Source organism: Melopsittacus undulatus, chromosome 4, assembly GCF_012275295.1.
Source record: "Melopsittacus undulatus isolate bMelUnd1 chromosome 4, bMelUnd1.mat.Z, whole genome shotgun sequence".
NCBI lineage: Eukaryota > Metazoa > Chordata > Aves > Psittaciformes > Psittaculidae > Melopsittacus > Melopsittacus undulatus.
In genome coordinates this window covers 108,040,520-108,112,359 of record NC_047530.1, presented here as the reverse complement: position 1 = coordinate 108,112,359, position 71,840 = coordinate 108,040,520, and the positions used below count along the sequence as shown (strand labels likewise).

The window sequence follows — 71,840 nt, the reverse complement described above, 5'->3', positions numbered from 1 at the left end:
TCCAGGAATGATTAAAGGTAGAAGTTTTTCAGACATTACTGACAGAAAGGGTATAGTTAAAGCTGCTTTAAAAAAGACAGCCTTCATAAAGAGCCAGTACTCAAACCGCTATTAAAAGCAGTGAGTGAAATGCAGCTTCTTCACCAATTACTGAAAGGAGTGTACACCTTAAAGCACTCTTTGAATTGTGTCATACCAGCCTCCCCGTGCTCCCCCCATCCACCAGTGAGTGTGTGTGTGTGGTGGGCTCTCAGCCTTGTGCCAGGCCATTCATTGGTACATTAGTGATGGAGAAGGTGGGGGAAGAAGAGGGGGTTACAATGCTACACCAAGTTCACTTCTCGCTTGTTGTTTGCGACCCATTTACAGCTGAACGGCTCTGTGCAGAGCCAGCTCTAAATGACTCTCTCCACCTCTTCACCAAGCCACTTGTTTTTTGTCATTTCTTTCTCTTTTTTATTAAGAAAAAAAAAGAAATCCAAAGGAAATAATTGATAAACCGAACGCTGTCCACCTTAGAGGCAAATGCATATATCCACCTGGTTAAAATTCCTCCTCTTTCTTATTTCCCATCTCCCTATATCCATTTTGCTCGGCGCTGTTTAAACAATACTTCATCAAACGCAGCCCGAAGCGAACAAAAAAGCACAGTAGAGTAAATAAAAAGTTTAAAGAAAAAATAAATAAATAAAAAAATCACAGACTGGAGGGTAAGTACTTTTATTCCTGTACTTTCATTGCCTGGGGGAATTATTATTCCATTGCTGGTTTCAGCAGGGAGGGGGAGTTGGGAGGGAGGGTGAAAGGACAGCCATGTTATTCGCAAAATGGATTGCTCCTCTCACTGCTTTTCACTCCTCTGGGTTCTCAAAAGTCCACTGATTACAACAAAGTGTGGCCATCTATTCCGTCTTATTGACAAAGGTCCTTAATTACTGCTGCACCAGTAATACCTGCTATTAAATTCTGCTAAACAGAGGCTGCAAATTAGCTGCGGATCCCGGTAACCTTTTGTGTGTAATTACAGGCAGCGGGATTGACGCCGAGGCTGCAGCACTGACCCGAGTCATAGCAATGGGAAACCTTTGTTTATCACCTGTGGTGGGGGCCAAAATGTGAATTTAAAAGCTCTCCATCAGTGGAAGGTCTTCAGAAACCTGGGAAAGCAACAGGAAGGCAAAAAGCAAACTGCTCTATATTTATAACCGGCTTCTTCAAGCGCTATTTAAACTCACAGCTCATTAACCTGGGTGGCTGCTCCAGCATGCCAGCCATGCAAAGTTTAAAATGCCAAAAATTTAGGTTGCCTGTTCGAGGTGTTCTGTATTTCATCAAGGCCTTTAACCTTCATTTAAGAGCCAGTTTGCTGCAATTGCTAACTATAAACAGGCTGCGATATTGAAAAATCAAACCAAATAACACACAGAGCTTTTGCATTTCCATAGTGGGAGGCTGGTGGTTGGGAAGCTCTGCTCTGCCTCCACTGTGTTTCAGAGTGACCATTCCTGGGTACCAAAGCTGTCTCCAGCCATAGCTCCATCCTGCTCAGCTCCACACACCAAGGTCCTATCCTGATCAATGCAGGCTGCAGCAGGACGGGCAGCAGGTCTACACTGCCTGTTCTACGTTAGTGTGCTCATCAGAGTGGGGCTGCAGGTGCCTCAAAGAACCCATTGCATGTGTAGATCCAGCCACTGGTGGTATTAGGGCAAAAACCACCAGCTGAAAGCTAATGCTGTAATTCTTTGTATTGTATTGTCCCTGTTACAGGGGCTCGGTTTGTAAAACCAAGCTGCCTGGAAAGAGGATGTGCAAGAATCTCCCACAGTCTCCTGCCTCCCTCTTATCTTCCTCCTCCCCTGCCTCACTGCCTGGCTGTGGAACTGCCTTTGATTCCATGCTCTGAGCATGACACAAACAGTGCAGACACCCCAAGAGCCACAACAGCTCTTTTTCTTTTGCACTCTATCTCAGAGCACTGCTTTGCCACCCCGATCTTGCATCAGTGTTAGCAGCATTGTCCTCACCATCGTTCCACTTCTGCCACATCCCCTCTGTGCCCCACACCACTGACTCTGGTGAAGACCATGCTGAAGGCTCTGTTGATGCTTCACCTTCACTATCCATTGAGCATGGAGCTGGCAGAAGCACTTGTGTCACAGTCTTGTGCTCAGAGATGTGAAGGGGAAGTTTTCTCTTCCCACTCTCCACATGTTTTCTGACTTCTAAAAGACTGCTTAAAATTTGCTACCCTCACCCATCAGCAGTAAACGTTTCTGAAATAATATCCAGTCCTGATTCACAGGATTTCAGATAACCTATAAATTTGAGGGACTATTGAAGGATCTACCTGGTAGGCTTGGAGCAATCTGGTCTAGCGGAAGGTGTCCCTGCTCACAGCAGAGGGTTGGAACTGAATGAGCTTTAAGGTCTCTTCCCACCCAAACAATTCTAGGGTTCTATTTCACATTCATGGGCTCTTCATACTTTCCTCTGAATCAGTTCACCAAGCCCAGCATCTTCATTTCACATTAGACGTTTTCTTCCCAAAACATGTCATTCTGAAGGGGGTGAGACTGCAATGCATTTCACTGCAAACAGGAGACACTTCAATTTGCAAAAGGATAATGTTTCAACCAGCACTAGTTAGCCTTTGAGGATTTAAATATATATATATTGAATTAATGGAATATTACAGCTATGGTGTAACACAACGTCATATTGCAGCATAGCATGCTTAATTCAACTATTGCTACCGAGATATAAAATGCTATGAAAATAATAACATGCTTGTCCTTAATGATAGAACAAGAAAAACTGAGTCTACTCAGATTAAGGGCATGTATCCTTACATCCCAAATCTTCTTTTAGTCCAAACATTCCCATCGTGCTCCCCAGCACATCTGCATCACCTCAACTCCCTGTCCCACATCACCCTTGGAGAGCAAGCTTCAGCTCTTCAGGTAACTAAGCTAAAAATATACAACCAAGTCAAAGTTCACAAAACAACATTTTAACTTACATTTCAAAACTTAAAACCAAAAGTTTTTGATTTAAAATTCAGCGGGAATTTGTGTTGGTGTCATATAAGAACATACACATATGACGTGTGCCTGACACTTGAAGGAAACTTCCAACCCAAACTATTCTATGATTCTATGACCTCCTTAAATCCTCTTTCTCAGATTAAAAGCATCCCTAACACAAACATAAACTGAGAATCATAGAATCCCAGACTGGTTTGGGTTGGAAGGGCCCTTAAACCTCATCCAGTTCCAATCCCTGCCACAGGCAGAGACACTTTCCACTAGAGCAGCTTGCTCCAAGCTCCATAAAACCTGGCCTTGAACACTGCCAGGGATGGGGCAGCCACAGCTTCACTGGCAAGAGCCTCCTCTTCCATCAGAGATGGGATCAGCCTATCCTCTCACCTGACTGCCAAGTCCTGATTCTTGAGCCAGCACCAGGGAACAAAGCATCCAGCAGATCTGAGCATCCATGAGTAGGTATTAGATGGGCATCCTTGAGATGATGTCAAGGAGAAACTGCAAAGGATTCACGCAGTTGTGCTTTCATTTGTCCATAAATAGCAGTTCACACAGTATTTTTTAGACAAGCAAATAATGAATGCTGCCATTATGAACAATTAGATTTTCTGGGTCTCAGAGACTGTGATAGGAATCCTGCAATCTACCCCAGCAGCACTTCCACTTCTCCCAGGAGGATGAGCTTCTGCTTAAAATTCCCCATTAATTCAGGTCTGTGGCCTATGTCCTGTGGCTGCTATTCACATCTCTCTTCTCTCTCTAACTCCACGCAATCAAATGCAGGGCTCTGAAGTTCTTTAATGCTTTATATGGGCTCATTTCTGCAAGTTACTGCACAATCAGGGTAGAGTGCAGGGCACTTTGCAGTTCTGAGGCACAGATGAGGTTCCCTAAGGATTAAATTTGATGCTGTCCAGAGGTCTAGGACTAGACTTATTCCACCCCCGAAGTCCCACTTAAGCATTATTTTGAAGGCATTAGTGATATTAAGGCCAGGTATTTCTGAGTCTTTAAGGACGTAGTGGCAGAGCATTGCAGCACCTTATTATAGACAGTGAGATACAACTCTTAGCCTTGTTCCAGATGGGAGCCAAGGCCAAATGACTCACCTGAAAACCGATACCTCATCCTTCATGCCAGGCATCTAGGCAGTAATTCTGGCCATGCCCTACCTTTATGTGCCATTGGCAACATAGTCACCCTGCCCAAAATATGCTTGCCCAGGGGGACTTCCAGACTCCAGTTCCTACCTGTGGAATTTGTACTTCACAGAACAAAAGAGGGGGGGAAATACCCCAAATGGCAAACCCAAGTAAAATAATGTCCTTGATCCAAATCCCACATTGGGAGCATTAGACAGTCAACAGGTTCATCACTGCCGTAGCATCACACCTCCAAGTACAGAAATGTATATTTCTACAGCAAGGAGACCCATCTGTTGTGTTAACATCTTTAAAGAGATGATACATCTTTTAAGCCCCCTAAAGCATTGCTGACAGTGCTCGAGCTGTTTGTGTCATAATCACTTGAAATCTTAAGACCCAAGCTCCTGGAGCCTTTGTATTTGTGAGAGGCTCTGCTGACCTCTCTCTATTTTCTTTACAAAAATAAACCAGCTCCCCAGGATTCAAAATAGGTAGAAAATGAGGTCTGGAGGGTTTAAACCCAAAAGGCAAATAAAAAGAAATCATAGCTCATTAGCTTTTAGAGTAAAAATGTGGAGGTTTAGCTTGATTCATTTTTACTTAGTATTTCATAGCGTGTGAGCTTAGCAACATCAGAAATCATGTTATGGAAGTGGACAGCATTTTTGCACAGCCTCGTAGCATAATGGTACTGTGCAACCTGAGAATTATTACAGGAGGATGTTTTTTCAATTAGCAATGTTAAGTGTTACTAAGTGATATTATAAATATAAATCATCTGGTTTTACTCCTCTTACAACGCTCACTTGGCATAAGATTCTACTTCAAGAGAAACTCTCCATGACCCTATACTAAGTCACTAAATAAATAATGCAGACACCAAAGAAACTGCCAGAAATAGAAGGGAGAGACCTTCTTTTTATGACTTGTGAATATTTGCATTCTTAACAAACTTCTAAGAAACAAATTGCATATTAGGACATGCTATAAAATAAAGAGGAAATAAAAAGTACATTTCCTGTCTGACTGTGCCTTAAGAAAACTCTCACAATGAGCCTGAAAAACACCTGGAAGTTTCTATAAGAACAAATATTCTTGTAGTTTACTGGGTGGTTCCCACCTCATCGGCTTTTTGGTCTGAATTAAGCATGTGCCTTAGCCATTCTAGATCTATAGTCACAGGATGCTGCTACATGGCAGCTCCTCCCATCCTGACCCATGTGTTGCCCCCCAAAGCTTCTTTTCTCACCTCCAAGTGTTCACAGTCCAGGTAACTGGGTTAGAGGCAACATTTAACTTTTGGAGAGTTTACAATAAGTTAAATGAATCACAGACTATTATAAGCTTATCCTAAACAGCACTTTTAAAAGTGCTGCCTCAGGTCTTTTCCTTCTTATCTGACCTTTTTTACCTCTTAATTTTGGGTGTTCAGACCCCATCTGAAGCTGGAGATGCCCTTCTGCTGCCTTTATCAGCTCACAATCTGAACACCCACCACCACCTCGCTTAGGGGCAAGTCTCACCTACAGGCAGAGCCTGGGTGAATGTTCACTGCTTTATTAAAGCAAGTTGAAACAACAGAACTATCACCTTGTGGTTGAGGACTGCACTGACCACTGGTGAGCAGGGCATGCTGCTACTAAGAGCAGCCTTAGTACCTACTGCTCCATAGGGATATTGCAACAGCTCCGGCTCATATCACTGTAAAGACCTCTTGAGACCATGTTCAACCATGCTTATCACGGTCATCTGACCTTTACTCCTTAGCAGCTTCTCTGCATGGGTCAGACTCTTACCCTTTGTGAATGGGCTTTATGTTAACACTTACTGACTGCACTCTGAAATATTAAAATGCAATCATGGGTTGCCAGACCAGGACGAGTGCTGAGTTTTTCTCCTTCTCCCTTAAAAAGCATTGAAGTCCCAGAAGAGGCTGTAAAAATATGTGGCACTTCAGAACTCAGACGGCCAACATAAGCACTTCCTAAATCGCTTGCCTATCAAAATCATATTTGGAACTGTGCTCCGTAAGCATGTGCAAAATTTACATTACCAAAGATGCAGTATGACATCGAGAAAGAGTTACTACAACTGCTCTCAAACACTGTAGTGTGGAAAAGGGGCCTCCAAGGATTATTTTTATCGCCTTTAGGATCCCGTTCTGAAGTGCCTCGGCACAACAGCAGAAAACCTACAATTAAATATTTAAATCGCCATAACAGCAGTTTTTAAGGCAAAAGAACTTCGAGATTGCTCTTTAGAAATGGAGTGCTTCCTCATAGCATTGCACATGAAATACTTTAAAAATAAAAGGGTAATCTAAATTTTATATTGCCCTGGATGTAATAAGCTCCTGGTGAGAATAGTCCTATTGCAGTAAAATATGAAAGTGCAAGGCGCTTTTTGATTACATGAGGGGTTTCTATTTGCCACTTTAATCCTTAGAATTCAGCTGCTCCCTATGCAGTCCTTTTACATCATCCTTAGCTAATCTGTCAAACATTTCAGACAGCCAAACCAATTTCCAGATTGTTCGGGACTTTGCCACAAGCACCGTGTGCTGTTAATAAGATTTTCATTTGGAGTGATGCCATGTCGTCCATGTTTTCTATCGTATATAAATACTGAGATTTAATGGCTTCAGGTTTTGTTTAATGTTAACATCAACAATAAAAAAAGGGAGGTTCTCAAACGCCAAGCCCCATAGTGAAATGCACTAGTGACAGCTATTTGCAAGGTTAATGTTGTGGAAAACAACATCCATCTTTGAAACAGTTTCATTAGCCCCATACAGCTGACCTCCCCACATAATGTTGTCAAATGTGACGTGCATCAGATTATTGGGAATATGGAGATCAATAAATATGCAACACCAGCGCTCAGAACGCTCCTGGCATCATAGCCATACAAACGCCATCTAACATCCCAAAGAGTAGCTGTCATCTGTCAAATCTACTAGCAAATAGACAGGCTTAAGGGGAAAGCTATCGGTAATAGTAAAGTACAGAAGTAAAGATGAATTAGGGAGTACGAAGTCAAGGTTCTGATACATTACGGTTCCAAACGGAAAACTCTGGATAAACACTTTAAAGCAAGACTTGCCTTATTTGTTGTGTTAAATGTGAGCCCCCTCCATGAGGCAGCAAAAGCTACATCTGCATTTTCACATGCCCACTCCTTGCCCTTGAGGTATCAGCCCACTTGGTGGGGCCTATCCCAGCCCCAGGTCCTGGAGCACGCAGGGAGCTCTGGTCCCCAGTCCCAGCACAGCACCCCAGGTCTGCAAAGGCAGCATGAGGATAAGCTCCTGAGGAGAGGAAAGGTACATCTGGATGTAGCAGCCTCCACAGAGGTCACTGCATCATGATAATGGAAAAGTAAATAATGGAAAAATCATTTTTCTTTTTAATTTATGAAATTAATTCTACTGACATAGTATTCTTCTGATTTATTCTGGTCTTAAACCAGGGCACGACACAGCAGCCCATGGAGAAATCAACATGTATCGTATCACCAGTGCACTTTGGCTTTAGGTCAGAAGAGCTCAAGGTCCAGAGCAGTAGCAAGTAACAGAGTTAAAGAGAGGGTTTGGGAGCTGGTTTCAAAAGGGAGGAAGAGCAAGCAGCACCTTGCATGATTGAGTAATTTCAACACAAAAGGAAAACAAAGCTACAAAGATCCCTCCTGTCTGGTCTTTGACTGTAAACATTTGGGACTGAAAACAGCTGAATTTTTCCCTTCTTTTCTGTATGTATGATGCTGTTCCCATTACCTTTTCCCAAATTATTAGGTGGTAATCCTCATCTCAAAGCTTTGGAGGCACTGATGGGGCTGCCACAGTGATGGAATTCCACAATAAATGAGTAACACGAACCACTGGCTGAGTGGGAGCTAAAAACTCCCTCAAAACTCACAATACTTCATGCAGAGAATGACACACCTGCAAACAGCACCTTCCCCTAAGATAGATGTGTATATTAAAGAGCTACATAGCGAGCATGTTGTCCAATTAAAGCCCTACCAGATTGGGTGGGTTTTTTTCCTTATGTGTTTTTAAGAACACCCCTCATGTTGTGAAAAAGGAGAACAAACAGAAAGCAGAAAGGTATTTTTGAAGTATACAGTTATAAGGTGCTTGGCTGATAATTTGCAACCTTGGTACACAACATACCTTTTAGCAAGGCTATTTATTTCTCGGGGAGAATGCTACAGTACTTACGATAAAGGCCTCTGTTGGACCTCTTCATCAATAGCAAACCTTTAAGCACAGCACATTTCATAAATAGGAGTTCCACTAACACAGACTTCAAAAGGATAGAACCTGATAATTCAAAAATAGAGCTATATTAAGTGTTCCAACAGTCCATCCATAAAAGCAGCCTCCAAACGCCTCCTCTGTGCAGCATGACAGTCTATTAGAATAATAGCAGGGGAAAGCATAATTACGAGTAATCATTGGTTGGAAAGGAGCTAGTTGTTTTTGTAGAGTAAAATGCCTTCCTGAACCCAGCAGAAATGCAACACTGGTACTAGCAGTGAGGGCAGGTAGCCGCAGAAAATAATCAGAGCACAGATCTGGAATGATCTGGGTTTATTTTTTAAACCCCTCCATATTGCTTAATATTTTCTCAGTGAATTGCACTTAATTTGCTGCCACAGTTAAGTCTGGTTATCATATTATTGCTCTTGGTTGGGCAGTGACATCCCTCTGTTGGAATATCAGCTTGCTTTTGGAAGATACGTGACTTAATTACTTCCTTCTCATCAATGTGAAGATGACCCTGCTCATTGCAGGGAGCTGGGTCCAGATGACCTTTAAAGGTCCATTCCAATCCAACCCACACTCTATGACTCTCTGATTTTAAGACAAAACATCTCCAGTAGCTGTGCTCTTGAAGACACAAAGGGCTGTCCCTGCAGACTATAGAAGTTGTTCGGTTACTTGTATGAGAAGGCTCAGAAGGGATTCACAGGTCTTCCTCCTTTCCCCATCAATGCAGTACTTGAGCCTGTGTCTCCAAGAGCAAAATAGAGACAGTAGGTACAAGCAACTTCTGTTTGCATGTAGCTGAGCTCCATAAAACCCACTTCCAAGAGGTTCATCTTGCTTCTGTTTACTAAATGCTCTACCTTAACTCCTCACTCTTTTATACTCCCCAGGCTCGGATATGTGCCAGCCACCATGTGCCACCAGTTAATAAACCTGGAGATTTGCTGTTGACTTCAGTAAAAGTAGGATTGTGGGGTTCATCCCTATAAATCACTATCTTGGGTTATTTATGGCTATTCTTGTTAGAGTTGTGTATGTTGTAACCTCTGTGTATCACAGCCAACTTGCTTACTCGAAGCTCTAGGAGATCTAGGCTACGAAACCGAAAACTTCATTTGGCATGACATTACATTCCTCAGCTTCCTTGCCATTTTCAAAATGAACAGCTTTCCTCACCGCAAATGAGGCCAAGACTATGCTCGGGCCACTTAAGCAACCATAATTATACCACCAAGTGCCCATCACTTTATTTAGTTTGTTATTCCAGGTAAAGGACTAGCAGCTCTTTTGTATTCATCATGTGGAAAGCACCTCTGTAGACCAGCCTATATTTCCTTGCTCTTATGATAATGCTTTTAAGGTAAAAACAGCTCTTTGTGAGAATAGTCCCATTATAAAGTGATCTGCTTAGTCACAGCCAGCACTCACTGAAAAGTTTCAATGTTCATTACATTAGCTAGTCTTAAAAATGGAATGCCAACCAATTTCAATCAATATGTAGTAATAAATAAATATTAAGGAACTATACCGCTAATGTACAGGTAGCCTAATTAAAGCAACAGCATTTGCTGCACTTACATACCTTAATTTTCCCTACAAAATCCGTATTGAACCACTACTTCTTAAAAAAATTGCATTTGCAATTAGAAACACTGAAGTTACATTATCGATTTTCTGCTAAAAACCTTTTTAGTAAACAAGCACAAACTACATTCATTAAATGTAAGTGCTTGGAGCTATGGTGTGAAATTCAATTCAGCCATTATCATGAATTACACTGATTATTGCCGTAATTATTTTCTCTTGGATACAACTGCATTTCTGTTCCTTGCTAGTTGTGTTGGACATATAACCATGCTCATTTTATAGCTAATAATACTCAACTGTAGTTTCAGCAATTACTATCACTTATACAAATCATTAAGTTAAGCTATGGGTACCTAGTAAAATTGGAAAAAAAGAAAAGTAAAACATCCTTTTTTTCCCCCCTCTGAAATAACTAATGGCATTGGCAACAGAGGAAAATTACCCATGTTAAATGATTTACATTAGAAAAAGTGATCACCTGTGATACACTTCCCACTGATATTTTGGTCGCAGCGAACTCATAACTATCCATTTAAAACCTGCCAGGTAAACCATACTCTTGCCTCTACCACTCAGGCTAATAGAATAATCTCTTTTTCAAAGTTTATCTGTTAAAGAGAACAAACTTCCTTCAAGGGCCATTTATGCACTGTCAAAGCCACAGCCGAAATTAAATAACCCAACCATTTGATCCATTAAAACAATTTATTTTACAGATCATTTCAAGCACGGTAACAAATGATGTTCAACAGTTAGAGAACCTTTCCAAACCCAGTGATCACAATCAAGAAGCCGTATTGCCAGCAATGGTTATCGCTCTTCAGTCCAAAGAACACCCAAATCCCCCAGTGTTTTTTAGGACAAATCCATAAGTTTACTTCAAGTATTGCTTTAATAAGAAGTTCAGTATCAGCCACTATAATAAAAGTGATGTTCTTGAAAAGCAGTTATTTCTAGAGTGGATACTGCAATGAAGGTGATGTTCTTGAAAAGCAGCTGCTACTAGAATAGGGGGTGAAAGCATCCAGTGAACAACACACTGCAAACCAGTAAGGAAAGAGAAGTTGTTTGGTTCATGGTATCACAGCAAAAAGTTATTTGACAGAAAGTCTCCTGGAATATCAGATGCTGCTGCAGACAGGACCAAGGTCTGCACATACCTGTGCTTCCAGCGCCTGCTCTTGTCCAACAGTGAACCATTTGTTACCATTTCCCTGATATTTGTATATAGCAGCATGGATGTACATCACATCAGACAATGTTTACCAGGTAATTCACAAGCTACTTGTGTATAGAAAAGATACTATACTTGTATAGAGAATAAACTCCCAAGAAGTTGCTGAGCCAAGGGCCCAAAGCAGAGTGCGTGCCCTACAACATGCAGGAGCTGGATGTCATCCTATTGGATTGGCTTAAAAGTTGCAGCCTAAAGAGTCTGAGGAATAAGTCGCTCCAAATAAAACTTGGATTAATAAGGGCAAAGATACGTGAAATAAAAATCACTGTCTTTTCTTGCTGGATGTAAAATCCAAGTTGATCATTCACTGCTCCTCAAGCCAAACCCAGCAAAACGATGCTCTGGGGGCTCTCAGAGCTGGGCTCATCCAGTCCATCATCTACTTCTAAGCAAATCTTTGCCCAAATGCTGATGTCCCCCAGGCTGAGAGAGACCCTGCATGTTCATTCCATTTGGCACAATCAGAAGCTCCAACCTGGAGATGCTTTTGGCAAAGGAGGTGTTTATATGCAACGTGTTGGCCACATCATTGTCATTCAGAAGATTTTTTGTCTTTTACTCCAGGCAAGCTGGTCCTATTAGAAAGTTTCTGTACCTTGACTGGATCTACTCTGGTATGAATGAATGAACAGAATCATTCTTACCTAAGTTATATTTACAATCTTTTTCCTTCTCAATGGCACAGGATAAGCCAAAGACATTCCAAAACAAAACCTGATGTTTCTCTTACTTGCAGCCATCACCGTAGCTCAAAGCATAAGACATGCTAACTCCACCACTCATTTACCAAAGGCATCATTACCTTTTTGCTCATGGCTACCTTTCGCAAGCAATGCAAATGGCCATGAAAATTCTATAACAAGAGTGGTTTATCTCTGATAATCCCCAAACTGACTAAGGGTTCCACCTCTCTGGATGCTTGCCAAGGCATTTTCTATATCCCAACATCTTCATCGCCTTAAGAAAATGCATCCACAGTATTTTACCCTGTAAATAGACAGAAAAATCTGGGAGCAACAGGCCATGGATCTCCTGAACATGCCACCAAACACATCAGTGACCAGTCTGCACTGAAGGCTGTGACACCTTCGGTGCAGGAGTCCTGGGTGTACTTCTAGCTCTGCTGCTCCATCTAACTATTCCTGCCTCTGTCAGCCTTGCTTATAAAAGAGGAAAGGTGGTGTCATCCTGTTATCAAAGCAATAGGAAAATTAAGAGTGAAAAATTAACATCACTTTTGATCTTTTCAGTGATCAAATATACAGAGGTCTCTGTGCATGCAGTATCAGGGAAGATGTTGGCTATATTTGCAACCATGCAAAAAGCTTAGGAGCAACACATGCAAACTTCCTAAAGAAATTCTTCAGAATTCTTCTCCCAAATCCAAGAGAAGAGAGATTAAAAACCTGGGACAAAATTCAATGGAAAAACTTAAAACCACTGCATCCTTACTCTCTGTCCCTCTTTATTACATGTTAAATTAGAAAACATTGAATAAATAATGAGGAAATCCTACCCAAAATGCGAACATTAAATACAAGAAGACAATGGATATTCACGGATTTCTTCTTGTTATAGGAATCTTTCCTCCGGCCACTTTGAAACCATGTAACATAACCTTCAAAGCAGGGAAGATGTGTTGTAGAAGTTCTGCTTAGCTAACCATGAATACTAATTGCAGGAAGAACAATCTGCCTGGGGCCGGAGGGCATGAGCTCAACCAACAGGCACAAAAGTTCCATCGTGCTGCTGCAGACAATGGAGCAGGGTGCTGCTGGGGAGCATAGGACAGCCTCCCTGAAAGGGGATACATCCCAGGCCTTAACAAAACTCCAGAGGATAAAGAGAAACCTCCTATCAAAGTAGCCTTGGAAAATAAAGGATCGATAATGGGGATTTTCACTTGTGTGTATACTTACTTTCCATGTGTCTCTGTACTCTCACAACACGGACAACACTTGTGGAAGCTGGTTTTACAAAACATAGTTGGCCAAGTCCAGTCAAGCATCCTGGTTCCTTTGCTGATGTGAGGGATGAACCATACCAACTATTCCACTCTGTTCATGAAGAGCTCTGCAGTCTCTCCACCTTATCTCACTGATTTCTTCTTTGGTGGGACGGTCATACATGGGGGTGTCCCCAGCTCAGGGTGCAATGCTGGTGCAGAAACACAGCCTTGGCCACAGCAGTGGAGTCCAAATTTGTGAGTGTGCCTGAAGAAAACTGAGTCACAGGTCAGCAATGAAACACGACTGAACCACCATCACTAGGTCAAACACCAAAGCTACAAGCTCATCACATGCACATCCCATCAGCCCAACATTCTGTAAGTAGGACCAGATCTGTGGATGTGAAATCTGCACCAAATGCTCCTCTGGCCCAGATCTCACCATATGAAAATGACCAGGTTATCTCCTAAATTCAGCTAGCCCGAGGTCAATCTTGTTCCCACCTCAAAGGGAAAGAGGTGCACTGCTTGCTTTGGACCTTCCGGAGACCCTTTCTCCAGGATAAGTCCTAGGAGCCCTGGTGGAGAAGGCTACCTGTAAGCAGGACCTGAACTGAAAGACTTCACCTGAATCCCAGTGGTGGGAGATAGCACGACACCCCAACAGACATGGAAAGAGAAGGTCAAAATGAAATTCTCCAGCCGATTTGCAATAACTGTGTGAGCCAGAGTTAGAGCAAGCCTAGCAAAGTCAGGAGCTAAGTGAAATAACCTCTCTGCTTGCAGCACAGCAAATAGGATGAGGAATGCAAGGACCCACAGGGATGGCTATCAGGTCCTATTTACTTGGTTTACCACAGGTTTGTCTTCAAGATCAACACATGCCAAAGTTGGTCTGATTTATGCCATCCCTGTAAACAGCAGGTGAGACCCCCATCTTTAGTACCTGATCTCCAAGTGCCTTTTTAAGAGTCTGTGTCGAGGCCAGAAATGGATCTTCTTTGCTTGGTAACCCAAGTGAAAACACTCTATCTTTCAGCTTGCAAGACGATCTGGTTGGTACCTGCATTATCCACCTTGATGTCAATGGATTGCATGGTGTTGAATCCTGCCCGTTTGTTAAGGACTCTGCTCTCTTCACACAGGTAGGGCAGGACAGGTGTTTAATGGCCCTTCCAATCCAAACCATTCTATATAAAAGCCATACCCAACAATAACATGGACAGTCCAGACTGGGGTGAGGAGAGAAAGATGAGTCAGCTTTCAAACTTGAGGACAACACTTCTGGATCACCTCTGAACTGTGAAGGGGTGGAAGGGTATTGGGGGCAAGGGGAGATGTACACTACACACTATGAGATGATGATGGGGATACTGGGTTAGGTGGACCTTAGGAAGACAGTATTCATCTTTCTTATTTACAATCAGATATATTCAGTTCTGCCTTGAGACAAGGAATGAGCTCAATGACCTATTTTCTACAGCTCTACTAATTTGACAGTGCCAGATGGGAGACAATTTTAAAGGGCTTGATGTTCAAGGGAGAGCTGCTATCATGGATTCAAAGTTAGATTCTTCTCCCAAGTCCAACGTTCAAAACTAACTTAAAATCACATTTGAAGCACCTAAAACACTTCCACCGTGTTCTAATGTATTCAATAACAATCCTACTGACAGCAGCTGTGTGATGCCTGCTAACCAATACAGAATGGCAATACTATCAGGAAAAGAAAAGGAAGCTTCTATTTCTGGATCAGGTGTGCAGAGAGTAAGAATAATCAAAGGAACCGTGCCTGGAAAGCCAGCCTGTAATTTTTCAAAAGCAATACAAGTGTTCTCTGGACCTTGTTTTCCAACATTGATTGGGATGGGATTCACTGTGCCCTGGCTAAACCCCGCTCCCATTGAAAGCAAGAACAAACCAATGCTGAGTGCTTTTGGAAAGTGAAATTATATTCTTTCTTTCCATTTGGGATATGTGCAATGGGACTCAGGAGAAGCCAAAGCCAGACTTTCAGGCAATGAGTAGGAAGCGAAGCAAACAAACACATAAACAAGAAAAATATCCTGCTTGTCTAAAGCAATTCTAAAAGGGGTTTTCTTTTCCTTTCCTGCAAAGCTGGTGCTTGGGCAGAAAAAGAGAAGATGGGAGAAGCTGGGAAGGAGAGTGTGCGTCCCACTCCAGGAAAACCACAGATTTCGTTGTGTAGGGCTCTTGGTGATGGTGTAGGCAGATTAACAGACCAAGTCTCTTCGTGCTTTCCTAGCAGATACACAGCAAACTAACCAGCATGCTGTGATGGCGCTGCACACCTTCAAAAGAGTGGAAAACCTAATTAGAGAAAGAAACATCCTGGGATAAGTCGATTCCCCTGACAAAACACCCAGCTGCCTGTGAAAATGATATGCATGGAGGTTAGCAGGATAATATTGCAAACTTAACCTGCTCCAAAACATCTTCATAGAACTTTGCTTTTGATTTGTTAGCAAGAAAAACTGCAGCTGAGGTTTTTCCCTCGTTCATCATCGTACTTGGGTCTGTACAATTGAAGCACTTAAAATAACATTTATATGACTGCTAGCAATGGTTGATCAGTTAGTGTGACGTGGTGCAGATAAAAGCTCCAATTAGGCCTTAACTGTTTACTTAATAGAAAGACCTGTTAGGAACAAGAAGGACTGCCTGTTAGCAGAAGAACAGAACTTTTCCACGTGGCAGATTATCAGTATTCTTTAGATTCACACATAAACAAGGCTGAAATGCAATTACATTTTCCACAAGGACCCAAATGCTTTTAACCTTTTCAAGGTGAAAAAGAGAGAGAGGGGGAAAAAAAATGCTGAAACTGCGGTTGAATTAGGTCTGGCTAGCTTTTCTTTTTTGAAGTTTTTGTTTCATTTTAATAATGGTTTAGTCCGTTTCACAGCCTGTGGCCTCTTCAAACCTGTTACTTTTAAAGATATAGCAGATGCTTCCTAAATGGAAAGGAAATTGTAATGATGCAAATCCCCTATTCACATGATTTTCCAAATAGGTTTGAGCACTACAAGCTGTATAGGGCAGGTGGGGTAGTGTTACTGGCAACCAAAAAAGGTAAACTTGAATACAAATAGACAAATCAAGCACACGTGTTCGCTTGAAAGTTTGCAGTCAGCTCCGCAATCTGCGCTCGAGAAAATAAGCTATTATCAGCACCGAGTGTCCTTCTCAGCGTCAGAAAGCTAGAAATTAACTTAATTGCTGAACTGCACCTAAAATCAGCTGCTTTACACATTACAATTTGCCTTTTAGTCTCATCAAAATTCCAAATATGTTAAAATTCTAATTTGCAAATGTGCTAAATTAACACTTTGGAACCACAATATTTAACCTGTTGGCTAATCTGATGTCAAGTGAAAACAAGTCAAACAACTATGGAAATCACAGAGCCATAGCAATTTCCCTACAAATCTTTCATATGCGGGTGCCATGAGGGATTCTAAAGTTTGCTTTCATTACAAGCCCTATTATGCTTTTCCTCATCCTAATAATCCATATAGATTAATCTGGATAAAGAGGTGAGGCTTTCATCTAGGATTTTGTTGACATCTTCTTTGCTTTAGAAATGTAATTTTGCAGATCCTTGTAGTTTTACAGGAGCAGCAGATTTGCATCTGAAAGCAGATTGGTTTCATTTGGTAACTCACACCAACACTGCACAGTGTGACTAAAACTATCAGTGAGAGATGTGTACTCAGTGGTTATTTGTGAGACTGGTCAGAAAACTAGTTAAAATACTACATCCACATGCAATTCCTCCCTTCCCAAGTGTAGTCTGACTTTATACCAATAGGGAAGATGCTCCTTTTTTGGGAGGTGGGAACAAAAAGACAAATCACAACAAAACACAACTGTTCACTGAATAGTTGGCCAGTAGTGATACTGCCATCAAAGATACTCTCTTATCAATAAGTAATAAGAAATAATCATGGAGCATTAGCCAGAAAAGTGTTACTTCACAGAGGCTGTTTATTGTTGCTATTCTATGTAATATTAATATCTTGAAGGAAGCAAAATTCAGCTTAAGGCTTTTGACAAACTTTTCTCAAATCTGCTCAGAAAAGGTTGGTATAAAAGGCAGTGAGAGATGAGAAGTAAAATATTGCTGTGGATAGAAAGTAACTATTACGGATTGAGTTCACAGAAACATCAGAGAAACCCAGCAAGTAGACAAATTGGCTACATGACAGTGGTGAAGCCAATATTGACAAATGGAATGCATGGAAAGAGCCATTTAATTCATACAGAACTGTGTAAACACATACTGAGTTACCTGTGTTAAAAATAACTAAAACCCTTTTGCACATGAAAAAATCCCTGCCCCTTTCCGTGCAATTTCAACTTTGCATTTGCAAATAGCCAGTATGCCTGCTACCAGCACACTACAGACAGGCTGTAAAGGAACGGTACAGAAAACACTGAGAATAAAGAGTTTATACAAACTGATGTGTCACCAATGTTTCAAACCCTGCATAGCTTTCTAATTGTGTGATCAGGATGTAGGTTTAGCATCTTCTTCAAGATCCCCATATGAAGAAGCCATGGCTAAGAAATAACCTCTACCTTGTAGTGTTCTGGGGACCACTACTGGCTGTGCCACTCTTCCCTGCTGATCTATGTGCCTCTGAAGGAAGAGAAACAGCAAAGGCTTTATTTGTTCTTAATGTGAACATGGAATTGGATTATTGCTGTAAGTGATGACCATTGAAAATAGTGCAGGCAAATTTGGGGAAGTACAGAAACAGCACAATGGATGCTCACCTTAGCTGCTCAAAATGAAGGGTATATTTCACTCAGAGCAAGAAAAAACTAAGCAACAAAACTTTAACAGCTACACAAGAGCTTTTGTTAACCAAAACTTGGGGTTAGCATTTTGTAGTGTTGAAGGTGGAGGTGCCAATACAGGCAAATCAAATCATCCCAGAAAATAGTTTTCCTATTCAGTTAGGCAATATAATAATGGTAATTAAATATGTAATAAGCAGTAAGGAAAACAGAAGCATTTACCTTACTTGTTAGAAACAGGGAGGATCCCAGTGCTCTGGACACGTACCAGGTAACATCTCCATATAGCCAACCATATTTTCATTGGAAATCTTATTTTTCCTTTAACATCCTGGAAGGAAAACAGCAGCAAAAAGAAGGTCCAATACAAATGCAGATGTCAATGCCATCCAGCCCAATTCAAACAAACAGCTTCTAGCAGATGTGGTATTGCTTTGGGCACACACATGCTCATAACTGGGCATAGAGTCAGCCAAAGGAAATAAGAGTTAAAACAGAAAAAACTCTGTAACTACAGACTGCCACTACAGAAAAGACAATATCCACAACCCGTTGCCTTTCTGATATTGTTCTTTTTCCAATATCTAACTAAATGCTTCCCAGCTTTTATTTATAGGGTTCTATGAGGCTGAATATTTCACTATCAAAGTTAGTGATTCCAGCAGGAAATTGTTTTCTGGGGAAAATATTTTTGCTTAATTTCAAATTTTAATCATTTTTCATTAAGCATCCCTACATAGGAGGCTTACTATACACAGAATTTGCACATTTAGAAGGGAATTAATGAAGTTTCCAGTTTCATAACTTACATTGATCTTGTATCAACAGGACATATGGATGGAAAGCATCTATTCTGCTATGGTTGCTTGGCTTGTTTGGGTTCCTGCTTTTGCAACAGATTTTGGACTATTCCTTATTACCTTATGGCATTTGAACACTGACAAGAGAAATTACTTTTAAGTAAAAAAGACAGAGGAGCTCTAGTTCTAAACACTTGTAATTAGTTTCTAATGCCATGGTGCCATTAATGAAATGATGATTCCTTAGCCTAAAAACCTCTCTTCAACAGATATCTGGCAGAAAGAAAGTTACAAAGCCTGAAGCCCTCGCTAAGCTAAGGACCACCTCAGGCTCCCCTTCAGACTGACATGATTCATGACCAGCCAGGCTGGAGAGGCATTGGCCTTCCTACCACAGCCCTCACCCAGCTACAATGGGATGCAAAGGGCAAAAATACCCCCATCACAAAACATGACACCAAACTAATGGTTACAAATGTGTTTTCAAGAAGAAGGAGGGGAGGAAAAGGCAGGAGAATGGGAGTGTATGGGAGAGCTTTTGTTGTCTTAAAGCAGCTTTTTTCCTCATCATCTCTAGAAATGCCCCTGCTCAACGGTACATTTAGCGATGCTGGCTGAAACAGCGTAATTCAGCTCTTATGCCAAAATCAACAGCAGCATTTCGCAAGCGATGGCCAAATAAAGCAAGGCAAGGATTAAATCAGTTTAACACCTTCTAGGGTTTCTACCAAGTGCTCCTGAGAAAAGTGTGGTTTTCCTTTCCTGCCTGCACCCTTCAGCCTCTTTTGAATTTCCCTGCATCTTCTTTGCTTGTCAATACTCAGTGTTGTGAGCACGGCTGGGCAGATGTGGGACAGCAAAGCACACCCACAGATGGGGGGCCTGGATCCTCATGGAGAACAAAACTGCATGGGCTGGTGCAGAGCCCCAGCCAAGGAAAAGGCTGTGCAGCGGCTGAGTGATATGAAGGGGCTGGGACTATGTCCCCAAGCCCCTGCTTGCTGCATGATACATCAGTGTAAGGGGCTGAGTGTAGCACCAGGGCCAAGCTTCCCCTTCCACCCTCCACTTACCTCTGCCATGAGTAGAAATGGAAGGGAAGGATGCTGCTTTGCAGTGCTCCACCAGCTTGTAAAACCCTAGAATCACAGAATGGTTTGGGCAGGAAGGGACCTTAAAGATCATTCAGTTCTAGCCCCTTGCCATGGGGGTGCTAACCTTGTCAATTAGCCACAGGGCATACCTGTGGCTAATGCTATTTGTCTTAGACCCATGTTTTGATGGCCAATATCCACTAATTCAGAACCAAAGAGCTTTCACCCTATTGAACAGACATCTAATTCAAATAAGACACTGCTTTCACATGCCACAGGCACAGAAACAGGCTGTAATGGCAGAGCACAGTACTTTTCTTCTTTTCACTTGATGTAAAATTAGCCAGAATTCAGACCCAAAAATAGGTGCAGAACCCACAGTTTTCTTTAAATTCCCAGCTATAATCATGTCATTTTTTCTTTTCCAGATGAGGAAATTTCCCAGTATTGTCTCAGATCATAAAAGTGACTTCATGTTGATCCAGTAGCACACAGATCATTTCAGTGAGAGCAGAGGCCACCTGAGGATGTACCTCTGCTTTCAGCAAGGTCTGGACCACACAGACCCTTGAGATCTCTTCCAAACTGTGATCTGATGCAAGCCCAACACCAGGACAGGGTGTCAACCTTTCCATAATGCTTACTCAATGCAAAGACTGAAGATCACAACACATTCCTGGAAATTAGCACATTCCTGGAAATTAGCACCTAACAACTGAAACTCCTTGTAGAATCATAGAATGGTTTGGGTTGGAAAGGACCTTAAGATCATCCACTTCCAACCCCCCTGCCATGGGCAGGGACACCTCACACTAAACCATATCACCCATGGCTCTGTTCAACCTGACCTTGAACACTGCCAGAAATGAAGCATTCACAGCCTCCCTGGGCAACCAATTCCAGTACCTCACCACCCTCACAGTAAAGAATTTCTTCCTTATATCCAATCTAAACTTCCCTGTTTAAGTTTTAACTCATTACCCCTTGTCCTATCCCTAATGAAAAGTCCCTCCCCAGCATCCCTATAGTCCTCCTTCAGATACTGGAAGCTGCTCTGAGGTCTCCACGCAGCCTTCTCTTCTCCAGGCTGAACAGTCCCAACTTTCTCAGCCTGTCTTCATATGGGAGGTGCTCCAGCCCCTGATCACCCCCATGGCCCTCCTCTGGACTTGTTCCAACAGTTCAATGCAGTCAGACACACTTCCATCCAACTCTTGCCTCATAGATACTTACAGAACAGATATAAGGTTTATACTTCTGTTTAAAGCTGTCTTGATCAAGATGTCTTCCTGTGCCTGGGAATAGATGGTGAAGACCCTCTCTTAATAATGTGTTGTCTTTCCTTTCACAAACCATTAATGCTTTCTTAATAAATACATAGCTTATCCGCTATATAGAATATGTCCTTATAATGCATTCTATATCTATTAATTTGCTGTTGAAGAGACTCACCAGTCTTTCATGTTTGCTTCCTTACTGATAAAACCTGTGGTTTATATAAATACAAGAATAAATAATAGGTCAACTATGAAGTTGGCTCCCAGCATAGAAACTATGAAATATTCCCTCCCCAGGTACATATATTGTCCTTTTAAAGTTATTTGGAAGGATTTCACCCAGTAGTTTGTGATTTTCAAAGACATTAAGAAACACAGAAGCAAGTCTTCAGTGGGAACACATAGAGCACATCACCCTTTAGTCAGTGGAGATGGAGCAATTACAGAAGCTGGTGATCTGAAATGAGAGCCAACGTGCAGTAATAGCTACTAAAACGGTTATAGCAGTGGGGAATTACTCCAGCCTGAAGACCCAGCTCACCTGCCTTCCACCTTTATGTCCTCAGCGCAGAGGCATGCTAAGGAGTGTTGACTTAGATCCCCTGAACACAACCCAAAGTGCTCCAGGAAGAGGTTTTGATGAATCATAGTCAGTTATACACTGAGTGACTAGAGATTGGAGCATGACAAAAGGTTTTCCTCCTTTCCTAGCTACATCAAACCTCCCCCAAGGCAGAAGTTTCTGCTTGAAAAGGAATGCTACATGCAAACCGGTGCTCCAGGTAGTGCATTCGCAATGAGATGTAAAGTGACATCCATCTTGATTTAATGCTGCTCAAGAGCCATCGGGATTCTGAGCAGCACTTGGACACAATCCAGAAGTGATGATTGTGCATTGCAGGCCTTAGAAACATGTCCCAAGATCACAGCTCTCTCGTTCCCACCAGTAAGTAAAATATATCCCAGGGGCTTCTTGTTATACAGCAATCAGGTTCTCCAAATCCATTTGCTGGCTGCAGCACATCTCATTTCCAGGTTCTCTCTCTTCTGCTGTGCTCACTGTTGCTATTCAGTTCTAATAGCTGCATCTCAGGCAAAAATCAAACTTTCTGCAGCCAAGCTCCAGAGATGAGAAGAAGGCATAAGAAATACCAAAGACAAAAGACAAATAAGCCTTTTGCTCCTGCTTGAGCATGAACACGACAAATCAGATCCGAGCGCTGCCTGTCGCACTTCCCTATGCTTCTTTCCATAAGTCATATTTGGATTAAACTAACTCATAGGCATCTTTTCATTATTTCTTTCTAGCTTTTAGTGTGGCTTTGGAAAAAAAAGGGGGAGGTTTTAATGCTTTCAACCAAACTGGGCTGGCCATGGGGTAGAAAAACTGGACTCAACTTCTAACGCTGTAAATGTATCTCACCACTAAGCGTAAGGGAAGGGAGGCAGAGGTTTGTGTGCATCTGTGTGCATGGATACACATGAACTTCTCTCTTGTCTTAGTTTTAAACTGCTCAAGAAAAATCTTCAAAATGGGCAACAGTCGCAATGCAATCAGACAGTCTGTCTGCAGCAAAACGATTTAATTTGGTCCTGTTGCCCCTTCTGAAAAATGATGTCGACAGAAGATTAGGAGACAGCAAGTTTAAAATTGTTCTATCAGAACCAGTTGCCTGTTAGGAAGCTTATTCAAGGCAATTCAAAATTGTTCAGGGTTTTTTACAAGGCGATTGCCCATCGGGAAGACTGTTTGTAACTGAAGTAAAGGCTAAAATGGTTTACAATGCAGGGAGAGGTACCTTGGATTTGTACATATTCTGCACAGCAGACCCTCGTGTGCATATTTCCCTTGTCTTGTTTTGCTGTTCCTTGTTTGCTGCTGCAGCTTCTTCTTCCTGAGAGCCTGTTTGTTAGCTGAAAATAACAAGAGCTTGGTCATTTTTATATTCCAAGGCAGGCAATTCAAATCATCTCAGAAAATTGTTTCCCTATTCAGTTAGGATATATAATAATGCAAGACCAAATCTTGTCATTTACTAATGAGCCGAGATGGATTTACTAGAGGAAGACCATGAGACTGATATGGCTCTAGCTCATCCACTTCCACACAGCACAGAGTGGCATGTGTTTTGCATAGGCACTGCCATCAGCTGAGATGGGGACATCTCTGTAGGGACCACTGGTTTAAAAACCACCTTCCTCATCACTAAATGCAATCATTGCTTTCTAACCCACACCTTATGGTCACTTTATTGCTGTGATATTATTTATACATTCATCCTCACTCCTGTTAAAGAAAATAGAGCTTTCAGTGTATTATTCTGTATATACTGATGCATTAGCATACAAAGCAATGCCATTTGGAAGTGCCCAATCTTGGCCAGTCCCAGTTTCTAACTCTCTAGGGTACATCTAAGCAGCTGAAGGAGAGGTGCAGATAACACCAACCAGCAGAGGCCAAGGAGCTTTCCCCACCAACAAAACAAGAGGGGTGAAGCCAAAAGTCAGGAATAGCCTTGCACTCTCCATCCTTTCTTGTCTGATTATTTCCTGGTACTGCTTCCTCTCTCCACTTCTCTGTCCAGTATCCTTTCAGAGGAACATCACCCAAAGCTTTGTGGGGAGTCACAAAACAACCCAACATTGCTATATTAGAAGTAAGTTGGAAAGAACAAAGTAAATAATTCCTGATATTAGTAGATATAATTTCCATCTATGTGTCTTCTATCTGAGCTCCTCCATCAAGTTCTTGGTAGACAATAACATCCAGACCCCAAACATCAACAGTACCTTTTTGCCACCTGCCTTCACCATCTGAAGGGAACACATCTCTATTCAGCAAGGACTGGATAGAGACTTCTTTCTTTCAAGACCCACTTTACATCTGCACATCAAAGGAAACATAAACTGGCAGGGTAGCAAAGTTACACAGGCAAAGTTTGGCCTGGGTCTGTTTGCTCATGGCTACAGAACCCCCCATGAGCACCATAGCAGCTCCTTCACCCATGTCCTTGGCAGGGCACGATGGAACTGGATCGTGACAGCACACTCCTGCACTGCAGCAATCATGGGTGTTTCCACACTGACTCACAGAAAGATGCCAAAAATGCTCCTGTGAATCAGCTCCTCCTCCAGAAAACTCACTTCTCTGAGTGCTCCGATTCAATGAAAACCCTTGCGAGCTGATTTCATCCACATAAACACAGACCACCAGGCACGATACCACCTCTGCTGCCTCCTGAAGAACGGCACAGAGATGGATTGGCACAGAAATGAATGACTTTTGCACAACACATTAAAGACGAGCTAACCCCACTGGCAGAAAACACAAAGATCTGTGCTGACCTGGAGAACTAAGGCTGAGCAGATTCAACTGGAACAGGGCACAGTTTGTGCTTGAAAAGGATAATGGCTATTAAGTAAAAGACAAATGTTTATCAGGCAGAGTAATTTCTATTGAGGCTCATCAGCCATTCAAGAGTATATGGCCTACCCAGATACATTTTATTGTCTAATGTAATAACATTTTCTACATCAGATCTTAGCATACAATACAACTGTTCTTTAAAGAAGGTTTATTTTATAAAGTTAGTCCACAAAAACTGAATAAGACATGAGACACCAGTGAGGCCATTCAGATTCAGACCAGTTACAGAGCTATAACTCAGTTTATGCATAGATCACAGACATCAGTTAGGAGTTTGATATATGTATGTTTGGAATATCAGTGGAGGACAACTATGAAAGACATTATCATAGACACTGTCCCACATGGGCAGGTTCTTAATAAAAGGGAGATCCCAGGCGTACTGTGTTGTAGTGAAGAGCACACATGAGAATCAAGCTCTCAGTAGCAAAGACCAAGGTTTCCTTACTGGTAAGAAGTCTGTTATTCATGAAACAAAAGGAACTGTGATTCCACACACAAGTTTGCTTTTAAGAACCTCATGGCGATGGCTGCCTGCTGAGTGCAGCAACACTGAGACAGGGAACAGCTATCCAAGAGAGCTGATGAATACAGGCCAGCCCCTCCCTGATTTAGGGCAGCCCTGTGTCCTTCTCCTTGCTCAGAGCTGCACCAGAGCCACTTAATCCATCCACAGAGCAGCGTGTGGAAGTGACATCAGCCTTGGTCACCGCTCATCACGCCTGGATTTAAGGCAGTGAGCACAGCGCTCTCTTCACCTCCTCATCCCTGAAGTCCTTAAGCAATTCTCTTCTCTGCCAAAAGGCAGAGTGCTGAAGGTTGTTTTATGACCGAGCACAGAGCAATGCCAGAATGAGGGAAGTGCAAAGGTGGCTCTCATAGACTCATGGAAATGAGCATTATTAGATCACCAAGTCTGCCCTTCTTCAGAAGACAATGTGGAATTTTATACAGCAAACTCTTCACTGAGCCTAATAACTTGTGTTTGACACACACTTGCAGCAAGAGGCTGAAGCCAGATATGTTTGAAAGGGGAGCCTGGCTGGCTGCTGGAGCAGGACAAAAAGATAGGGTGGATTCCCTGGCTCTTAGTGTTCACAGCTATGTCTGACCATCTCTGAAAGACTGGCATTAACCAAGTACAAGTTATTTGGCTTAATTCAAAACAGGATAAAGTTGTTCATAGCTTGTTTCACACAGGATGACCTAAGCAACAAGATAACCTCATTCTGCACCTTGTTCTAATATCACCAGCATATGATATGGCAAAGGCTGCCACAAACTAGTGCAATATTACTGTTCAAGGCATGAACATGGAATGGCCCGAGGTCTGATCCTGCATCTCACAAGGTCAATGGGCACTTCAGTCACTGAATTCAACGGCAGCAGAAATGACGTTAAGATTTTTCCAGTTCAGATGTCAGCTATTAATTTGGATGATGGTTATTTGATTCCAAGGAAAGTCAGGGGAATCAAGTTAAAAAGACAGAGATATATTCATATATCCTTAAACTGGGAGACACCGCAACTCACTGATAACCAAAATTAGATTGAGCTAGCGCTATCTCTAATTAGGATCTTTCACTATGAACAAGGAAAGAGGACAAAGTGAATTAGGAAAGGAAACAGCACATACATTGGCTCAAAACAATAACCAGAAATATTAGCTTCCATGTCAAGATGCCATATACTAAGAAAGGTTTCCAAAACTACTTCACTAAGATAAGTCTGAAACCATTCAGAATTAGAGACTCACTATAAATGCTGGTGATATTTATTAACTAATTCACTAAATGACCTTTGCATCATTTTTATACACAGTTTTCTTTCATAAATATTTCATGAATTACATGTAATTATTAGTAACATCAACTTTAGTGAATTAATTACTGCCAATTCCTATTAATAAAATGCATCTTGCAATAAATAATGTTAGTTTATTACAGAGTATTGGTCTCGGAGGTATTCACATCTGTCAGTTGCCTTCTACTTCAGGCTAAAAGAAAGGTAATCAAATAACTGTAATTATTGTACTAAATATATCACCGTTTGTTTAAAATGTCAATGGGAATGGATAAAGGCATTTGTAACAATCTGAACCGAGTATCCTAATCCACAGTGGTGTAAGTGCACATGACAAAAAGCCACAGGATACTAGCTGATGTCTGGGGCCAACAGACAGAAATGTCAACAAATGGTTACTTCTCTGATTTACTAACAGGGGTTTATGCCTACAGGCCACTGGCTTAGAGCTACTCTAATAAAGTAGCAGTGGATTTAATCTGATGGCTCCTAATTAGCCCTTGTGAAACCTGCTAGGCAGGTTTCCATGCACTGACTAATGCTACTACAGTAGCGTTAGGAGATAGCATCTGAGGCTGCTGGACCATGTACTACAGGAGAGCAAAAGCCAGCAAAGTCCTCCTACCTTGGGACAATTCAGAAGCTTTACTAAGCCTGAGTTTCAAGGATAAGGCCAGGCTGCTGCTTCTTTGCCCTGCCTTGGAGGGTGGACCCTTCTCCAAACAGCTGCTCCTAATCCCACATCCTGGCAGTCAGCTCAGCCACAGAGCACAAACAGGAGGCTTAGTCTATTCATTACCATTTCCACACAACAACAGTGAATAATTCTGCAGCACTACACTGTTCCAAACTGCTTGTCATACATATCTGAATGCCTAAATGCTGGCAAGCAAGGCAAGTTTAACTTGGTGACATCTGCCAACGTTTAAGCACTGGAATAAACCAGATTATCATGATTTTTCAGGGGTTTATACTGAAGACTGCCAGCATGGTATTATATTTTATATATATATATATATTATATATTATACAACGACAACATAAGGAAATGGTATAGACTGGATTTCCTATTCTTCATTCCCATCCTCTTTTATATTATTCTTTATCCAGATACAGAAATTCCTATAGCAAAACGAAATGAATGTAGATGAAAATGGAAAATCCAAATATTATACCTCAGGAAAAACAGTATTTGAGGCAGGTGGTGATAAACCCATCTTCCTGCATCAGTCTAACTTACCTTTACTCCTTTTCTGCTTCCCAGGTGCATTACAGTGGTTGCACACACACCCTACACCACACTTCCCCATGATTACTGTGATTTATGCTTTCATCCAGCTACACCGTGAAGATGTTGTCATCCCTATGCTATAATCCTTCAGACTCCCACTGGTAAGAAATACCAGAGAAACTGCAAAAACAGTGGCAGAACTTCCAAATTCACTGGATTTGGCTTCTGACACAGGGATATCTGCAGTGCCACCATTCCTGTGGCAAGCCTGGCCTTATACCAGGAGACTAGACTTTCATAGGAGTCTCTACCAAAACCATATCCTTTGGGTTTGCATTCCCTTAGGACTGCTCATTATTTATTCTGACCAAATCCTGTAGAACTTCAGAAGGGGAAAGGATAATCACTGCTTGCATAGTATCTTGCAAGGTATCACCAACTTGGATATATCTTTCTCCCCCTGTGCTTAGATACATCTAACCAGATGGTTGCATTGTCAACTGCCCACAGCCAGGCAATGAGATCATGTGCCTGGGAGACCTCTGTTCCCACATAAGGATCATTGTCCCAAATGCCTGGGGCTCCATACCCATGTCTTGTGGCATAGGGATGCGCTTGACTTAGCTCAGTTTGGGTACCAGCTCCTTCATCAACAACAGTCTTAGAGTACCAAGGTGTACTATAGCCACCTATCATAATTGGAATAACCCAGCAACATGCTCAGAAGAGCATGGGAAAAACCAGCAGACAGGTACTCCTGCTCCAGGGTCAACAGCTCAAAAACACATAGGCAACACAGGGAATTCCAGCAGATTTGCAGCAGTGTGAAACAATAACAAACTAAGCCTAATTAGGATTACTTATTTAAATACAAAAGTGAATCAGCTGTGGTGCTGATCTTCATCTCCTGCATCACACCTGCTATACCTAAACAGTTCTGCACCCAACAGCTGTAGCAGCATCCTAGAAGCTGGAATTCCTTCTAGCAGAGTTCATAGCTGAACGTGGGTCACCACAGCACACAGGCACTCTCTCCACTAGAAGCTTTTTGCTGTTGTTGTTTTAAGAGAAAATTGCATATATTAGGCAGGCTTTGAAGTTACTGCCAGACTGGGAGGATTGGAAGACATCAGTAGAACATTACAGTTGGTTTTAAAGATGAGGGAAGTGTTGACCTGCTCAGGTCTATCAAAGAGCTTTGGTTTTCAGCAGCTTAAGAGAAGGTAAAGCACTGATCAGATTTGGGTATCTCCCAATGTTTTGGCAGCAGCTGAGAGGATGGTTACATTCTGCACAAATACTACTTAACACAAGAGTATTAATAAAAGAGAAAGCACCTTCTCAGAGCATTCCTTCTTGGACTGACTGGTAAGAATGGGAGTAATTCCCATCACCAGTATCATGTGAGTGTAAAATCTTTTGGGTGGCTGCTGACTCATTGGGTTTCTATAGCTCTCTTGGTAACAGAGCACAGATCTCCAATGGGACTTACCAAACTCTGTTGTTTCAAAAGCAACACTAGATAACACCTTTAAAGTCTGATTTTGTATTTTGAAATGGATCTCATCAAACGCCTGTATTATAAGGATGGGGTCGTCTTATTTGTTTAAATGCAATAAGCATTTAATGAATGCATGTCCTGCCTTCCTAATAACATCCATGAAAAGTTTTTACTCCAAGTTAACACCCATAAAGTGTAACTACCAAGTAGCAGGTTCCCCTTCTTAGCAGGTCTGAGTGTTTGCTCTGAGTTGCAGCAGACTGGAGGTAACCAGCCACAGCCAGACAGCTTTAAATCATATAACACAAGCATACCAAACTTGTTTCTTTTACCTGTCAACCTCACTAGGGCAATCTCTTAATGTTCAAATTTTGTTCATTCCCTGTTCTTTGATGTAGTCTTCCTCTAGATGGGTACACACTGAGTTGCAGACAGAAAAAGGACATTTTACCACCGCGTGGTACAGAATTTCTTCAGGAGCTTCTTTAATTTGGCTGCCCATTGTAGAACAGTACACTGCGAAATTGAGAGGCACATTTCTGAAAGTTTGAGGGAAAGAACTAGGAAGAAAATGGGGAAAATCTAGCTTAACGACTCTTTCAATTCTGAAAGTTGCAATTTGACAGCAATCCTGTGGGCTGGGAAATAAACGTTCATGCCTTTGCCTCTATAGTCATTTGATTGATGTCAAATTGCTTCAGATGAAATAAAGAGTGAGATTCAGTCATTTTTTTCCAGCTTCTTTCTACAGAATTGGGGTCACAGTATTTGGGATCAAAAAGTTATTTATGTCATTTATTTTCTACCGCTGATTGCACTTTAGCCTCTCAAAATCTTGGTTTTATCATGAAGATGTGCCTTTATATTTAGAACTTTGCAGCACCATGCCTTCTTAGACAGAAAAGGAACACATCTGATCGAGGAGCCCACCATTTTCAATCCCTTGATCACTACAGGTTTTGATGCTGACCCTACAAAGCTCTTAAATTAACACGTTTTAAAGAATTTTGGTAGCCTCATTGACTTCAAAGGGTATAAATGCAATATATTCACATATACGAACATATGTCTTCATACTGATATAGGTTCTCCCATGAGCTTCTCTTGCTAACACTTATGCTGGTGGCAGGATGAGCAGCAGGACAAGTCTTCCCAACTGTCTGCAAAGAAACCTCTTCCAAAGAGATAGTAAAAGTGAGCAGGACATGACTAACAAACATCACCTTCCATCCTCCTGTTCCCTCCCCAGCCACCCCTGCTTCACAATATGGCTTTCCTCCATAAGCCAGATTTTGGGTTTATCTTACTTCTTCCTGCAAGGTGAATGCACAGAGCAGATGTGCCTTGCATGTATGGCCAGGAGTAACGCTTGTTGCAAAGGTGTTAGTAAGTTATAACAATGCTGGGTCTGGCTGCTGGGTAATCATTTCAGCCTGTAGCTTTCATAGGGCTTTGCAGAGGAGATGGCTGTCATTAACACTGTTATTGATGGAGACTGATGTGGAGAAGGTTGCCCAAAGTCCACCTGCAAACCAGGTATACCCAAACCCCAGGTTTTGCTCACTGACAGGCATCAAAAGCTTTAAATCATATCTCAAACCACAGCAGAGGGACAAAATTAATTAGCAGGTATGCTGTGACCAACACACCTCACCTTTCATACAAGTTTCTTGCACAAACAAGTGCTATTTTACAATACTTTGGAATCTGGAAATACAGGAGCCTAGGTAGGTTCCCCATTTAGACTAAAACCCTTGCTTTTAGACAGCTAAAGGTGACATAAAGCCATCCCTAGATTTTCTATAAGAATTCAAGAACTAAATGCTTTTCAAAATGGCAATTCCACTCATAATGCAAAGACTGCTTTTACACAGTTTTATTCTCGGGCACTATTCGTAGTTTTTACAGTATTTTTAATTTAAAAACAAAAAAAGACAAAAAATCACCATATCAGAATAACAGAAATTTACACTGACAAAATATAGGCAATTCAGGGTAATTAAAATCACTGCCGATTCCATTTTACTGAAGTTAAAAGGTGTGTTATTGTCGTTAACTCTATGTATCCTGCAGCTTTTCATTCATTCCAATGCCCTAAATGTTAGTCAAGCATAAGAAAGATAAGACAGAACAGCCATACAGAACTGAAAACAAAAAGCCCCCCAGCATTTAATATTACAGCATACATACAAATAAATATAAGTAGTCACTGAGAAGCGTGACTAAAACTTTATAATTACCTGATATAAAAAGCACCTAACCAAGGCCATTCTGCACTGGGTATTATCCAGAAACAAAATAAGAAATAAACCTATGTTGCTGCTTCAATACCATCTAATACTGGGAATCTGCAGAAAAACATCTATTCTGTGAATAATAGCTCAACAGTCCCAAAGGACATCAATACATGAATACGGGGAGGGGGGAATCTCAAGCCTTTTCAAAATGGTGCTAATGCTCCACTGAAACTTAATTTTATAATTTACTGGCAGTCAAGATGGCAGGAAATAAAATAATTTGCTCCATATTCTGCACAACAAACCCCCTGCTTTTCCTGGGAAGGGTAATTATCCCTCAAAAAAAAAGGAAGAGAAAATACGACATCTCATATTAAGCTAAAGTCTCATCAAGAAGAGAAAGAGTGCCTCATTACATGTAATTACCAGGGAATTAGAAACATCATTTAACTAAATGAGCGAATAATGCTCAGGATATTGAAGAAACTTGCCTGCACTTCTGCAGAGCACTCTAAGTCCCATTACAAAAATTGCACCTCTTTAATGGAATAATTTTAGGCCTTGTCTGCCTTGCTTTAAAAATAAAGAGCCTCAGAGAGGCAGAAAGAGGCTGAAACTACCATAAACAACTGTTGAAAAGAGCTGCAGAGTAGGAGTAGTCTCTACTGGATACCATGATTTAAAATGACTCATAATCTAACATAATCATGAAAATTAAACCTAAGGACTTGGGTGGGAGGATGGGAGAGAAGGGAGGGAAACGAATTACCCTTTTTAATTGTACTTACTCAAGACTACAATGTATTTATAATTATACATTATAGATAACGGGTGAAAGATTCTAGGTTAAAGGTAAATCTTCTATAGAGGGATGAAAGGCTGGTGCATTAGAAGCTAGCTCTAAAAAAGCAGCATAGCTGCTGATAGATACACACTGTCTTGCAATGCAACTTTTTCCTACAGGTGAAGTTATTAGGGGAATTAATAAAGGCCACTGAAATGCATTGAATGCAAATGACAAACCACAATCCCTATTTTAGGAGTATCTGCCTTTGAAGGTGGATCTGATGCTGTAGTAACACATAAAACCTGGAAAACCTTATTTACCACCAATTTGATGCAGAGGTTGCTCCTGTGCCAAGAGAAACAAAGTTTTCCTCACTGCTTTAGCCAGAGGAATTGTCTCCAAACCTTATAGCAAGTCACTAAATTGAAATGATGGCCCTTGAGTTCAAAAGGCTTTGGTCAGTGTTTGAATCCTGATTCACATCACTCTGTGACGACTAAATAACTGAAGTGACATTAGAACAAGGTCCCACCAAAATGTCTTCAGGTTGATGCACAGGAAAAGCACCACTTTTATTTTTTAATAGAACATCCTTAGAGAAATAAAGGACACAGAAGTAAAACAAGACCTAAGGGGATATATATTATACATCATCTGAAGCATGTATTCTTCCTCTATTAACGTTTTTAGCCTTCGTTTCCTTCTCTCCCCCCCCAAAAAACATACCTCACTATGGAGATTCTAGGCAAATAAGGGTGGCTATTTCTTTACTGTAAACAGCTCACCAGCAGAACAAGATGTTAGCACAACAAATAGTGACACAAGAGGAAGAAAAAGGAACTATAGCCCCAAAGTGCTGAATGTGGACATCTCCACTGGGTAAAGCAGGATAGCAGAAAATTGATGAATTTTTGCTGCTTTCAAGATCATAAACATTTCAGGTTGCTCACATCAGCCTGGCTTGAAATCATAACAGCAAAAAAATGGGGTTTGGGGGGTTTTTTTGTTTTAGTTTGGGATTTTGATGGTGATGTAGAAGAGAGCCCAGAAAATGGCTTTTGAAAACGTGAGGGGTTTATTCAATGTCTCACTATCTCTGCCACTCAGAAGTTCTATTTGAATTATCTCCAGTTGTAGGAATAGAGGCTTAATGAGATGTCAGTGATATAGGGAGGGTAAGCAGAATTATTTGGAACATAGTGGAATTTTCAGAATGTGAAAGGAATGAGACAACCACTCACAGCAGAAGAGAAGGAACTGGTTAATAAGCAATAATAAAGATAACATATATAGTTATATACTTATTTTTACAGATATATATATGTATATGGTCATTTGATGCATGGGTGGGACCACAAGCCTTCGGAGGAGTGCAACTTGTAGGAAACTCCTGATGCTGGAAAAGGCACATAATGAGGTGCCCTAATCAGCATCCTTGTTCTCCCTCACCCTACTGCAAAGCTCCTGCATATGTTATATGCTGCCCTGAGGGATGAAGGGATCACACAGTGGTTTCTCTTCGGGTGAAAGTCATAAGGAGGCTTTTCAGGTGCATCCCAGAACAGCGGCACCTGAAATATCAGCTCCTATTTAAATGTCACAAAGAACAAAGCAATGGCAAACGTAACCCTGAAGCACACAAGGGGTGTTTGAAACGCTGTTGTTACACTCACCAATGGGAATAATAAGAGGTGGGTTGTACCCTTTTGAACCTACAAGATCAGACTACAACCTGCAGTGGGTGAATCCTGTTGCTGCCAAAGGCTCTGAAGTCTCAGCTACTGTTTACAGCACAGCCAGGTTCTTATCCTGTATTTGGACACTTACAAACAACTGCCAAAATAGGTTTTACCCTGTGCTGGATATTGTGTATCATGGATACCTCAGTGAAAGGCATTGTTCCTACAAAGAAACTGAAGAAGGGTACTGGAGGGTCTTAACCTTAATTGATTTTTTTATTTCAGTTCCCTAAGGAAATGAGATTTGTGCAATGAAATTGTCTGTCTGTCTGCCCATCCCCTTCTCCTCTCATCCCCCTAATAACTTGGGAACTGATTGACCAATTACAACTGAGTTTGACAGAGGAAGGAGGTCTCAAAGATATCAAATTCCTGTATCTCTCATGAAAGCAGGCAGTCAAGCAGAGGAGACAGCTTTAATAATGTGCCCAGGAAAGAAGAGCCAGGAAACCTACCTGGGGAAAGCTTCCTCCTGACTGTGGAAGAGTTTAAGTCTAAACTTGATTTCTCAGATATCAGAGAAGGAACATCCAGAAGACCCAACTATGTAAAAACTCAGACTTTGTTCTGCAGCTCGTTGAATTACTTGTTAATTATCTACATACATTCAGTTTTTGTATCAGTCTCAAGGTTGTCAATACAAGAAGAATGAAAAACCAAGGGGAGATCAGGAACAAAATACAACTGTGATTTGCATTTGCAGCTTCCATATTGATTTCCAGCTCCACTAAAAAAATATATAATTCCAAAAGTTTCCTTCCCTACCCTATCCTTGTAAGTCCCACTTCTAACCCCATTATCTGCCTAATTAAATTTTGGATGTATAAAACTGTTAGACCCATCTTTCGGGAGACTGCACGCTTTAATCGCAATTACATGCTGCATATTTCATGATATATATCTTTTGCGTATAATTAGGAATAAAAAATGTAATCCCCAAAAGATGTTAAATAATTTAAATCCCGAGGATTTGATTAAAAGCATTCGAGGATTGCAGATGACAAGGGAAGAACAGTGACTCCATTATAACCAAGGGAAGAATTCAAGGATTTAAGCACTTCTTTTACTTTTCAAACCAAGCACTATGATCTTAAAAACAAAGATTTTAACCAGAAACAGATACATTTCCCCAGATATATTCCTGCCATTTAGTTTATGGTATAGGACTGAGGGGTTTTGCACAGGGCCAGATGTTTCATTTGAAAAGTTTATCTACAAGTATTTCTCCTAATGTTTCTCCCCAAAATCTCATCAGGAGAAATTAATGTGCTCTGACAGAAACAGGGCACTTACCTTACCTCTAAGACAGCATCACCTTCCACCAGCAGTGTCTGGAGGCCACTGTATAAAACCTTCACATGAGGAATCGAACAATCCCAACATAAAAAATAGAGGTGGAAGAGAGAAAGCCAAAGTCATGTTCTCAAAATACGTAATTTACAAATATGAAAGGTATTTGTATCTTACGAGAGTCTGTGTCACCAATTGACACCTTTACCTGATACAGAGGATGGTATGGATTATCACCAGGAAGGACAAAATGAAAACCAGTGACTTCATATCTAAAAACAAATGTCAAAGGACAGGCTATGTGCTGTTGTGACACCGGGAACAGGGAGGCCTCTCCCACTCACAAATATTCCATGTGTTTGCATTCAGGGATAATATACCTGCAGCTTCTTAATAGCTATGTAGCAACAGATGAGCATTCTACAGCGTGGAAAGCTGCACATGTAGCACTGCAGCATATGCAGGCATCAACTCCCCAGCAGAACTTGGAATGTCTGTATGGGACAAGAAAAGTGATCCATCAGTAAGAAACAGCAGAAACTGAGGATGTGGAACATGGTAAATAATATAAATATATTATATATATGTAAAATAGATATATAATATATATAATATAATAATATATCATAGAATCATAGAATAATAGAATCATAGAATTATAGAATCATAGAATAGTTAGGATTGGAAAGGACCTCAAAATCATCCAGTTCAAACCCCCCTGCCATGGGCAGGGACACCTCACACTAAACCATATCACCCAAAGCTTCATCCAACCTGGTCTTGAACACTGCCAGGGATGGTAATATATAATATATATTATATATAATATAATATATAATAAAGTAATATAAATATATATTTATATATGTATATATATAATATATATATTAAATATATATACACACACCCTTGATATCTCCACTCTTTTGTCTGCTGTACAGGCTACAGCTGTGCAGTTTTTATTATCTTTGAGCTTCACAAAGCTGATTACAAATTCTCTACTTAATATTTCTTAACAGTCTTCGATTTGCAGGGCCTGAACTACACATTTTTTCTGCCCAGATAACACCAGGTAGAAACACAATGACACATTCTATTACTGTTTTTAAAAGCACAACCTCTAAAAACATTTGCTCTTTCTGCTTCCACCCTGCTACATTTATCCTTCAATAAGCAGTAAATAAAGTCGAGCTTTGGATTCTATTGGAATCTCTTTATGCCACTTAGCAGTACTACATATCAACACAATAGTGTACAGTGTACCATCATGTAAGAAACATTTGCATTGAAGAAGATTCACTGAAGGACCTGAACTCTCACAATTTGGCCTCATTTACCTTTACACAGAAGCACTCTTCGTTCGATTGACGAAAAGATTACATCACAGGAATGAAAAAGATGAACTCAAATAACTCCCTACTGCAAGTCTACAGCAGAGGGGAAAAAATTAAACCAATTACATGAGCTAGGAATCAAGACATCTGTTCAAGTCCTGCCTTTGCTCTGTGACAAGGAAATTCGCTTCCTTATTCTGTGCCTTTGTTGACATCTGTGGAATGAGAATATTCCTTCTCTCTCAACCTTCCGCTGTCTTATCTATTTAAGGAACAAATTCTCAAGCCTGAATCATTTCTTACAATGCCTCTGTGCAGCACTGAGAATAAGGCAATTGTTGTCTTTGTTGCATTGTTGTCGCTGCGGATCAGTGTGGTTTGCAGAAAGCACACCCAGGGAAGAACAACCCTTGCTTGGTTGAATTTAATTAGGAACTCTTGGGCATAAGTGAATAAATGCTTGCTTTGTTTTCATTTGATGCTACCTCACTCTATTTGTACCAAAAGAAACTTTAATGGGGGTTTATAGAGCCAGTAAGAATGGGGTACTTTGCTTTATTAACCTTATGCAAATTCAGAACTGCCTACAACATGAATACGTACATGGAATTTAAGAAGCATAATGGTCTTGTTTGATGGGACAGTCCTGCAGAGGTTTCTCCCTGGTGGAGCAAGACAGCATCCACTGGCTCTGGTGTGTCAGGTCACACTGACAGGTGAGCTGGTAAGCACAGGCGGGTTCAAGGCTAAAACAAGTTTGTCTGGTAATAGTGGTATGGGCCATGAAGGAAAATAAAACCCTAAGAATTTAAGTTTTAAACAAATAGGAATCTCTGCGTGGGTTGCAAAGAATACAAGTTTGCTCAAACAGGAGCAATGGCAACTGAATGAATGATCAGAGACAAATCCAGCAGGGTATCAATAGCAAGTACAATCAGCTCTAGCTTATCTTTCTTACTCAAAGATGGAACTGATTAAAACCACACCATTCCTTGGCTAACCTGCGCTTGAAAAAGTCCACAGATGCTTCCCAAGGCAATTTATTCCTGGGCTTCACCATCCTTACACTTAGGAAGTTTTTCCTAATGTCTACACTGATCTCTACTGCAATTTAAGCTCATTATGCCTCATCCCAGTCCCAGTGGACATGGAGAACAGTTTATTCCCTTCCACTTTGCAGGTAATCACAGGAGACTCTGAAGACCTATTACATCCCCCATGTTGCTATCATGCGTTAGCACACTCACATGTGCTATTCACACTACAGGAAAATGCATGATATAGTCAAAACTACCATAAACAAGCCTTATGAATTAAGATATACTTCACAGAGTGCCTTGAACATATTAGTTATAAGAATATCTGGGCAAGTCCTGTGCTTGACTTCTCATGTCTAAATTCTACATATCTGAATGTATTATGAAGTATAGCTTAAACACTATTGTGAACAAAGAAGCCTGACACATTTCAGAGCAAATGTCACCTTGCGGGAGGACTACAAGTTGTATCAGTTGCATATTGACTAAAAATTACTAGCGTTGTGGTTATGATTATACTAAACAACATAAAAGCAGCTAATGGTGTAATCACCACAACAGATGTCTGCTAGTCAAAAGAAATACATTCTGCTCCAGACCACTAATACCAATCACTGATGGAGGACAAGTCATTTAGGCCAACATTTGCAAGAGCACCCAACAGCAGAAACACTCAGCTTTTGGGCAGCTATCTGAACCAATGCAACAGCTGAATTACTGCTGAACTTTGTGATTGTATGACTGTAACTACAGTTTTCATGGCAGTAAAGACTACTGGACACCTACAAAAGTGAGAGACAGTTAAGGAAGATGGAGCTAGCGACACCTACACAGCTTTGGAAAGGTCATTCTCAACAGCATCGCTTAAGTCTGTGTTTGGGGCTGAGAGCTCAGAGGTGGGACTGGTTCTGCTTTGGAAAACACCCATCTAAAGGACAGCCTTTTTAAAATATATATTATAATTGCAACAGCACAAAACATCACACCTGAGATGCAGCAGTTCCAGACCCATACGTAGTAAAGGTACACTGATTATCTTGAAGTACCAGCCAACAGCAGAAAGGACACTTACCAGCAGGTTTTTGTAACATTCAGGGCACAGATGCCACTTGGCTTCTAATACCACAGTGTTATGAGGCTCTTGTGAGAGACAACCAGTGGTATTCTTTCCTGCAAGCAGTCAACTGTGACTGATGACTCTATTAGAGTGACAGCTATGACTCCATGTTTTCTGTATGGCCCTCAACACTGTCCAAAACCCAATGACTTGAGGTTTCTTAGATCTCAATTCCTCTGATCAAGAGTCAGTATATCCTCTTTGTTCAGCTGCTTGTTATATAGGTCAGAAAAGGCTTGTTTCATGATTTCTCCAGCTTACGACCCCCTGCCTTGACCTGCATTTCTAGAAGAGAGCTAATAAAAGATTAATCTTGTAAAAGAAATAATCTGTATTCTAACTGCACATACTCATACCTAACATAGGGACACAGCTGTAGCTCTGATCAACTCACATACCTCCTCCATTCTGCCCCATTGTCTCATTCATCCTCTTCAGAGTTGTTTTGTTTCAAGCATTTACATAAAACACCAACACACCACAAGGAATTTTCCTATCATTTTTAAGCTAAGTACATCAAGCATTAAGAGTTGTTTTCCCCCCAATACTTACCAACGACAAGTTGCAGAGGTGGCATCAGGTCCAGGTTATGGTGTCTACTTTGTTAACCAAATTATCTGGAATTCCCCCAATTCTTTGTTTCCCTGGATGTTGTCTAGCTCTTATTTCACTTTGTTCCCCACAGTTCTACCCCTGTAACTCCCCACTGTATCTTCTCTCCAGTTCACATTTCTCTACATCATCACTAAGCACCTTTTTCATCAGTCCCAACCTGTTTCTGCCTTCCCACATTATTTGGACCCATCATCACTTCAAGTCTCTCTTCTCCACAAGCTAGGTCAGTATTGTGTTTCCAAGTAAGAGCAATTTATTTGTGGGCTCAATCCTGTATTTTGTAATATTATACACTCTAAGCTGTGAGGAGATGGAGAAACAACAGATACTTTGTATGTTTGCTCTACAAATACATATATTTATATCTATACACATTGTGGTATGAGATCCTGGAACACTTGACAGCATTCTTAACGCAAAGTCTACTGTTTCAGCCTACAGTTTCAGCCTACAGTTATCCCCCAAACTAGGGATTTAGCCTACTGCTTTTTTGCTACTCACTCTTGCAGAAACCTTTGGATCCCACTGTTAGGCCTCATACCTCCGTATCAATGCATTCCTCAAACAAACATAATAAGGAAAATAAACACCAGGGTGTCATCACTTCCTAAACCAACAAATAAAACTCAAACTTTGCCCAACATCAGAGTCATGTACCCTCAATACATAGAAGTCAATCAAAACTGAAGAAATAGGGTGCTGCACATCAATCAGAGGAGAGCTGCTATGTAGTAAGGACATTATTCATACTGAATTCAGGAAGATCTTTGTTTTTTTTCAAACCTATCAAAACCAGTTTATATTGTCAAAGAATCCATATCTAGCACATGCCAAACTATAACACATTCCACATACAACTCATTTACTATGTCTACCTGGTAACACCTCCAGGTTGTTAGTGTTCTGCACAGAGCCCAGCTCCCTCTCCATCACCACCCTCTCTGTAACGATTGGTTACTATTCCTGTTGTCAGCAAGTTTGTTTTCTTAAAGGTAATGAAGTACTCCCACTGGCGACACAGGCACTGATAACTCAGAAGTTGGAAGTATGAATCCAATCACCACTCCAGAATACATACACCTTAATCATCTTTTATAAGTCTCATGGGAGCTTTGTTCTGTCCCTCCTTACTATTCACTGCAAAGTGAACACTTAAGTATGAAGTACTTCCCTAACACCTGATACAAGGTGCTATTAAGAGAGCAGTCTGTTCTGCAGAGTTGGAGGAGATGGCTTGTATTGGTGGTACTGATCAGAAGGCATTTACCTTCATTTCCACAAACCAGTCAGGAATCTGCACATTGAATAGATTCTTTTAGCAGAGGATGGATTCGCAGGTTTAGTGTCTTGATCAGATCTACTTTCCTGTTTAGAAAAGACTACAGTGTCCAAGTTGTTCTTCTAATACTACTTCCCTGAGAACTTCTTAATTCCTCCAAGTTGAACAATCTTCTCACACCCCACTCCAAAATCCTCAAGAAGCTGACACAAAACTTAGGCAACAGATTATACTTCTTACCAGCTGGCAGTATGGCAAGCAGGGCATTCAGAGAAACAGTGGATTTTCATGAGGTTTTATGGCCAGAATGACATTTCCACTTCAGGCAAACTCCTCTTTTCTACCTTTCCACTTGTGTTACTCCATAAACCTTGGCTACCAGGTCAGATCTGCATACTTGGAACAAACCACTCAGCTGTAGGCCAAAATTCTACATTTGCTCCCCTCTACCCTCAGTTCTTCCCAAGCATCATTAACTTTAGGCTTTTATGCAGTATATAAAACCACACAGAACCAAAGTACTATATATCCAAGTTCTTTCCTCCAAGAAGAGTTAATGATTCTCCAGTAATGATGAACAAGCCCACCTAGTACAACCTTAGGCTTTCACAGCCCTGCAAGAAGACTGCTTGGAGACGCAGCATCCCCATGTGATGAAGAAATTCCTAGTTCACCTCACTGCAAAAAGACAAAAGGTTGAGAAATTTTCCATCAGGAAAATCTAGAACTCAAGAATTCTTGCAGCTTTGGTCTGCTCTTAACATTTGTTTCACAAGCAGTAAAGATTGTTACACAAAGCCTCCGTTTTCCAGAAAACTATGGATATTTATTGAACAGTTTGGAGTTCACTGGAAGTTTTCATAACTAAAACAACAAAACATTGTTTTTATAAATGTTGCCTGCAGGACTGAACTAATGTAGCCATAAAGAGCAGATAAAACAATTTCACTAACATTGTAAAAAAGAAATGACAGATTAAGACACGCTACAATATACAAACAAATATCTCTAAGTTAAAAACAGCATGAGTACGAAGATTGTTCTTCTCACTTCTGTTGTTTTAGTCTTGTTAGAAGCAGGTGGGCACCTCTTGTAGAGAAGTAGTATCACCAGAAGTCTAAGCAGACCTCTAAGTAGACCTGAAACAAATAAACTGTATTTCAGCAGGTGATAGAGTAATAGTAAGTAGGTATGACATTCAACATCGTATAAAAGCAGACATGTATAGAAAGACTGCTTTCACTTTTGTCAAGATACTGTAGATAGTAATTTAATGATCAAAAAGCTGTTCTTGCCAAGCTTTCTTCATGCAATATGGCATCATTTTAATGCATTTAAGAATGCATCGTGCAGAAATGCTGATTCAAATTAATAAGCAAAAAGATCACTCTGAAATAACTATTAGTCTTCTGTCCTAAGTAACTTATGTTTAGAACAAACCAGAGATGTAACATTAATAATGTACCGTAACATTAAAATATACACATCATTCTTAGTGCCCCAAGGTTGGCACAAGCAACTTGTACATGTCAGAAAAGCATATAAACCTTGTTAATGTTTTCAGAAATTCATTTAAAGATAGAAACAGGTCCAAAAAGATGCCTGTCTAAATGCATTGCAATTACGTTACAATTATTTTCCAAATACACAGATATGCTCTGTCTTTTCTCAGCTCATTACTGACTCAAACAATTTGCCCTTCTGGGATCAATTGTTTGCTAATAAATAATTGCTTACAGTCCCAAAATGATATTAAGGAGTATTCTTATTAGTTTTCCTTCTACAGCCTAATAAGATTCAAAACTAGCTGATTCCCAAGAGTCTAACCTTAACCTTGCTGTGTTTAACAGCCCAGGAAATGATGAACCATCTGCTGCAGAAAATAATGGAGGGCCAAGAGGAAATATTGTTTAATTGTAGATTAACCTCCTCCTAGGGCAGAATGAAGCATCTACAGAATTAGCAACCATAACTAGCAATGAACAAAAATAACTGAAAGCAGCTCTCACTACTACAAGTAGCAGTGAGTATTCTTTTATCACCTTTTTTTAAACCCCCCTAAATGTAATAAGTACAATCTGATTTTATAAATAAAAGTGAATTACCAGCTTTGGATTATTTTTTATTACTGATGGAAGCCCCAGAAATAAATCCTGAATTACTTCTGGTTTATTTTTGCATCTGTATCAAAATCAGTGCAAAACGAACATCTCCCAAGCCAGAAACAGTGGATTTATTCTTCTGCAACTTGCATCTCACATCTCCACAGCCATAAAATGGCTGCTCCGAAGCTACATACTTTAAGGGAGGAGGGGAAGGCCCTGAGGTTTTAAACTCAAGAACTTTTATCACATGTCTATTTACATAGCCATTTAGACACTAAATAATGGAGACAACCAGATAAAGTGTAAGACAGTTTGAGTACTAGCAATTAAAAGAAAAAGCAGTGACAAACCACACTGAATTTGAAAACCTGCTCCTGTGCTAGCATAATTAAGAACAGTGCAATTCTGCACCGTCAGGGCAATTTTTCCATGTAACATTCATGCCAAAGCAAGCTCCACAGAAATCTTTTACCTCCATCAATCACTTTGCCCCATTTTGACAGCAACAATGATAGAAAAGTGTGTTATCAGAGGGCTACAGCAAACTCCATTAAAAGGGAGCCGAAAAAGCTTCTCGATTTTACACAGCCTTTCTAGAACAATATCTAGATTCACTTTTGACTGTGAGAGCTAAGTGCATGCTCAGTGTGTAAAGATCTCATTAATTCTAAGTTTTAAATCTCCAAACAGAGTGACATTTACTCAAATAAATTATTCTTGAATTCTTCCCTTAATTCTTGCAGCAATGAGCTAGCAATAACTCCACAGCTTCATATAATAGCACCTATTCAAAAAGGATAAGAGTTTGACATTCTTCTCCTGCTAAACAACTAGGCACAATTTTATCCATCAGCCGTCTATCAACCTACGGATATTGAAAGCTTGGGCGAACAAGATAAAATCAAAACCAACCCTACTGTCAAGCTGCACTATCTCCTGGCATCAATAATGCTATTCATGAATTTAGGAAAATTAATAAATCTTGGGATGAATGCTCAGAAAGTCTCAAATACAGGTGAAGCATACTCACTTCGGTTTTGTTTCTGCATCTGTCACTTGGCGAATATAGATACCATCTTCAGGATGTTCAATGTCATCCATTTCATACATATATGAAGAAGCTATTGCAAGGGTAGTTCCATCATTGCTGAAGGCAAGCGATGCGATGCTTGTGGGATACCGATGGAACTGACACAGACGCTTCTTATTAAAGGGATCCCAAATATTTACAAATCCATCGGAGCCTCCTGAAATTTAAGTTTTTAAGAACTGTTAATCAGAACTGGGAAAACAGCAAGACTGAAAAGACACAGCTAAAATAAAAGAAGGGAAAGAACACTGCCTGAATTACTTTGTCATGAAAAACACAGGGTTATACAGAGTCACATAATTCGGTAAAGAGCACAAGTGTTTCTCAAAATCTCTGCTAAAGCCATCGACTCTCAAAGCACCAAATCTTTTAAAAACCCTGCTCACTGCCAGAAACACAATTTAAATGCTGAGAAAGGAAGGGCATAGAGAATTGCAGAATGGTTTGAGTTGGAAGAGACCTTAATGCTCATCCAAACCCAACCCCCTGTCATGGGCAGGGACACCTTCCACTAGAGCAGGTTGTTCCAAGCCCTGTCCAGCCTGGCCTTGAACACTGACAGGGATGCAGCAGCCACGGCTTCTCTGGACACCCTGTACCAGCACCTCACTGCCCTCACAGGGAAGAACTCATCTCAATCTTCCCTCTGTCAGTTATATGAAGTAAAGGCTTATCTGTCTAAATCAAAACTAAAGGAACTGATACACGTTACAAAACACTGATCATCTACTTTACCTGTAGCAAATGTGTTGTGGACATTATGGAAAGAAATCGCATTAACTGGATAAATCTGCTCGATGTTGTTTTCCTTCAAACGGTGACATTTGAATGCGTATTTCTTCTTCTGAATTTCTGGACTTGGATCCAAGTATTCCACCGCAACACGACCTTCAATAGAACTTAAAACATAACCCTAAAACCAAATTGGATATGCAAACGTTAGTAGTTTACAACTGGAAAAGAGACTGCAATACAATTTATCTTATACCCTTTACATTCAATAGACAAAACAAAAAGCGTTAGGTTGTGCACAGCCAGAAATCGTTTGTTACCACAGATCAATGGCATCAGCACCATAGTTTTAAGCTGACAGTGAGACCTTTTAATTATCCTTCAAACACAAAGTCCATTTGGGGAGAAGAAAATGTTAAAGAGTTAACAACCCCTTGTATTTGCCCACTTATTCCCCAAGGCCTCAATATCTGAAATATGAGAGATCCTCATGGGACTGTTTCAGAATTATATTACATTCAAATTAGTTCCGAGCTTTATACTAGCAACTAAACACTCAAGTTGAAATAGTATTTTCAGTGAAACTTGATTATAAGTGGTGTTCACTTATCCAGTTAATTACAGTCCTGACTTAAGAGCAACCTGAGATGCTTTTATTATAACTTCTGAGTTAAGCCCATAATAGATCTTTTCAGAAATAGGATTGTAATGATACCTAGCTATAGCAAGGTTCTTTAAAATCCATAATATGATACAATCTGGACGATCAGCTTGTTTTACTATAACTAGAGCTGAAAAGGGACAAAGCCTTCATGCCAATTGAGGAACAAGTAACGAAGTCTCACCATTCCTGTACTATCACTATGTACACAGGAAAATTCCCTTTCCAAATTAGTTTGCCAGAAAAAGTTAATCTGCCTTCACTTCAGAAATACCACAGATACACTGTGTTAACCTACACAGTATGACCATCTAAATTGTACAACTCCCCCTAGGTAATGTATCCCAGGTTCGTGAGCGCATGACAGACTCAGAGTTAAAGAAGAAAAACCACATAAAAGACATTCATATAGTCTGACTCCTGCTCCTGCCTACTGAAGAACCTGAGGCTACAACACATAAAGGCTGCTGAGCAAACTCCAATTCTGTTTTTCTCTCTTCTACTGCAACTTTCTGGAGGTTTTGGGGGGTTTTAATTGTATGTTGTGATGCATGAAGTTATTTTGAAAAAGGAGACAAAACTGAGGGGAAAAAAAACCCAAAACCTAATATGCTGGTCAGTCAGTGACAAACACTCCTGAACTGCACTATTACAAAGAGTCAACTTCAGAGCCTCAACACCATTTATTTTCTCCTCCTACAAAACTTAAGACCAGAATGTTTCAAAAGATGGAGAAAAGTTGACAGACAAACCACCATTTCTACTACAGAATATTCAGAAGTGTGATCACTGCCATGCTCCCCATACCTGTTTATTAGGAAACGCTCTGATACAGCGGGTCTGGTATTTCAGACTTGATTCTCTTCGCTGCTGAACATAACCCATGTTCCTCAAATCCCACACCAGCACTCTCCGACCTGCAGTGCCCACAATTAGCCTATCTCCAGACACAGAAAGTGTGTAGACCTTTAAAAAAAACCAAATTAGGATATTTAACATTAGGCCTGAATATCCATTGTTCTTCCAACAATATAAAATGGCAGCAATATGGAATAACAAAACATCTACACAATAAAGTCAATAGCGATAGAATTCCTTTTAGCTTTAATTTATAACTCAGTTTTGGGATAAACAGTCATAGCGTGCAGCTGGTTAGTGAGAGGACATTGATGTAGCATTTCAACAGCTCACCCTTAATTCTGGACCCTAGCACATAGCTGAGACATCAAGCCCAATGCAGCCCCAATAACAATATATATAATGATTATATACATATAGCAATAATAAAATTTATATGTACTTGTGTAATTCTAAATTCCAAGCACATTTGTTCAGTTACCAGTCTCCAGATCTCAGCAATGCCTAAATCATCTGTCACGTAACATTTCTGCCATTCTGCTGGTATTACCCATGTTCTAAATGCTACATGTGCACAGAAGTATTTGTTAAATTCAAAAGGGACATCAGTAGCATTCAAGTTTTCCTTCAAAATTATTTCAATTGTTAAATTTATTGGATATTTCAAGGCAAGAGGAAAACAGAAGAAATAAGAGGGAAGTGCATGGATATTGCAATTCATCTTTGCTTGGTACGCTCAGTTTGTATTCCCTGCTATCAGTGCATGATCCTGCAGTTTTCCTATAATACCACATCAGACATTTTCTTCTCTGAATTATGTGGTTTTCTTTTTTAAAGGGAATACTTCAAGTTGAACTCTATGTTAATAAAGGGAAATAAATTGCCAAAAAGCACTTAAAACTCTCAGTGCTTTGTGTACTTTGATAGAAGTGAAGTCGAAAGCACCAATATGCTTTGCATAATTAAGAGACCACAGCTCAGAATTTCAACTCCAAAAACTGGCTCAGAGCTTCTAATTTTCATGTGTCAAACTTCTCATTAAAATATTCAGCATATAAATTGTTCTGTTTCCAAATATTACTTGGGATGCTGTTAACCTGGAAACATTAAAAAAAGGAAAAGGAAAAAAAAAACCAAAAAGGTTCAGTCAAAACCTCTGTGCTATCAAATTAATTGCAAGTTGATGATACACAAACAAGACAGAATCCAGCTGCCTATTGCTGGAGAGCTGCTAACAAGGGCAAACTGCAAGAATGAGCTTTGGAAAAGTGAGCTAATGCAGCTCAATACATAGGAAACAAATCCTGGATATACCTCAGAATCAAAAGTGTAAGAGATCTGGTATCCTGCCAAGAGGATTCAATTTACTTTTGGCATTCGCTCGTATATTTTCACTAAGCACCTGGTTTCACTTTCTGGTTCTCTGACAAAGCCCAGTAAAGCTGCTTGGTTCAGGTAAGACTGCACTGAAATATAAGATCAAACAACTTTTCATTTGCTATAAACATTTGTGGAGAGATTATTTTTAAGAAGTTAATTTCTAATAACTAAGCATGAAGGTGTCTGGGGGGGGGAGAGTGGTATGTGTATTAGAGACAGATAAAGTTTTCTTTTACCAATTAGCGCTCACTCAGCATGCATTCTCACTCTAAAATGCGATTACTGAACTTCCACCTTCAGACTGAGGTCTTAAGATGGGAAATGTCTTAAATGTTCACACAAGACCCATGATGCCAATTGCCATGAAAAGAGCAAGAAAACTTTGATCCAACAGTAGTTACACACTAACAAAACAGCAGGTCTCCCCTATTACTGATATAATTATTAATAGTTTGTGATCAATTTTTACATGTGTTTGCATACATGTATAGCAGTAAAGGCATAAAGAACATTAAATATCTTAAGTCTTCTTTACAAACTGATGTCACACCTGTATGGTAAGTGTTCTTTTTCCACACACACAAGCATAAATCAAATGAAACCATAGTCATGCAGCTGGGTAGGTGTACACATTTATCAAAGGCAGCATTAAAACAATGACATAATGAACCTGGCTGAACCAATAAGCAGCTTGATTCACTGGGGCTGTCCATTATATGATATTCTGTCAGCAATTTATCACAGTTCTTTACATGCTACATCCACCTATAAATCAAAATCTAGAAATAATGCAATTACTTTCTTCTGAACAAAGGTCTTGCCAGAAGTAGATTCAGCTATGTTGTAACAAAAGTAAGAGCTATTTAGATGCAATAGGCAACGTAATGATGGCTCACGATTATGACTTGACAGTATGATGTGACAGAGCTAAATGAGATTTATAAAAGGTATAGGCACAAAATCCTATGTAAAATCATCCAGCAGCCCAGCCTGTGTTTAGAACTATGAAAAGAACAGAAATTACCATTCTGTAATTCTTCCAGTGACACCACTGTAAGTAGCATAAAGATTAACACACCATATAAGCATCAGAAATAGCTTAAGACATCACATTTTCCCTTATTCTCTTGATCTCCCATTAGCACAGAGGATTTATGTATTAGGAAGACGTCTGAATTTAGACACTAGTACAATGACAGGTAAATTGCAATAAAAGCAATTCTATTCAGTCTTTTAATACAAGTGAAAAAAAAAACACACCCAAAATATTATTTCAGGCAACATAAGAAGCCTCCTACTGTATCTCCTCACACATGTCGAAACAATCAGACCTCGTAATTGCCAGGATCTGCTATATCAAAGTCTCAACATTTAAGGAAATCAATGGTGCATATGACAATTAAGCCAAATATTATTAACATCCATGTCACATGCTGGTTTTGGTCAGTTTTCCTTTCCTCGAGTTTGTTTTAAATCATAAACATTTGGTCTACCACAACCACTAAGAATTAAGCTACATTCTCCTACTGGTGAAAGCTCCAAGCCTCAACCTAAAAATCACAGTATGTTCTGAACATCCATATTTTAAAAGGCAACATTTTCACAGCTTAAAAAGCATTAAACTTATCTTTCAAATTCAATGCAGTTTATGACAGTGTCCAGTATGGTGATGTTGAATCAGGCACTGGATGTATTATTTCATACAGTATCCAGTACATACCTTTTCCGGTTGCGAGAAGGTCCCTGCATTACAAGGAGTTCTGGGATCCCACAGTTTAACTGTTTGATCCCAGCTTCCAGTCACCATGACATTCACTTCTGGGCAATACTCAACACACCTGATAGGAGCATCATGGGCACCAACAAGGTTTTCTGTAAGAAAACACAATATATTTTAACTTTACTGGCTTACAAACAGTAAGAATGCATTGAATAAAGACTAAAAGTAAGGACACACTACTGCAGTCCAAACAAACTGTTTTCTGCCATTCCCACGGGTGCATTTATATGCCAGGAGTCCTTTAAGGATAGCTCAGTCTTTGAAAGCATAACTTCTGCAAAGATCAGGATTATTAAATTGAAACTTAGCTGTCTCTTATAATCTCAGGAGACAAGAATTTTAGGCAGCCACAGAGAGATCTTCAGAGGTGTAAAGAAGTGCTCAGTATCAAATGGTATCACCACCTTTGACACAGAAAGCAACTTAAGCCTGTATCTCTGAACATTATGACAAAATGAATCAATATTAGATATTAATAAAAATATTAATACAAATACTTCCACAAAGTCATCTACAGCAGAATTTATTTGACCTTTTCATAACATTACTGTGTGCACAAGCTTGTTGAGCCATGGCTATTGGTTGGTTCTAGGGATCACTTTTGTCTCAGGCTGAAATTCACTCTTCTGTTTAAAACACAAACACACAAAATAAACCAGCTCCATATTTTGCACCAATAAGGCATTAGAACTGTTACTTTTGAGCAAGATAAAGTATAGTGTAAGGCCATGATGTTTGACAAAGCAAAAGCTTTATATACATTCTGCCATACATGTGAAAGATTATTCTTAAATACATCTAAACCACAAACCTTTAAAAAATAACATGCTCAGTTGTACTTCAGCTTAGCTAATTCCCACTAATTGAGACACAGTAGCCTAAGGCAGGGCAGGATGATCATCAGAAATTCAATTCAAGGCATCCTACAACAGGCATCTACCAAACTTCTGGGCAAACTGCCAAATGCTTCCATGCTTTTAGGCGGTTCTTATTAGGGTCACCAGTTATTCTGCTAGATAAAGACACATGTGATGTGAAACTCAGTCAGCATGAGGAGTACACAGCTATTTCCTTCCCTTCCATTTTCACCTTCAAGTAAATAAATACACATGTAAAATACAGCAATGAATGTCCATCACGGTAAAAGTTTCAACTCTCAGTTTGGCAGCAACATATTCAGGCCTTTTGTTAAATGTGTTATAGGAGAGTCTTCAGTTTCACAGTGAGGACACTGCCTTGCTCTGTGTCTCAGCAATCCGAAAGGGCTGTACAGCAAAGGAGACTGCTGAGCACTGACACCTTAAATCCAGATTTAAGCATCTAATACTTAAATATCCCTCATCCAAAAAATTGGAAACATATTCTGTTAAAGTAAATAGATATGAAGCTTAGGCCAGTTGTTGAGACCACTGAGAGAACTCAATCTGCTTACCTTGGTCCGTGTTTAAATCATGCATTTTCAGTTGCTGATCTAATCCTCCACTCCAGGCATGGGTAGGATCCTATAAAGCAAAAAAAAGAGCTCACCTTCTGACATGCATTAAGTTTCCCTGGCTGTGATACATTTAATCTTCCAGGCTCACAATAAAAGATTTGCTTTCAGGAGTTTGGGGAAGATGGGAATTCAGACACAAGGTTAAGATCTGGCCCAGATCTGAACAGGCAGAATACAGAAGCTTTGCAAAATGTTTAAGTAAAGCACTTTGAGCTATATTTTAATTATTTAAAATAAAACAAAAAGGCAGTTGAAGGCTACACCAAATTATTTCCATTGTTGTAAAAGCAAAGCACATAATGCTTCTTTTTAAACAACTGCCAACCTAAACCAGTTCCATCTGACTGAAGCATAATCCTCCTAAAACTAATCTAGAAGTCAGATACTATTTGAGAACATGTGTGTTGATCCACAGCACGATACTATGTGACAAAATGTCCAGTGAAAAAAAAGACAAGACCTGGACATTTACATTGATCCTTAAAACATGTAGTAACACAGCAAGTTACTACAGCACATGTCAGAATACAATGGAAAACAAAAGCTAGTTGAAACCTCCCAGTACATATATGACACCAAAAAGGCAAAACAAAAAGTGGCACTAAACTTGAAGCATATTTCAAATCCAGTGCATTAAAAATACAGCAATCAGGTATCTGGTATTTGGGAACATGATGCCGTGCTCCCAGACAACCAGTATGAGAAGGTGAAAGAGAAGACCAATGGGCTATGGGCATTTATTGGGAATAATGGTTTCCAACTATACAACACCAGTACAACTCTGTAAGAAGCATGCACACAATTCACCAGAGCACTGCAGAAACAGTACAAAGCAGCTCAAAGGACTTTCCCCTACCACTTCTACCAGGAGTAAGTTACTTGTGTGCCTGCACCCTTCACAGGAAATATCTATATTTAGGACTAGAACAACATTCATTAAAAGAATAATGGGCAGAAGGGTTTTTTACATAAAGGAACAAAGATTTTAGGGGGTATTTCACTATCCCTTTAATTTCAGGCACTAACAATTTCTCAGGTACCTTGGCCACTATAAATCCATAAAATAATAGTAAATAAAAACCCACTTCCCACACTTACATAGAAAGCACAGTCCAGGACAGCACCTGTATGCTGATATTTGAGTCGCATGGTGTTGGCAGGAACATCATAAAGACGGACAGTTGTGTCCCAGGATGAAACAAGCAGAAACTGTGATGTGTTTGGACTAAACTTCACTGATGAAATACCATCATCTGGAGTTTGATTTAGTTTGAATTCGTTTGATCCTGTCATCTGAAGACAATAATGAAGAAATACAGTTTTAGTAATAAGAACATAACCTAACAAGTTAGCATCCTAACTGAGCCATCTTAGAGAGAACTGAAAAGTTTACCAGCTTTTGCACAGAAAAGTTCACAACACCCAGAATTCTGACACACTCTAAAATTCAAGATGCTCATCCCTGTCCAAAATATCAATAAATTCCTCCCCATACACTTTTCAAATCTAAATATCAATGATAACACAGAACAATAATACACTTTTTGTACTGTTATCTCTAAATTTACATATTTTTACTTACAAATGTATTTTTCCCCACTCTGTGTGACTGTATTTTTATAAGTAAATATCAGTTACTGTAAGTATCAAGAAGTTAAAAAAAAAAAAAAAACCCCACGCATGCAGGTGAAAAGGAATGAATCCGTCCTGAAAACAAAAAAAGAAGTGTTGATTTGTTCCTGATCTGCTATAACCATCACACTCGCAAAAACTGGAACTGGATCATCTTTTAAATAGTTCTGGGCTTTCTGCAACTTCCCAATCCTTTGGTTTCCATAAGTGTTATAAAGTATTCCCAATGAAACACCTTTTTCCTCTTAGAGTCTAAAGGAGGTCAGATAAGAAAGGAAACAGATGGTTTGTGGCGTATTAGAATATAAAGTACACATACAAATGTGATGTGACTAGCAAAACAAATCAACAATTGAATGTCAGCTCAATGACTGCAGGATTCACTTCACAGGACTGCTTAACTTCTACATGCAAAAATTCAAAAGAGAGCAGCTGCTAAAACCAGCGAATTTCAGTTGGGAAAGGCATGCAAACCTTACAGACCCTCTGAAAGAAGAAGCTGTACATGACATATACAGCACCAAAAGCACGAGAACTTTTTTTTAAGGCTTCAGAAAGTTTTAAAAGCATATTTCCCTTTAGCTAAAACAAAAGAGAAATGAATTGGCTCAGGTTTTCTGTAACACTATCACTCCTGAATCTGTACATACAACTGCAGAGGCAAGATTTGATCTCTGAAAATAAGAACAGATGAACTAGGAGAAAGTGCAAGCTGAGTGCACAGTTACTCTAATTCAGCACTTGTCAGTAACTAAACAAGCAAGTTGTATAATAATGTGAGCACCACACATTCTTACACCAGAGAAAACCCCTAAATGGGAACTTTAGGAGGTGTTTTCTTAGATATCCTTCAAAGGAACAAAATCACTATGTAAACACAAAGTTTTTTCTGCTATTTAAACATTAATTCTCAAGACTAGGAAATAAAATCATCTTTCTTAACCCCTTTTCAGCTCTCCTTCGGGATACTTGGGCAAAAAAAAAAAAGACAGGCTTGAGAATTTGCCAACCATTTTTATATGAATACTACAGAGAATTCAACTGCACCTTCATCAACAGTGAAGTGTACCACAGTGAGTGTTTCATAGGGATGTACAACACCACAACCTCCAAAGGAATTCAGAACAACTATAAGACATGCTAACTGCCTTGTCGCCTTGTGGCAGAAAGCTAAAATGACAAAGAGGAGTACAACAGCAACCAACCAGCTTAAAAGCAATCAACAAACAGCATTTCAGGAAGCAAAGCTACTTATGTCAGAAACCTGGAAAAGTTTCCCAAAGGTATTTTTAATGCAGAAAAAAAAAGAATATAAATATCAGGATTTAAGTGCATCCTACCTTTTACATGTGTTACCAACAAAAGAGAGAAAACAGTAAACAAAGAAGTCTGCACGGTTTCACAAATGCAACCGCCTCACAGTGAGGGCTGCTGCACAGTAACTGTCAGGCCTACCTCAAACAGCAAAGTCCTGCTAAAGCGTTCCAGCACCACAAGAGATAACTCATTTAAAAAACTGTGATGCTGACTTAGCTATAGGCTGCACTTCCGCAATTTCAACATAGAATCCCAGAATGGTTTGGGTTGAAAAGGACCTTAGGATCATTCAGTTCCAACCCCCCTGCCATGGGCAGGGACACCTCACACTAAACCATATCACCCAAGGCTCTGTTCAACCCGGCCTTGAACATCGACAGGGATCGAGCATCCACAACTTCTTTGAACAACCCATTCCAGCACCTCACCACCCTTACAGTAAAGAATTTCTTCCTTATATCCAATCTAAACTTCCCCTGTTTAAGTTTGAACCCGTTACCCCTTGTCTTATCACTACAGTCATTCTCAAAAGCTCATTTGTTACTAACAGAGATGAAATCGGTGCTGTTATAGCTCTTCAACAGACACCCCAGCTCCCCTCAATCAGCTAAGCGGTGAGCCTCTTGAACAAAGCAGGCCGCCCTGTTGAAAGTCTCAGGGCGATCAGCCTGTACCCTGACGAAAAAGAAAACATAAGAAGTACCGTCTTCATCCTGCACCGGTTCTCTCGCCGCTCCAATCACCGTCAAGGAAAACCTTTCTTCACTGCAGCCGCCGCGGATGGCGGAAGCACGGAGGAGTGACAAACACGGCGGCTCTCGCAGTGCGGTCCCGGAGAACCACGTCGGGATGCGGGAGATGCTGCGGCGGGAGGGAAGAGAGTCAGGGGAGAGCCCAACAACCGAGGGAGGGCCGAGGACAGAGGCGGGGAGGCCGCGGCGAGAGAGGCCGCAGCGCCCGGGGAGGCTGAGGGGAAGCGGCAGCCGTTCCTAAGCCGAGGGGCCCGCCCCGCCTGTCCCCGAACGGAGGTCAGAGGGTGACAGTGAGGGTCCGGGTCCGGGTCCGGGTCCGGGTCCGGGTCCGGGTCCGGGTCCGGGTCCGGGTCCGGGTCCGGGTCCGGGTCCGGGTCCGGGTCCGGGTCCGGGTCCGGTGGGGAGCGCGGCCTCACCTCAGCGTTCCGCCCGGGCCGCGCGCCTCCGGCCTACCCACAACCGCCGCCGCTGCCCACTGCGCACGCGCACTCCGTCCCACCTCGCGATTGGCCGGTTTGAAAGGGAGGCACTAACGTCCCTCTCGCGGCGCAGAGCGTAGCGTAGAGAGCCGCGGGGCATGCTGGGAGTTGTAGTCCGATGGTACCTGCAATGTGGACGTGTGCCTCCCCTCAGCTACAGCTATCGGCAGAGGCTGTTAATGGGGGTCCGGGGTGGGATTGTCTTTGTGGAGCTCTCAGGGCAGCCTCACGGGTGTCCCCCTTATGGGTAAAGACATCTACCTCAGGGCTTTGATTGAGCTACAGAGCAAACCCGAAATACGAATTATTGCCCCTAAAAAAGGGTCTGAAAGGTGAAGCGACAGCACGGGAGCCGGCGCTCACCCCGTGTCTGCGTTACTGTGGCTGAGCCCACCCCGTCCTGACCGGCTGCACACCAGGGTTAAACACCGGCTGGGAGGCGCCGGGGGAGCCTCCTCCCTCCCGAGCGCTGATTTATCCCTTCGGATCTGTTGTTCCTCCTGTTTTTCCCGTTGCCCCTCGAGGCTCCCCCTTTGCTGCTGTCAGAAACATCCCCGCGTTCGGCACCGGCTCTGTTAGCGTTAGGGAACGGTCGTTAGGGAACGACGGGCTCTGTCTCCGTGGGGATGCACCCGTGGGTGCCCCAGGGCGGGTGGGAAGCAAAGCCGGGGAGCACCGGGGTCAGTCACGGGAAGCTCTGCTCCCACCGCTGCTTGTACCCAAATACACCTCAAAACTCATACAAACGGCCCCCGTTAACGAAACCGTTTGAGAAAGGCCCTGATCCTTCCATCCAAGCGCAGGGCACTGAGCCCCACCAGCCCCGGGGTGGGTACGGGCAGGCCCGCCTGGGATTCCCTGCAGGGAACGGGATAACGAGCAGGAGGCAGAGAAAACCAACCAGACCATCGGCATTACACGTCGGTTTCGCTCCCCACTCATCCCCTTCAAGCAGCGGCGGCTCTCGGGGTGCCCGGCCGGGCTGCGGGGCTCCCCCCGATCCCGGTGCTGCCCGACGGGAGCGTGCGATCGCGCTGGCGAGTTTACAAAGGAGGCTTAAAACGGTTTATTTTTTTTCTGTTTTGTTTCTTTCTTTAAAAATATTTACAGATCTGAAATAACGCTTTTTTCATTCATTTTGTTCGTTTTCAAGTGGCAGCATCGCGGGACGGGCACGGGGGTGCCCCCGGTGACCCGGGCTCTCTCTTTGCCCCGTCCCTCCCATCAGTTTCGTTCCTCTGTCCCCACCGCGGAGGTAAACCGAGACCCCGCACGGAGCCTCCGCGGCAGCCCCGGTCCTGGTCTCTGCCCCAGTCCCGGCCCCGAAGGGGCGGCCGCGGGGAAGAGAGCGCGGTGGGTCAGTAGTCGATCTTGTTGTAGAGGTTGTAGAGCGGTAAGGCCGAGAGATTGCTGCCGGGATAGTAAAGAGGCGCAGGGAAGGCGATGGATCGGGGCACCGGCACTCGGAGGAGGGAATTGTCCCTGAACACCAGCGGCATCCCCACCAGAGTCTGTGCCGAGGCATGGGCCATGTTGGCCGCCTCCAGCTCGGCCGAAAGCTGCCGTTTCCACTTGTTCCTGCGGTTCTGGAACCAGGTCTTCACCTGGGTCTCGGTGAGCTGCAGGCTGGAGGCCAGGCAGGCCCGCTCCGAGCTGCTCAGGTAGCGCTTCATGTCGAAGGTGGACTCCAGCTGATAGACCTGGCTGCGGCTGAACACCGTGCGCGTCTTCTTCTTGGCAGCACCGGCCTGCCGGTCCCCGCCGTCGCGCTGCCGGTCCCCGCAGGAAGGTGAGGAGGGTCCAAGTGGCTTCTCCTTCTCCTCCTTACAGTCCTGCTGGGGGGGCGAGAGGAAGGGCCCCCGCTCCCCGCTGCTCGCTGCCGCTGCTCCGGTCCCTTTGGTGCTGCCTGCAACAGAGCGACAGCACGGGGATCGCACCGGTACCGGCACCACCCCCGACGCCCGAGCCCCCCGTTCCAGCTGTGGGCAAGGCTGAGGTGAGCCCCTGGCCAGGCACCCGCCGCCTCCGTTACTGGGGGAAGCCATCACCGAGGCCGGAGGAAGTCATCCCCGTCCTTCCATCTAGAGACAGGTGGGTGTGCCTGCCTCAGTGAAGGCAGCCGATGACCAGGCTTTAGGTGCTTTACAATCATAGAATCCCAGCCTGGTTTGTATTGGAAGGGACCTTAAAGCTCCTCCAGCTCCAACCCCTGCCACGGGCAGGGACCCCTTCCACTGGAGCAGCTGCTCCAAGCCCCTGTGTCCAACCTGGCCTTGAACACTGCCAGGGATGGGGCAGCCACAGCTTCTCTGGGCACCCTGTGCCAGCGCCTCAGCACCGGAACAGGTTGGTGATACCAACGCAACACTGGCCGGCTGGTTTTATTTTATAGCCTTGCATTTCACAGACCGTTTATTCAGAATTAACTCTAAAAATAAAGCCCAGCATCATTCTTCTGCTCTGAATAAGCAGAATCTAGGAAAACCGGCGTTATCCGTCGCCCCGCGCCCCTTCGAGGGAGTTAACCCCGCTTGAGGTGGGAAGGGAAAAACAGAACTCCAAAAAGACAGACTGATTTTGATGGAGTTTCATCCTCCTGCTTCAGCATCAGACTGCACGAATACGCTCAGACCCGAAAGCAGAAACGGTGCCACATGTCCCCCCCCCATGGCCCCTGGCTGGGGCCAAGCCCCCCTTACGGGCCCCATCCGTCCCGTCCTCCCCGTCCCTGTACTCACCGAGGCAGGTGAAGCTGAGGGGCTGGTGCTTGTGGCACGGCTCGGCCGGGCCCTGAGCCTCGGGGCAGAAGCAGCCGCGGTGTTTCCAGCTCTCGTCCGGCTCCTCGTCCTCCGAGGAGAGGGAAAGGGTCCGGCCGCGGGCGGACCAGGCTGTCGCCCCCCCGCCGCCCTCCCGGGGGGGCCCGGCGCTGCCGCTGCCCAGGATGGACTGGATGGTGAAACTGGAGATGGGAGCAGCCGTCTGACAGCACTTGCTGGGGTCTTCTTTGCTGCTCATCCTGGGTTCATAAGAAAGCAGAGGAAGGAAGCTCTCGCTTTAGATGGGCTCGGGGGGCCGGGGTGTGCGGGGCGGGGGGGAGCCCGCTTCCAGCCGGCGGGGGGTTTGTTTTGGGGGGTGCTTTCGGCGTGCCGGTGCCGGCTCTCCCCGCGCCTGCCCAGGCGGAATGCATGCTCCTTCCCCCGCGTCCCTATTGATCTGCGGGCGGCGGGCGGCGGGGCTTCATTTGCATGGAGGTGGCCTCCGCTCGCCAATCACGGCGGCGGCGGACACGGAAAGTTTGGGAACCCGGGGGGTCCGGAATGGAGGGGGTAGGGAAGAAGAAGCCACGGTCGGCAGGAGCCGGGGGGAACCCCAGCGGGGTCCGCTCCGCTGTCCCCCGGGCACCGGGGGATGCTCTGACCCCGCAGACCCGGGGGAGGAGGAATGCTGAGCCCGCTCTGCCTCCTCGCCCTGCACCGCGAATGGGTGAGAGGGACGTGGGTTGAATTCCTTATGCCGGGCATGGTGGGAGGGGGTGTTGGGACAAGCGCCTTGTGCATATCCGTTACCCTTCTTCTAATTACAGGATAGGGAAACAAAATCCCTGTGAAGGTATATCGGCGGCTCTGCAGAGCCGGGAAAACCATCGAGAAATGGTGTTTTCCGCTGCAGCCGGTAAAAAATGTCTCACGAAACGCCTCCTGTGTGTTCTTCCCAGGGTCTGAAAGCCGCGGGGGGCAGACCAGGAAGGGAGGGGACATCCTCCTGTGCTTCCAAATAAACTTTGTCAGGAGTCAGGGGCTCTTCCCCTTGAGGGGAATAAATCATGGCGTTCTCAACTGTTCCTGCCCTTGGGAGGTGAAATCTGATGGGGCTGCTGTCTCTGTGTCACACGGAACGGGGGGCAAAGGGATAAGGGCAGGGACCCCACGGAGGCTGTCCCAGGAGGACACAGATCTACTGCCAGGTCCGAGGGACACCCCGGCCCGCGTTCGTCGGGGCCTGGAGCCCCTGCCCAGGGGAGACCGGACAGAGGCCGAGCCCCGACGGCTGCCTTGGAGCCTCCGTCCCCGGGCCCTGGCTTCCCCCTGCCCCGACAGGAGCCCCGGTAACGGGGCTGGTGTGGAAGGCATCATCCCAGTGATCGTCACCCTGGGTACCTCACAGCACCAGCCCCCCGGACCTTCCTCCTCCTCCATTCCCCGCTGCCGCGATTCCAAAGGGATGCACCTCCTCCCCTCACTGGGCCACCGTATCCGTGTCCATGGGGTGTCCCCGAACACCGGCCACTCTTGGGAATATCGTTAATTAACGAAGACGGGGCGACTTTCGCGGCTGGTTGGGCCAGTAGCCGGTACCCTCGGGAGAGGAGGCAGCACGGGGGGATGCTGGGGGCACCCCGCAGGGAAGAGCGAGGCGCAAGCTCGGAAATCCCGGTGGTTTGGGTCTCATTCGTGACCAGAGGCAATACCCTTGGCCTTGGCAGCGGGTTTTAACCCCGGGTTGCATGAGGGTCTTGGGACCGAGGTCCCCTCGGTGGCAGCCCCGATTCCTGCTGCTGATTCCTCCTGTCGGTGCCTTCGTTTTCCCCTCTCCAGAAACATACACAGACACCCCCACCAAAAAGAAAATCAAATCGGGGAAAGCAAAGAACGAGATGGAAATATACAAATCAATAGAGACAAATGTCAAGACGTTTTAAAATGACATTTTCATTAACTCCGAGTCACCATATTATGTCTGGTATATTGAATAAAGTACTTATAATATAATTAGGTATAGCGAGATGACGACTGTTACCCAGACCAGCGGCATAATCTTTAACTACTTAACTACTTGATAGACTCATTAATGGACTAATTGATTAGGAAAAGTGTTCCAGCTCCTCCTCTCGCTGTGAGGGGCAGGTGCTGTCCTGTTTTACCACATTAACCTTTTCAGTGCTTTTCAACAGGGTCGCGACACATTACAAATGGTCAGCTTTAATCATGATGTCAGCTCATTAACCCGGAAAGACCCCGCACTGAAATACAATTTAAGATATCGTCCTTCATCCCGCTCCGCTGGCCCCGCACCCCGAGCCCAGCACCGCTCCCGCAGCGGGGAGCGGAGCAAAGGGGCTCCGGGTGGGGACAACCGTCGGAAGGGACAAGCCCGGCCTTGGGGACAGCCCCTGGGGGCTGCCAGCCCTCGGCTCCTTGTCGGGGACAGCCCCGGAGCAAAGAGGGGGAGCAGCCCCGCTCCCCCGCAGCCCCTCGACGTGACCCCGCATCAGCACCACCGTCCCCAGCACCGCAGCTCCTTCCCTTTGGAGCCCACCTACAGCCCGGGGTGCCCCTGGTGCTGCCCTCCCTTCCCAGTGGAGCGGGTCCTGCCTGTGGGAACCTCCGGGTGGTTGTGGCCGGGCCGAGGGGATGGTCCGAACCGGGAAGGGGATGTGGTGGGAGGGGAGGGACGCACAGGGGCTGTGGGTAGGGGTGAGTTCTGCCCGGCCACGGCGATAAAAACACCAGATTTGCCTAAAATGAGTATTTCAGGCGGAAATTGTGTAACTTCAGGCGAATCCAGAAGGAGGGAAGCCGAAGTAGCTTCGGCGGGATGCTCACGGCCGCTGTCGGGAGGGAAGGACCATCGGGGCCCAGCCACGCTCTCATTACCATCTGATCAAATATTCACCAGGGCAGGGGCTGCCGGTGCCGCTAAAGGGGGTTTGCGTGTGGATTGAGGGGGAAGGGGGGCGTCCCTCCCCGTCCCGTCAGGGCTCGGATGATCAAACGCCGCAGCAAAGATAAACTTTGAAAGACAGAGCGAACGCTTAAAGTTTAGATCTCCAGATTATTACAATGCTCGATATTAAAGTGGCCCTGAGCAAGCTTTCAAAGGGAGCCTAATAAAAATTGATCTCCGCTGCTTTTGCAGCACTCGGAAAATAGGCTTGTTGAGCGGCCGTAATATCGGGAGAAGGTTCCCTCTCAAATGACAGATGAAGTCATAAACAAGTTTGATCTTGGAATCAAGCTTCGATAAATATTAAACACAGTCCCCTTTACACGTGTGGATTATGATATATGGCGCGTCCAAACTTTAAAATAAGGAAATACCAGAGAAAATGATCTCAATAAATTTTCTAAGTATAAACGTTGATTATGTTTCGATTTTCATTCAAGAGCCTCTGCTGCTCGTTTTTTGGTGCAAATGACATCTCGCAATAGGCTTTTGGGGAAAAGGGCTCCCTATTTGAAAAAGAGAGCCCTAGAGGTGTACAATTTATGTAATCTGTGGCTGGAAAATGAATCGTGTAATTTATTGGAAAACAGAAAGTCATGAAGATTGGATCAGCATAGCCTATCCAAGGCCCCCTATCCATCAAGTTCCAATTAACAACCTAACCAGAGAGCTTTAATGTGTTTCCAATCTAGTGGCCTGATAGACTCATCAATTCCTCTGGGAGAAATTAAGAAAATCGACCGCCCCTTGGCGTTGTAGTGTCATTCCTTTCTGCAACTATATGTCAAATTAAAAACACAATTAAAATTTAAACTGTTTCAATCAGAGGCTGCCCTGCAACCTATGTTTCACTTAATAGAACTTTGATGAAAATCTGATGGTTCCACTCCATCATGAAGGCGAATAGAGCTGAGGAGCGCAAGAGATCCTTTATATTTATTTAAAACACCGGAGCTCAGCAGAGCCAACGCCAGGTGACCAAACCTGAGGGGACCGGAGGTTGCATCCCCGTCGAGCCGCCTCTCCCCACGCCCGCCCCGGTGACACGCGTATCCCCACACAAGGGAACGGGCATCCCGTGGCCCCTTCCAGCGCGGCGGGGACTGTGAGACCGGAGGCATTGCCCTGATCCATAGGGATTGGCCATTTGGGGCTGCAAACTATGCACGATCGGCTCCGGGGAGTCACGGAGGGCCCCGGCTCGGAGCCCTGGGGGATGCGGGTTGGGGAGAGGATGTGGGACCTGCCCCCCTCCGACCCCTCCTTCGACTTCATATCGATGTAAACAGCTTTAGACCTCTCCGACGGGCAACTCTGCCGCTGTAACCGGGGGATGCGGCCCCGGGGAGGCGGATTGAGGGCTGCAGCAGAGTGAGGAGCAGCGGGAGGCTTGGGCGAGCCCATGGCACTCGGGGCCTGTTTTCATTTCCCCCGTATTTTTGGGGTGATCCCCACCCCTCTGGCTACTCTTTCGGACCAGCCCCGAAGCGACGGGGATGGCCGCGGTGTGTCCCGCCGCTCGGTTCCCGATCATCTATGGGAAAGGCGGGAGGATAATTTGGATGTGCGAGAACAAACCAAGGTCATCAACACCGCCGAAAAGAGCGCAGGAACAATAGATTCATTTGAAACAATATTTTACAGACGTTTCGCGATCAATACGAGCTGAAGCATTATGCTGTACCAATCTGTTAATGCTCTTAATGGTCTTCTCATTCCGTTCGCACACTATCCCGAGTCGATAGAGTAAAGTGATTATTACAGAGACACTTGCAGCATATTCGTAAAGAAACCCCCCAACACCTATTTTTACCGCTGGTTTAGAGCGGGGTTATTCCCTTCGGAGCGAGGTGTCCCCATCGTGTGTCCCCATCGCAGCCACCACCAATAGAACGAAACACTTCCCACCATCCTGGACCAGAGAATGTGCAAGTTTTCGGGTGAGAACCTTCACATATACAGTAATAATAATGTTAATAAATCAATTACCCACCTGCCCAAGTCGCTCGGCTGCGTGAGGCTGAGGGGCTCCGCTCCGCGCACCCCGGTCCAGCCCCTCCGGGAGGCAAAACTCTTCTGGATCCCCCAAATCTGCAGGTCGGGAAGTTTATATCTTCCCCCGCGCTGTTTGCTATACACAGTAAGCCTCTATTTACTACCAAATAAAAGAAATACATGTGTGTTTCGACCACAAACAGGAGAGCTAGTTCTGTTCAGCCAAGCTCAAAACAGTGGCCGAGAAGAACTGTGTTATCTCCTGAATTGCAAACAAAGGCAGAGATTTGCCGAGCGGGATTGCAGCAGTAAACACAAGTGGCCGCAGAGTTGCCAATAGCTTAGAGAAAACGAAGGAACTTTCAATCCATCCCTCCCAAACATCCCTGTAGAGATGGGGGTTTATTATTACTATTAGTTCTCTTTCCACCGCTTAAAGCGATTCATTCGCAGTGGTTGATGAGGGATCTCCGCTAAGTTTAGGTGCGGAGGGGGTGTATTTACCGTGGGAGCACGTCCTGCTCCTTACCGGTGCTCGTCACACGGAAGCGGCTCAGGGAGAACCAGGGCTCGGTGGGTGCCCAAGTTCCACCTCATCCCGAGGAGGGAGACATTGAACCCCTCTCTGGAGCACTGCTGGGGGGTAGGATGGAGTTTGGGGATACTTTGGGGAAGGCTTGAGGAAAACCCCAGCACCAGGTTTGTGGGATGCAGGCAGAGAGGAGCATCCCGATCCGGATAGAGGGGAAAGAGGGGAAGCCAGGAAGCCCGGCTGAGGGAGGAGAAAGAGGAGCTGGGGTCCCAGGCCCTCAGCCCATCGTCCAGCTCCATCCCATCGCTTCACAGCCTGTGCTCTGCTGTCGATCCTGCGGCGAGAAGGGAAAAGCTTCTCTCGGAGCTGAGTTTTCTCCTTTTTCCCCTTTTTTCCCCTTAATTAAAAATTAAAATCTTAATTAATAAAGAAAAACAAAGGCTCCAACCCGATCCCCACCAACCCCACCTCTATCAACCTGCCCCTGGGAACCCCCCCCACAGCACCGCGATGTGCAGGACACAGCGTTTACCGCACCCGCGCAAGGGCCGCGCAGCGGAGAGGGCCCCGCGCAGGGTCGGGGGGACCTCGCAGTGCCCTTCCTCGGCTGGGGAAGGACCGGGCTGGGCCGGAATCGTTTTCTGGGCACCGACCACAAATAAATGCGTTATTCTTTCCGTGCCGTTTGATAACATCGTCCTGCCGCGCTGTAAAAATGGAAAAAAGACGGTATTTGCTATTACAACAATATTTTTAATGAGCTGCAAGCGACTTGTCCCAAAGTTAGTACTGCAAACAGAAAAGGCATCACTCTGTTTGCAGGCGACACAGCGAGCAGCGTATTTTGACTCCGAAACTCTGTTTATTTTTCATTTACGACCCATTGCCAGGGTTTTTATCCCAAACGAAAAGAAAACGCAGGGTTATCTTTTCGCAACGCTGAGTTCTATTTTGATTTCTTTGGCCCTAAATCCTGCCCTCGGCACTATCAACACTTCGATTCGGGCCAATCTGCGGGAAGCGGAGCGCGATCCTCTCTCGGGATAAACCTGTCGGGGCGTTTGACACGAAGGACGGGCCTGGCCGTGGGCTGGGGGCGCACCCCGAGGGGTTGGACACCCTGGGGTGCCTATGGACAACCCTCCCTATGGCAGACCCCAGGGGAAGGCGGAGAGAAGGGGAAGGGCAGCACCGACCCCCGTCGGGAGGGGTTGAGGAAGGGGCAGCCATAAGCTATGGGAAACCCCCCCGGGAGGCGGCCTCCGACTGGGAAGGGACCCCCCAACCCATCCCTGCTAGCGAAGGGACACCCCAACCCACCCCTGTGCCCATTCCCGGAGGCCTGGGACCCCTTGCTGGGGGTTACCCAGGAGCGATGCTGGGTAACCAGCTGTTCCCAGTTGGACCGGGACAACAGGGGAGCCCCGGGGGGTGTCCGGTAACCCCCAGTGCTCGGCTTATTCATGCTTTTTATAGTCTATTTTATTTATATATATATTTCTTTTCCTCTGAAGCCACACTTAAAAGAAAACTGATAAGGAACGGGTTTTATTGATTATTTTCTTTTCCACCACAACATTAAGTTTATAACAATATAGGCTGTTTTAAAAATAGGACCGATCCCTAACAGAAAGCGAGAAGAGGGCAGAGAGCACAACCGAAAAGGGGAAACAAACGGAAAGAACGGAAAGAAAAAGAAAGAAACCGACGCCAACCCTTGGGAAGACAGCAAACAATTGTCAGACAACAAGTGAGCAGACACTGAGACAGAGAGAGACAAGAGGTGTCCACTCCTAGCTTCATTTCTGCCTTAGGAAACCTCACGATGGACTTCAGGAGAAAACTGTACATCATAGCAAATAAATTAAAATTACCCTAAAGTTGATTGTCCTTCACTTAAAGCGCCCAGCTCACCCCATCTCCCTTATTTATCCGCATAAGCTGATGGTTATTCCCATGCCCTCCTCCTCTCTTCCCACTTCTCTTCGCTTTTAATTCCTTTGTATTTTGTTTTTTTGCTTTTCAGTTTATTTTGTACAACACGAACGAACGCAATTATACAACGCTAAACCCCCCTTTCCTCACCGTTCAAATCAAAGCAGTGCTTTACGAATCGTCGTACAATATTGCACAGTTCAAAGGTACAAGAACAATAATAATTATAATCATTATACAAAAAGAAAGCAAAAGGTACAGATTTTTACCCCCAAAAAATACCCGAATAACTTCACAAGGAAACAAAAATAAATCAACCGGAAGACTAAAGAAAACAGGAATTCCAAATATCCATGTCAACGGTAATAAATAAGGGGCGCTCAAACGCGTTCGGGGGCGTTTTAACCGTTCGCTTTGAGGCCGCGTTTCTTTGCTCGTTAGAAAGTCCCATGACAGAAACCGAAAGGTACAAAACCTGGGGAAGCAAAACTCGGTGCCGGGGTCTGCTGGAACGAAAAGCCGCGCTCGGTGAAGTCTGTGTCGCGACCGGAGCAGGAGCCCGACCAATTTGGAGGCAGAAGGAGAGGTCCGAAAGGAACAGAAATTCACCCTTCCGTGAGCGTTTGGCAGATGCCGAGGAGCGGCCTGGGATCATGATCATTTTTTTTCATTATTATTCATTTTTTTTCCTTTTTTTCCTTATTTTTTCATTTTTTACAAAAATAAAACTAAAGCCACAGAGACCATCGCGGTTTTCGTCCACGTTTACAAAAGGTGTGACAGCTCCAGGATCCTCTACAAGTTCCCTTTTCATTTTCCTTATTTTCCACCCTCCCTCCCCTTCCAATTCTATTGATTTTTAGCTTTATTTGCCTCATTTTTCGTGACTTTTCTCCCAGCACTACCGCCGAGGGCTGTCGCGTTGTGTGTGTCCCCTCCCGCACCCTTCTCTTCCCCCCCTTCCCCATCCCGCTCCGCAGCCGCCGGCCGGCTGAACCGCACTAAGCGGCTGGAGTACTTACAAGTGGGCCGGTGACTTTGCGAGCCTCTCCGCGCCCCTCCGCGCAGCGGCGGCGGGCGGGCGGGCTCAGACGGGCCGCAGGAGCGGCACGGAGGTGACCACGGGGTGGGAATAGTAGACGGGGTGAGGGAAGGTGAGCAGGGGCTGAGTACCGGGGGCTCCGCCGCCCCCTGCGCTCCCCTCCGCGCCCGAGTTCTCGTGGTAGAGGATGGGGACGCGGACGATGCGCTGCGCGGCGGCGTGGCTGAGGTTGGCGGCCTCCAACTCGGCCGCAAGTTGCCGTTTCCACTTGTTTCGACGGTTCTGGAACCAAATCTTCACCTGGGTCTCTGTCAGGTGGAGGGAAGCGGCCAGGCCGGCCCGCTCCGAGCTGCTCAGGTAGCGCTTCATGTCGAAGGTGGACTCCAGCTGGAAGACCTGGCTGCGGCTGAACACCGTGCGCGTCTTCTTCTTGCGGCACGGCTTCTTCTCCGGGCTCTCCTCTCGCTTCTTCCAGTCCTCGGCCGTCCCTTCTTTCTTCGCCTCCTCCGAGTCGCTCTCCTCCAGGACGATCTCGTCAGGGCTCTTGGAGTCCAGCTCCTTCTGCTCCCCTTCCGCCTTCAGCAGAGGCTCCGGGGAGTCCCGGTCGGTGCCCGAAGCAGGGGACGAGTCCCTCAGCAGGGATTTCTCGGCGGCTGGAAGGGGAAGGACGGGGGAAGGGGAGAGGAATGGGGATAAGGGATACAAAGAGACACCTTCAGCGCCCGGCCCTCGATTCCCGTCGGGGGAAGAGGGATGAGCCGGCCGGACCCCCGCGCCGCCCCGCCGGAAGGGATGGAGGGATGGAAAGAGGGGGATCGGTACCTTCCGTGCGGGGCAGGTGGGCTCCGGCCGGCGTCAGGGCGTAGGGGTACCACCAGGTCTGAGCCCTCTCCAGGCAGTGGGCGCTCAGGGCGAAGCGCGGCGCCGGGATCTCGAAGCGGGGAAAAGCGAGGTCTCCCACCTGCGAGAGGGCGAAACCGGCGCCGTCCCCCGCCGCTTTCCCCGGGGGGGCGAACAGCGCCCGCGGCTGCTTGGGGGGAGCTTTGGGGGGGCCGCCGTTGAGCAGGTTCTTGATGTAAAAAGACTCCTTGGGGGGCGGCGGCGGCGGCGGAGCGCTGGGGGGCTCCTGCCCGGTCTCCGGCATCCTCCGCTGCCCGCCCGGCTCCTGCCCGCCGCTGGCCCCGCAGGTGGCGGCTCCCGGGGAGAGGCGCAGCGGGGCGGCGGGGGAGCGCGGCGGCGGGGCCTGCTGGGGGCCCCTCGCATGGGGGGAAGGCAGGGCTGGGGGCCGAGGGGACCCGCGCAGCCCACGGCACCGGGGGGCTGCTGCGGGCAGGCGGAGAGCCGGGGTCGTCGCTGCCGCCGCCGCAGCCGCCGCCTCCCGCCGCCGCTGCTGCTGCGTCAACCTGGCGCCGGATGCTAATGATGAAATCAAAATGTCATCCAAGTTAAACGCGGGGAGCACACGGCGATTGGGCACGCACAATGGCAAATGGGATTAGGCGGGGAGGCGGACGGGAGGAGAAGGCTCCGCGCAGCCCCTGCCCGCAGCCACCGCGGCCCCGGGTTGCCCCCCCCCCCCCCCCCCCTCCGCGACGTGCTGCCGTGGCTGGCGGCTGCCAGCGCCCGCCCGTTATTGCCTTTATATAGTCCAATTAGGCGGCAAATGGGGACGGGGCTATTAGCACAAAGGGATCCCGGCTCGGCCGAAGCACTGCGGGAGCGGCTGCAGGCGAATGGCGTGGACCGCACCGCTCCCAACACTAAACCTCCCCTCGTCCGCCGCGCCGCCCCCCGCAACCCTCCCGCCCCGCACCGCCGGTAACAAAAGCCGCCGGCGCCGGGGACCGCTCTCAGCCAGGAGGCCGGACCCTGGACACAGCCCGGGCAAGGACGAGTTTGTCTCGGGCCTCCCCACGGAGCATCTCGGGCTCCCCGGGTCTCGCAGGACAGGGCCCGGCCGGACCCGTCGAGCAGCGGCTCGGGGTTCCAGGGCTCCGGGTCCCGGCCGGACCCGACCCTCCGGTACCGGGCAAAGGGCGCCCCCTGCCGGGCTGCCCGCGTCCCGGGACGGGCGGGCACGGAGCAGGGCGCACCGCACAGCGGACCCGGGCCGCGGGGCCGGGCCCCTGCGGGCTGAGGCGGGACCGACGATAGAGCCGGCACTGCGAGCCCGGCTCTGGGTACCGCGGAGCTGCCGGCGGCGGTGGGAAGGGAACGTCGGTCCCGTTTGGAGAGAGTATGTAATAGGGATGTGCGTCGGGAACAGGGAAGGGGAAAACGAAGGGGAAGGGGAAAAGGAAAGAGAAAGGGAAAGAGAAAAGAATGGGGAAAGGGAAAGAGAAAGGAAAAAGGGAAAGAGAAAGGGAAAGGGAGAAGGAAAGGGAAAGTGAAAAAGAAAAGAAAGGGGAAAGGGAAAGAGAAAGGGAAAGAGAAAAGAAAGGGGAAAGGGAAAGAGAAAGGGAAAGGGAAAAGAAAAGGGAAAGGGAAAAGAAAAGGGAAAGGGAAAGTGAAAGAGAAAAGAAAGGGGAAAGGGAAAGAGAAAGGAAAAAGGGAAAGGGAAAGAGAAAGGGAAAGGGAAAAGAAAAGGGAAAGGGGAAAGAGAAAGGGAAAGGGAAAGGAAAGGGAAAAGAAAAGGGAAAGGGAAAGGAAAAGGAAAGGGAAAAGGGATAAGGGAAAAAAGGAAAAAGAGGGAAAAAGAGGGAAAAAGATGAGAAAGAAAGAAAGAAAGGAAGGAAAAACAAAGAAAGAAAAAGAAAGAAAGAGAAAAAGAAAAAAAGAAAGGAAGAAAGAAAGAAGGAAAAGAGGAAATTGAGAGAAGAAGACAACAGCCTCTCAATTCTGGTGTACTTCTAAAGACGTGAAGTACATGTGAGCTAGCTCATGCTGCAAACCCCTGTCCTGTCACACTCAGAGCTACAGACTCAGTGTGTGCGTGTGCATAGACAACAGTCTCTACATTTAAATGTTTTAAAGCCTAGATCAAGTTAAACAGATTTCTCTTGAAATTCCCTTTTAAAGACACCCACCTGACAAGTTGAAATAAGACATCTTTTATCTGAATCAAACTTCCCAGTGTTAATGCTGACAAAGAGTTCTGCTTCCTCCCAGATATTTGGGATTATAAACCTAGGGAAAATCTACATATAATCACAGGCAATCATGTCATATTTTCCCTGCAAAAGGGATATTTCATATACCTTCAGTGGACATGATTTTATTTTCAGTCCAAAATGATCTTACGTGACCATTTCAAACTGCCAGTGTCATAATGAGGAGCAGTTTAGATAAAGATGGAGGTGCAGAGATGAAAAATCCACATCTTGGGGACGGAGATTTATAGTTTACAGAAATATTCTGCTCCTGTTAACAGTTGTTTCATTTAAAGGCATCAAGCAAAGTAAAGCTCATCAGGGATTCTTCAAAGAAATGCTGTTTCAGTGGAAATACTCCTCAATTCGGGTAAAACAAACTAAAAATGAGGGAAACAAAATAGTTTCTATACAGAATACAAGTCATATAACCAGGGTTCCTGCCTATCACACACTTGGTCTAAAGCTCTATTTCATCTGTTCGCAGCTCTTACATGAAAAGCCAAGGGTGCAAAATTCTTACAGAAGACCCCAATGCATGTATCCAGTGGAGATTTTGATTTGGATATTAGTCACCAAACTCATTCTGAGTTGAAACCCCTGCCCTTTTCCATCTGTCTTTCACTGCTTTGGTAACTATGAGGTCCTAATCCCTCCAGAGTCTCTCAGGATAAAGAACCACTGATGGTAGAAAGCCATACAGGGACAAAAAGACCAAACAAGCCTCTGAAGACTAAAGACATTCCCACTTTGTAACTCTTTATCACAATAAAAATAGCCAAGCAATGCTGTAAAAAAGCCTTTCTACATCTCTGTCCTTTAAAGCCCATATATATTTTTACATATGAATGTATTTTAGTTATTATCCCCCCCTTCCCCCCAGCAATATCCAGACCTTAAGGACTGGTATTGACCACCCCCCATACCCAGTGGTGATGGAGCTGGGTGGGTTTTTGCTGCAGTCTTTCTTTATTTCAGTTTCTCATACCATTCCATTACAAACAGATAATTATTATTTCATTAGTGTTCCAATTCAGAATTAATTGGCTAATTTACACGTGGATCAATTGTATAAATGTGATGTTTGTGATATGATTTAAAGTAATTGTTTATTTTCAGGTTTTGGCTTGCATTGTATTGCAAAGTGATTTATCTCCTTATTTATCCTGTCTCAGCACTGCCTCTTCTTTTTCATTATTTTCCTAAAGAGCTGTGCTCTTGCTAAGCTGAAACATGAACCCACACTATGTGATTCTGAGGTGCTGCATGTATATTAGCTCCAAAATGCCAAAGTACCTTGCAGCTTGCTATGTTACATGCTCACAGAGTGCTGTGAAGGCAGCCCTATCTGCCTGGAAAAAGTTATCCACCACAGCTGCAATCGTATTTCACACAGATTCTCGTGCCATCTTCATAGCTGTCATAGAATCATAGAATGGTTTGGGTTGGAAAGGACCTTAAGATCATCTGGTTCCAGCTCTGAGTGTCTCCCACTGCAGCCACAGGTGACAAACACCTGTCACTTTGGGTCCAGTTTCCCCTTTTCCATCCTGAGGGGTTGAGGAAAGCACAGTGCTTCATTTCCTTGCTCCTTTGCTTGTCCAACTGGGAGCATGTCTATAGCCCGGTCATGGGAAGACTCAGCCAGGACTTGCAGGGCAGAAGTGGTGAGGTTTGCATCTGCTTCTGCTCTGACAGGAGGTTTTTGGCAGTGGCAGAACCTCCTTGTGCACAACCTGCCATGTCTCTGCAGAAGGCAGCACTGGCCAGCCCGGAGTCTCTCCCTAGACCAGCCCCACGATCTCCTGTAGATGTTTGCAGCACTTGGCCTTAGAGCAATTGGAGGGACAACGTGATCCATCCAGACACTACTTGACTTCATGGCTAACTTTAACAGGGAAGTGATGAAGTACCTTCTTGCATCAGGGTTTAGATGTTCAGTGGAAGAAGAGATGAGAATACAGCTTTCCCCATGGAGAAACACTCCTTTCCCAGGCAATCAAAACAAAATTCTTCCACTGCCAGATCTTATTGTTGCTGTCCAGGCAGCTAAAAACATTTTTGTGAATGCCAAAGATTAACTACTGTTGAGTTTGAGCCACTGTCAATGGCTCTCCCCCTCCTACAGCAAACCATTACACATCATCAGACCCTTTGCAAAATCCGAGTTATTCACAGAAATTGCATTTCTCTGTCATTCCTTCAATTGCTCCTGCTGAAATGCATGGTTGGAAACAAACAGAGGTTACCCAGAACAGGGATGCTACTTTTCCACAAAAGGAATGTCTCTTGCAGATGTATTTTGTAAGGATGTTTTATTCAAGACTAGAAAAACTACAAGTGAGTTGTGCACCATAGCCTCTCTCAGGTTTCACTTGGCTGAGTGTGCTGGGGTGTATGTGATGGGAGTGGGTTGAGAGGTATTTTGGAACAGTTAAAGTTGTTCCCTTGTTATGCCTTACAATGGCATTTTTTGTACTTTTAAATGGAGGGCTTTGTAAGTCTCTGTTTTCCTGAGGCTTCCTGGCAAGCTAAGAGTCTTTCCTGACAAATATTAGAACTTTATGGCAGTGCAAGAGAGTGTGCTGTTTAATTTGGGAGATGTTTTATTTCTGA

At 43.9% G+C, this 71,840-nt stretch overlaps 3 protein-coding genes across 4 annotated transcripts; all 3 read right to left on the bottom strand.

Annotated features, from left to right (window-relative positions):
* Positions 1–41,429: 41,429 nt before the first annotated feature.
* On the bottom strand, positions 41,430–54,927 carry BUB3 (BUB3 mitotic checkpoint protein). Of its 2 annotated transcripts, XM_034062567.1 has the most exons (9): positions 54,845–54,927; positions 54,380–54,537; positions 51,826–52,020; positions 50,665–50,734; positions 49,173–49,324; positions 46,022–46,180; positions 44,557–44,734; positions 43,762–43,978; positions 41,430–41,765 (listed from the first exon to the last, which is right to left on the bottom strand). In XM_034062567.1, exons 2-9 carry the CDS (start codon positions 54,386–54,388, stop codon positions 41,756–41,758), a joined length of 990 nt encoding a protein of 329 aa, XP_033918458.1. In that variant the 5' UTR covers positions 54,389–54,537; positions 54,845–54,927; the 3' UTR covers positions 41,430–41,755. The 2 variants fall into 2 exon arrangements, with proteins under 2 accessions (XP_033918458.1, XP_033918459.1); XM_034062568.1 differs by lacking the exon at positions 41,430–41,765 and having other exon boundaries at positions 43,758–43,978.
* Positions 54,928–56,265: 1,338 nt separating this feature from the next.
* On the bottom strand, positions 56,266–57,922 carry HMX2 (H6 family homeobox 2). Its single transcript, XM_031053925.2, has 2 exons — positions 57,646–57,922; positions 56,266–56,813 (listed from the first exon to the last, which is right to left on the bottom strand). Exons 1-2 carry the CDS (start codon positions 57,920–57,922, stop codon positions 56,266–56,268), a joined length of 825 nt encoding a protein of 274 aa, XP_030909785.2.
* Positions 57,923–66,180: 8,258 nt separating this feature from the next.
* On the bottom strand, positions 66,181–67,279 carry HMX3 (H6 family homeobox 3). Its single transcript, XM_034062456.1, has 2 exons — positions 66,958–67,279; positions 66,181–66,788 (listed from the first exon to the last, which is right to left on the bottom strand). The coding sequence occupies exons 1-2, from the start codon at positions 67,277–67,279 to the stop codon at positions 66,181–66,183; spliced, it is 930 nt and encodes a 309-aa protein (XP_033918347.1).
* Between the last annotated feature and the right edge of the window lie 4,561 nt (positions 67,280–71,840).

Excerpts from the sequence above, each read along its gene's own strand:
- HMX3 (XM_034062456.1), bottom strand. The coding sequence starts at position 67,279 with ATGCCGGAGACCGGGCAGGAGCCCCCCAGCGCTCCGCCGCCGCCGCCG. Across the intron at positions 66,789-66,957 it reads CCACCTGCCCCGCACGGAAG|CCGCCGAGAAATCCCTGCTG; the intron begins GTACCGATCCCC and ends TTCCCCTTCCAG.
- BUB3 (XM_034062567.1), bottom strand. Across the intron at positions 49,325-50,664 it reads TGATTTAAACACGGACCAAG|AAAACCTTGTTGGTGCCCAT; the intron begins GTAAGCAGATTG and ends GTTTTCTTACAG. Across the intron at positions 46,181-49,172 it reads CCTTCTCGCAACCGGAAAAG|GTCTACACACTTTCTGTGTC; the intron begins GTATGTACTGGA and ends TTTTTTTTAAAG.
- HMX2 (XM_031053925.2), bottom strand. The coding sequence starts at position 57,922 with ATGAGCAGCAAAGAAGACCCCAGCAAGTGCTGTCAGACGGCTGCTCCC. Across the intron at positions 56,814-57,645 it reads CCTCAGCTTCACCTGCCTCG|GCAGCACCAAAGGGACCGGA; the intron begins GTGAGTACAGGG and ends GCTCTGTTGCAG.